Here is a 60,004-nt window from a genome sequence, read left to right as displayed (position 1 = left end):
AATATTATTTATTATTTGGTTTTTAATGAAGTGTCAAGTGCGTATAAGCATCACAATATTTATTGAATTCAATGCATTCATTAAACAACTAAATGCTTTAAATAGCCAAAACATTACAACGTTCAGAAACAAACTAACACTAGGAAATAGGAAATCAACAACAAATAAGGAAGACTCAACAAACTCTAGAGACATGGTTGCCCACTACTCCATAACGTTAACCTCCCTAAGACTTGGGCTTATTGAACAGAAACAAAGATACAGACTTAAAAATAATTAAAACTATTAAAACTAATATCCATTGATCCAAGAAATTCGTCTTCATCCCCATAAACAAGACTATCTTCAAGTATCTTGTTTAACAACACATATACCTATTTTTTTGACAGGTGAACTTAACAACAGACGGTTAATTCACACCCACAAGACGCAGACCTGCCATCACTCATTACCAAGACTACGTTGTCTTAATCGGGCCCACGCCTGTTCGAGAGGGCGTTACGTTGTCCCCGAGAAAATTTCCAGCCTCCTGCCACTTAACAGGAGTTGCACCCTCCACAAGAGCCGACCCTCTGGAGTAAATGCACTGTAGTAGAAAACTCGGATGGGATTAAGGATTGAACCTGAGTCCTTCCCCATCATTTCCAATGCATCAACCAGCTGGGCTAGAATCAGTGGCATTAACTCATTATCTATGCAATATGTTAACAGAAGGAGGGACATACAATGGAAAGAAATTTATTGCCTATGAAAAGTCAAATTTTTAATGCAAGGTTGTACTATGATGTTCCATTATTGTATGGAAAAATGTATTTCGAAAGGGATCTTAAAGAAAATTTATGTCCTAAAATGCTGAATATTATTTATTATTTTGTTTTTAATGAAGTGTCAAGTGCGTATAAGCACCACAATATTTATTGAATTCAATGCATTCATTAAACACTAAATGCTTTAAATAGCCAAAACATTACAACGTTCACAAACAAACTAACACTAGGAAATAGGAAATCAACGACAAATAAGGAAGACTCAAGAAACTCTAGAGACATGGTTGCCCACTACTCCATAACGTTAACCTCCCTAAGACTCGGGCTTATTGAACAGAAACAAAGACACAGATTTAAAAATAATTAAAACTATTAAAACTAATATCCATAGATCCAAGAAATTCATCTTCATCCCCTTAAACAAGACTATCTTCAAGTATCTTGTTTAACAACACATATACCTATAGCATCTCGAATTGCCTTGAAAGTTTCATCCTTAACAGCTTTGGTCATACCATCAGCTACTTGTTGTTTAGTGCCACAAAACTCCAGCTTCCCTCAAATAATGCTATCAGATGTCTATATGCTTGGTTATTCTATGCATAGCAGGATTCTTTGAGAACTTTATAGTGGATGTATTATCACAAAAATCGCCACAGTTCCTGTCTCCACTTCCATTTCCTTTAATAAACCTTTCATCGAGACACAGTGACAAGCACACAAACCTCCAGCCACATATTCAGCCTCTGTTGATGATAAAGTCATTATTTCTTCTTTTCTCGAACACCAACTTACTGCTGCACCACTCAGCAAACAAACATAACCTGAAGTACTTCTTCTATCTTTTAGCATCTCTAGCATAGTTGCTGTCTGTGTACAACACCGGTTCTTCATCCTTTCTTTTAGCATATCTAAGCCCATAGTTTAGTGTACCTCTTAGATACCTCAAGATTCTCTTTGCAGCATGGAAATGTTCCTCCTTTGGATTAGCCATGAACCTTGAAACAAGACTAACCACATACATAATATCTGGCCTAGTGATAGTTAAGTACATAAGACTACCAACCAGACTTTTGTATATAGTCTCATCAACCTCCTCCCCTGATCCAAACTTTGTAAAGTTTTCACAAATCTCTTTGTCACTTCCTACGTAGATCAGATCATCTACATACAAACTCACCATCAAAAATTTACATCACACACACACTCACTCTCTCTCTCATTTATTGTATGTGTGTGTAAATTAGTATTAAAAATGGTTTTTGGTTTATAAATAAAACTAGTTGATTTTCCGACCCCGCGTTGCGGCGGGGATCCAATGTCTGCAAAACGCGTGCTGACAACGGCAAGCGGATACCAAATATCAAAACATAGATAAAAATGATGTAGTAACGATAGTACTCGGTCCTAAAAACGATTTAAAAAAATCTAATATATAATAGTAGGACCCACACGTTCTACACGTTGGAAATTCGGTTGTTTTCAGTTCAGTTATGATGTTACTAACACGTTAAAATATGGATGAGCTCGGTACCGATAATGGCACCGAAAGTACGGATCCTGAAAATAATCAAAATTAGGTACCGGCACCGAAAATGCTCGGTACTATACGGTATGATATTTGAAGGTAAAAATAAGAAAATACGAGTACGGTGCTAGACCGATGTCGAACTGAAAGTAATGATTCTGAAAACGCCAAAAGGTGGGTACCAAAGGTACCGAAAATGATTTGGTATAGTAAATTTGGTACCGATGCGATACCGGTTTGATTACAGAATTTGATACCATTTGCTCATCAATAATTTAAATATCCAAGTTAAATTTACACGTTACAATTCATTCATTACAAAAAAGACAAAAAAGAAAACAAAAGAAGTTGTGTATATAAAACCTCATTCAAATGAAATACAATTTACTTACCACGTGTATGAAAATCAATCTAAACGGTGCAATTACGTGCGTTGCTACGTGGCATGAGCTCAAATGTGATGTTAGGGATGAGCTCGATACCGAAAACCCCCCAAAAGTGGGTACCGGTACCGAATATACATGGTATGGCAACGATACCATACCAGTATTTCAGAGTAAAAACCGGTACCGAAAATGTCAAAAGTCGGTACCGAATCGGTACCGAAAATGTCAAAAGTCGGTACCAAATCGATACCGAAAATGTATTCGGTTTAGTAAATTTGATACCAGTACCCGGAACCATTTGTTTATCCCTATGCAGTGGCGAATCTTGAGATTTCCGATCGGGGGGTTGAAAACGTATACACCAATAATTTCTATAAAACCGAGGGGTCAAAAATGTATATACCAAAAAATTTCTATACGAAAACTACGTACTCTCCACTAACGAGCGAAAAGTTCGGGGGATCGACCGCCCCCTCCCGCCTTCACAAAGCAACGCCCTTGTCCCTATGTGTGTCACTGTTCATTTACTTGTGTTATTAATATATAGGTAAATAAGAACTGTGTGATTTTGAGTATATGTATGTATAGATCGAAGAACTTTTGGGTTTTTGCCCAAGTTGGTTTGGTTGAAGAGATCAAATATTTTGACAGATTTTGGAGACATAAATGGATTTAGTATATCTTAAAAAGATGATACACATATGTAAATGTATATAGGGAAATGATAATAAGAAAACCTTATTCAATTGAGAAAACTTTGAAAATTCAATTTCCACCATTTATAAAAAAAAATCTATGGTTGAGATTCAATGTTAAATAAAGTAACTTTTCTAACCGTGTAACAGACTAACAAAAAGTACACGTAACAGCTTTTGCTTTTTCACTTTTCTATCTGACACAAAAAGCATAACAAGTTTTGTATGTTACACTAAAATTTATCTATAAAACATGCAACATATTTTACATGCACTACACATTGAAAACTCGTAAATATTAAAGTTCAAAAATGTTACACTTCGTAAAAACTGCAAAATTTGCTGCGGAGAAAAAAAAGTGTAACTTGTGATGTTAGATCTACGTAAACAGCCGAAAGAGATGTATCATATCAACTTTCTCTCTCCTGAAAAAAAGTTGTTACATCTTAGAATTCTGAAAAAGGTTGTACCACGTGGCAACATGTGGTTCATCCATAGAGTTTCTTGAGTTTTCTCAACTCACGTGGATATTTCCTCTATACTTGCCCTATGTGTGTATATTATGTGCATGTGTATAATTAAAGTGGGGAAACAATAATGAGAATGATTTATATGCGGAAAACGGAAAAAAAAGTGAAATGTGGGGGGTTGGGGGGGGGTATATAACATGGGTATGTAGTGGATGGTGCCCGATAACCCTTCTAGCAATCATTTTTCAGTTATTATTTTTTTTATATTTTTATTTGATCTCTAAATTTTTAAAGTAAAAAAAAACAAATAAAACCTCATTAAATTAAAATAACATTACAATAATTAAAAAAAACATTACAATAAAAATGAAAAACAATCTAAAACTCAAAGGCTATATTTCTTTTCGATGATCGTCTTTCTTTGTAAAGTCATTTCCAATGTCTTTCCGGTTAGGTGGTCGTGCGTCTTCAAGTAAAACTCAAAGTCTTTTTCAAATTGTCTATCCCTCATAAGCTCGACCATTTCCCTGTTCTCTTGCATACGTTGAGCCGCAAGGTCGTGTATGTCTTGAAAGCATTGGTTCATCTCGGAAGATGCTTGACTCAATTCGGATCCCCCAGCAATGACTTCGGTCTCCTAGATTTTGCACCGCTTCTTTTACCGGGTGGTCGTGGTAGGTCTGCTTCTCACTCAACCGCCCTTTCCTCCCCTGAAAATAACGGATTAACATAGTGTAAGTCGATGTTTCGAGCGTCGAACGTTGGCGTTTTAGGTTCAACCGACTTTAAGGTTTTTGACATGTTTATCAGACTTCTATTTCCTGACCTAGTGGAAGAGGTTCCTACTGTCGTAGGAACATTGGTTCATTTAGAAGTATTACGATGAAGCTTCCAAACCTTCAAGTATGGGAAATTCCCTGGTGCCGCTTGATATTGTATTAAAGCCGACTACATTATATCCTCATCGCACTCGCCGCTTTTCTAGCCGTTTCTTTGACGTTGATAAATCGATTGAAAATTTGTCCATTTGTTGTTAATGTTATGGGTGGCTTTCTGTACATATATCCTGAATTATATTCTGGTTCATTTACTTTTGATTGTGATGACGATACCGGATCAGGATATTGGTAACATCCTAATACAATATCCTGGTAATGACTAATTGTTCACGTGCAGATTAGCAACGCATGCTTATAACGGTCAAGTGGACTGCTTCTCCTGAAGACTCAGATGAGCTGTTGAGAAGAGAACGTTGAAGCCGCAAAGAAGGGGTCTCCAACGTTCAAAGGGGAATATTCGAAGCATCCACCATTTTTAGGATAGTTTGTTATTTCGTTTACCATATAAAGGAGTGATCGGATCGATAAGAGACACAACTTTTTACACACACTTCTGCTCATTGCTAGCTGCAATTACTCGTAACACATACACTTACCCTCGAATCTCATTGTAACACTTAGTTGATCCGCATCATATCCTACACTGTATCCTGAAGTTTGAAATAATAAGAAGAACAAGGCAACTGTGATTGTCAGCTCCTGAGGTTTTGTGCCGGGTATCTAGATTGATCAAGGGCTTTCCTCGTATATCTCGTGTCACCCTTTACTTTTTTGCTCATTGTTTGATTGTTGATATAGCTCGATATCCTGAGCTATATGCTGAAAACTGTTTTCGCAAACAGTATAATCAGAATATTTTCAACACACATTCTTAGCACACTACCTCATTTAACTAATTTGATCACTAAATTGCTTCGGTAATTTTTGACCAAAACAATTTGGCGCCCACCATGGGGCAAGTGGTGCTATTTCAACTAAAAGCTTTCTTAAAATCGTTACTTGGTTTTTTATTTTCAAAGCTTTTTGCACAACTATTTTCAATGGCCTTAAAATCAAACATGAGCTCTTCTACCATGTCTGCTACAACCTCTGCAACAATTGGTTCGGTGCTTCCGCCACCTCCAAGGATGCAAGCTTCATCTCAGCCTCAAGCTCCTCCAAGGAGGACCGAAACTCAAACAACTCGGGATATTGTGCCTACTCAGAATATCCTTGGATCTGCTGCCTTAGGGAGAACTCCTATTATGGCTTCTAATGATGAAATTCTAACTTTGTTTGATAGTATACAGAACAGATGAAGCAACAGCAGGAGACCAACCAAATGCTGATAAGAGAGATACACCTCTTGAAATCCAGCACAAGCAGGCCTACTGAGGATACTGTCACTCCCTTGCAGCCCAGAGCATTGAACTTCAGTTCGGCGGATGCAGGTGTGACGTCAGCACTCTCTAGGGAGCTTCAGAAATTGAAGGATATGATATCCAGTGTACCTGGGGTGGTCCAGCCAATTCCAGAAGTGTCCCAGGATAGCCACAGGATATCCCGGTTTGCATATCCTATATGTGATGCTGAAATCTCGAAAAGATTTCAAACCCCCAACATGAAGCTCTATGACGGAACCACGGATCCTAAAGAGCATATTGCTCAGTATAGGGAAAGGATGGAAATTAACCTTATCCCTCCAGATCTCAAGGAAGCATGCATCTGCAAGGGTTTTGGCTCTACTCTAACAGGATCAACCTTAAAATGGCTCTTAAACGTTCCACCTCATTCGATTACATCATTTGCTCACATAGTTAATTTATTTTACAGTCAATTTTCTTGCAGTCTAAGTTTTGAAAAACTAACCATTGATCTCTACAGGATAACTCAAGGTCCCCAAGAATCCTTGTAGGATCGGTTTTGACACCAAACGATTGCGTAACGAACGTGTGACGTGCGGAATCCGTACACAAACGTGACCGAACACACAAGAACGTACTAATAACGTGATTCTATAGAATAATATGACGAGTACAATGCACCGAGAATCACATGGAGAACTTTCTCTCTCTAGACTTTCTCTCTCTAAGCTTATCTCCCTAAAATGTCAAAATCAGCAAAAAGTCTTATATCTAACACATAAAGCTCATATTTATAGGCCAAGGTTTATAAGGTAGTTCACCTTATTTACAATAATGCCACCTTGCCATTCTAACTAGATATTACAATAAAAGCCTAGATTTCTTCAGTTTCAGCTATGGAATTGTTTGACGGAGGCGATAGACATTACTGCACTAACAATCCTTAAGGGATTATGTGAACAAGTTTAGCAGGGAATCTCTGGATATCCCACATCTTGATGTTGCAACAGCTGTGCAGGCATTCAAAATGGGGTTACAAAAAGATTCCCAATTTTATCAGGATCTTGTAATGAATCCTTGCAGGAACCTGGATGAAGCTCGAAACAGGGCCTTGAGATATATTCGACTGGAAGATGATAAAAAATGCAAGAGAGGATGAATTCATCCTCAACCTATGAATCAACTAACAGGAAGTCAGAATCCTCATACAAACCATATCGCTCTAAGCCATATGGCACGAATGACAGCAAGAAAGTGAATGTTGTTGAAGACGAGGATCCTGAATTGTCAGAATATTGTTTTTCTGTTAATATACCTGAACTAATGTATGCAATGCAGGGTTTGGGAGATAAAGCGAGGTGGCCTAGGAAGAACCAACAAAAAGCCAATTGGAAGGGTAAATCCAAATGGTGTGCCTTCCATGAGGATTTCGGACATGTCACGGAAGATTGCATAGCCCTGAGGAAGGAAATAAGCTACCTGCTAAGCAAAGGATATCTGAAGGATCTTCTGGGCAGAAAGAAGAATAAGGGTCAGGATAGAGAGAAGGATCCTGAACAAGCAGCATCACCTCCTGTGAACGCCAGGATAATTAACTTTATTTCAGGAGGATCCAACATTTGTGGAACCTCTTATTCTGCAGCAAAAAGACATGCAAAGGAGGCTAAGGCAGAACGAGGAGACAAGCCGACCAGGATGACAACCCTCACAACCGATAAAGTGATAACGTTTGATAGTGATGACAGGGATGGTGTCCAGGATCCCCATCATGATGGTTTGATAATAACTTTATATATTGCTAATCATTTTGTGCGTAGGATACTGGTGGATAATGGAAGCTCTGTCAACATTATTCAACTGGAAACAGTGAAAAGGATGAATATTTCCCCGATGGAGATCACTTCAAAATCTATTGTACTTGTTGGGTTCAGTGGAGAGGCCAAGAATACTGTGGGAGAAATAAAGCTGCCAGTATATGTTGAAGGAGTCAACTCAATGCAACGTTTCTGTGTCATGGACTCCTTATCCTACTACAATATCAGATTGGGCAGCCCATGGATCCATGATATGAAAGTTGTGCCATCAACCTATCATCAGTGTATCAAGATTCCTACCCCTTGGGGGTTGTCAAGGTGGAAAGCGATCAACAAGAGGCAAAAGAATGTTATTCTTCCTTGATGAAATCCTCAACCAAGCCCAAAGCAGGATAGCAATTAAAGATACGAGCCCAGGATATCGTGGAGGCTTCATAGCAGGATGTTAAGAAAATTATCCTGGACCAGGATAATCCAGATATCTCGGTGCTCGTAGGAACTAATATCCCTCAGGATATTGAGAATCAGTTAACTGACTTTTTGAAATGAAGGATGTCAACATTCGCATGGAAGCATGAGGATATGACAGGTATTTCCAAGGATATTATAACTCACAATCTTGGAATTGACAGGTCTTTCAAGCCTGTTCAGCAAAAGAGAAGAAAGTTTGCTCCTGAGCGAAACACAATTATTCAGGAAGAGGTTGAAAGATTATTGAAGTCCAAGATGATTAGGGAAGTCAAATTTCCCAAGTGGCTAGCAAATATGGTCGTAATTCAAAAGAAGAGTGGGAAATGGAGAGTTCGTGTAGATTACACAGACTTAAACAAAGCATGTCCTAAAGACCCATTCCCTCTGCCTCATATAGACTCGATGGTGGATGCCACCGCCGGTCATGAAATGCTAACCTTTATGGATGCATCCTCAGGATTCCAGCAGATCCAAATGGAACCTTCAGACCAGGAGGATACTGCTTTCATGACACCAACAGGTATTTATTGTTATACTGCTATGCCTTTTGGTTTGAAAAATGCAGGTGCAACATATCAAAGATTGGTGAAAATGATGTTTAAAGACAAACTGGGGGACACCATGGAGGTATACATTGATGATATGGTGGTAAAATCCAAGAAGGCTGAGGATCATCTCCGGGATATTGAAGGAGAATGTGATATTCTGGACCAGTACAATATGAAACTAAATCTTGCCAAGTGCCATTTTGGAGTGGGGGCAGGAAAGTTTTTAGCATATATGGTGACTAAAAGGGGGATAGAAGGGAGCCTGGAACAGATCAAAGCTATCCTGGATATCAAGTCGCCTTCCAACATGAAAGATGTACAAAGATTAACAGGACTACTAGCAGCGTTGAACAGATTTATATCAAGATCCTCTGAGAAATGTAAAGAATTCTATGATATCCTGAAAAAGAATAAGAAATTCGAATGGGGAGAAAAGCATGAAGCGGCCCTACAGGAATTATAGCAATATCTTTCAACTGCACCTTTATTGATGAAGCCTGAGGATGGTGAACCATTATCCTTGTTTATTGCAGTATCAGGGAATGCAGTAAGTGCTGTTTTGGTAAAGGATCATGAAGGTCAGCAGTATCCTGTCTATTATGTTAGTAAAAGCTTATTAGATGCTGAAACTAGATATTCACACTTAGAGAAATTGATATTAGCCCTAGTTATGGCATCAACTAAGCTTAGACATTACTTTGAGACACATAGGATTCATGTTAAAACTAATTATCATGTTAAAAATGTGCTTAGGAAACCTGAAATGTCGGGTAGAATGGCTAAGTAGTCAGTAAAGTTAAATGCCTATGATCTAGTATATGAACCTAGAAATGCTATAAAGTCTCAGGCTCTAGCAGACTTTGTGGCTGATTTCAGTAGTGATATTCAAAATGAAGTAGACCTAGAAGTACAACAACTAGGAGAAACCTTAGAATCCTGGACATTATATACTGATGGTGCATCTAATGTGAGAGGTGTAGGATTGGGTATACTACTAAAATCGCCACAGGGGGACATATTACCCCAGGCCTTTAGATGTGAATTCCTGCCACTAATAATGAAGCAGAGTATGAAGCTTTGATTACAGGATTAGAGTTGGCCAGGAGTATGAATATTAAAAGTTTGCAAGTATATGTTGATTCCTTGTTAATTACTAACCATTTTAATGGATCCTATGCAGTCAAAGGTGAAAGGTTGATCGAGTATCTTGAGATTCTCAAAAAATTAGCAGGATATTTGAATGTTTTTACACTTGAACAGGTACCAAGAGAGGATAATGCTGAAGCAGATGCCTTGGCGAACTTAGGATCATCAGTCAGAATACCGGAAGGAACTCAAATACTAATACTACATATCCTATATCCTGCAGTGGATCTCTTCAAGCCACAGGATAACGAAATAGCAAGTATCCAGGATCCTGATGATGAGTATCCCAAGGAGGATCCTAAGTCCTGGACGGCCCCAATCATGAAATATTTCAAAGAAGGACACATCCCGAAGGATGAGAATCCTAAGGCTTTCAGAATGAAGGTATTTCGATTCACTATTATAAATAATGTTTTGTTTAAGAAGTCTGTTACAGGACCATACCTGAGGTGCTTGGAGGATCCTGAAACTAAGGAAGTACTTCGGGATATACACGAAGGAGATTGTGGTAACCATACCGGGGGCAAATCGTTATTCTCAAAGGTGCTAAGAACATGATACTATTGACCGAATATGATGAAAGATTATGTAGAATATGCTCGAAGATGTGATGTGTGTCAAAGGCATAGCAATATACTGCATCAACCTGCTGAACCACTATATCATATTGCTTCCCCTTGGCCATTCATGAAATGGGGTATGGACATAGTGGGAAAGTTGCCAAAAGCTCCAGGAGGAAAAGTTTTTATGCTGGCAATGACAAATTATTTCTCCAAATGGGTTAAAGCTGAGGCATTTATTCAAGTCAGAGACCAAGAAGTAGTATCCTTCATAAAGATGATTATCCTGACTAGGTTTGGGATACCAGCTGAGATAATTTGTGACAATGGCTCTCAGTTTATCAGTATGAGGACTACTGATATTTTCAAGAGTTGGGGAATCAAAATGATCACATCTACTCCGGTACATCCTCAAGCAAATGGACAGGCAGAATTCTCGAACAAGATAATTGTCAATAATTTGAAGAAAAGACTAGGAGCTAAGAAAGGAAGATGGGTAGAAGAGTTACCCTTTGTTTTATGGGCCGATAGGACAACAGTAAAAACTACAACCGGGCAAACCCCATTTTCCTTAGTATTTGGAGCAGAGCAGTGATCCCAACAGAGATGGTGATACCTACAGCAAGATCCAACCTCCGGGAACCTCCGGGATCCTGAGAAGAATCCTGAAGCTCTATGCCAAGAGCTAGATACTGTCGATGAGACAAGGGATGCGGCAAAGTTAAGGATGGCAGCATAACAACAAAGGATATCCAGAGTATATAACAAAAACCTAAGGACTAGAAGGTTTCAAGTTGGAGATTGGGTATTAAGGAAGGCTTTTCAGAACACTACTAATCCTACTGATGGAAAGTTGGCTCCAAAGTGGGAAGGACCTTATGAGATTGAATCGGAATCTGGGAAAGGAGCATACCGGCTTAAGAATATGGAAGGAGATATATTGCCAAGATCCTGGAATGTTATACACCTCAAAGCCTATTTCAAGTGAGTTCAGAATTTAATTTCTAACTCAGGATGGTATGAATTCTATCTCTTTTAAATATAATTTTATTTTATTCCTTTTGAACCCAATACTGACTTAAGCATCAGAGGGGTGTTAGCCAAGCTAACACCCACCTTAGTTTAAGTTTGTCTTGCAGAATATGCTTCGGGATATAGCTCCAGGATATACACTCGGGATGAATCGAAAGATTAGAGGATTGGCCCCCTCTCTCACGATTAAGGGATTCTAATCCCTTCAAAGGTTTAATGGTATTCACATTTCTCTCGAATTGGGTTTAAACACCCCGCCTGGAGCGCAAGTTATCTAGGAATAGTTCAAGATAGCGGGACCAGTCCATGTAAAAGTGGCTGACAATTTCATTATTATTGGCTATATCCTGGATCCTAAGGTATATGAGGATTGATCACCCTCTCTCACGAAAGGGTATTTTCATACTCTCTAAGGTTTAAAGGTTTTCACCTTTCTAAGTCTTGGAGTTTATACTTTCCCGCCTGTAGCGCACGAAAATTTGGGATTATCCCCAGTATACTTAGGGTTTATCCCCAGAATATTGAGGATCTATCTCCAGGATATTTAGGGTTTATCCCCTATAATACTAAAATTATATGCAAGTATAAGATCAGATGTGATTGAGTTGATGCCCAAAAATTCCTGTAACACCCCCCAAAATCCCACCTGCGGAAATCCCGCGAGGCGTGTTACGCATCAGAGTTCGAGCCACCAATCACATTGAACCAAGGGTAAATACTTAAATAAAACATAATGTTAATTCCCAAAGTTTTGTGTAGCGGAAGCATGTAAATAATCGTTTAGCAAATGTTTCATAATAATACTTAAAACCAATGTATCAAATGTAAGTTAATCCAAGAGCCTCGATCCATGACCACTCCAGCACTCCCAGATAGCAAGTCCATGTTCCAAACGTTAATGACCTACAAGCATGCAAACAAGTGTGTCAGACTACGCTGGTGAGTTCAAAGTGTTGCTTACGTGTGAAGTTACCAGATATTAGTTAAATCAACTCATTGTTTCGGTTCAGGTGTCGTTGTTAACTTGTTTATTGTACCGTATGCAGCGTCAATGATGGGAATGCCTAACCCCAATGCCCATAACCAGGCATTGGTCAAAGTCAAGGTATCAAACAACCTTGACAAGCTGTAGGAGGTCTTATATCCGCGTTGTATTCACAAGTTGTCCCAGTAATTAGTTCACGCCCGTCCTTACGGCCCGGTGTGAGGGTGCCAAACCTAATAGCGCTATCAACTAATTACGCCATTGCCTTACAGGCAATCCGGTAGATGATTGTTTCTATGTTCCAGTTGTTTACCCCAAGTTTCCCTTCCAAATGTTTACCAGTTGTCCCAAACCACCGGGACGCATGCTTGAGAAAATGCAATGAACTCACCTGGGGTTGCTCGGTATGATACACACAGTTCAATTAAGTTATAGAGCGATTAACCACGTCCTACCAAAGTTATTATACTGGTCAGATTCGTATACAGGTAGTGCACGTATGTTCCACACATATTGTAATAGGTTGTACAAGTATTCAACATTGTATTCCACGTATAGGTATCAACGTAAACAATCATGTAAACAATCCCGTAAACAATCACGTAAACAAGCAGAGTCCAAGTGTTCAGCCCAATCAGTTGGGCTCGTAATAGTGTGCAGGCCCAACAGTGTGTACGTATGTATGGTCTCGAGTCGAGACCAGAGATCTCGAGTCGAGACTAGACGGTCTCGGGTTGTCCTGGGTTCTCAGTCTCGAGTCGCAACAGGGCGATCTCGAGTTGTCATGTGCTTGTCGAGACCACACGTTCTCGAGTCGCAACCGGACCCGCAACCATGGTCTCGAGTTGTGCTGTTTTGTGCCGGTGTGTTGGTCTCGAGTCGAGACAAGGTGTGTAACAGATTTCCATGATTAAACAGCAACAATCACTCCGTAAATCCAGCTAACAACTTATCAGTTTCACAAATCGGATCAAACAGCATTCAATTCATCAATCAACAGTTTCTATCCTAACTATTGCTCGATCTAACCAAGGTCTTTAACATCTTATTCACATAAACCCTAATCATGTTTGTAATCCAACAATAATCAAAATACTTAAACATAACTAATAATTCAATGATATCCATCATGCAACCAACTCGAGTTCATGTGTAACATAATCGATCAGTAGGATTAATTTAGCAATCAAGTATCAATTCATCATATAAATCACACACAACATATGGCCGGTTACATGCATTCCTTCGGTTCTTAGATGGTTATTATGGTGTCCGATTTACATCAAAATCAGCACATAAACATCATTCAATCTATCATACACCAAGTATCAATCATACTAGAATCAAGTAAGGATATAACACTAACCGATTGAAATCAAACAAAGGGGAGGTGAGCCGAATGGAAGGCAAGATCTTCGATCCCAAAGGGTTGTTCGTCGTCGGGTTTGAGAGGAGGAAGAGAGCACTAGGGTTTCGTGAACTTGTGTGTGTGTTATGATTTGCAACAAATGAGAAAACAACTCCCTAGAGAGTGTTTGGTCGCGCATAAAAGGAAGTGGGCCGAGCCCAACTCGGCTGCCCTATGGGTCCGATTACAAGGTGTGGCCCAAATGGGCTTGTGCGATCGAGTGTGTGTGTTGTGCTGTTGGTTCATGTTGTGCGGTTTCGGGTCAAGTAACATAATCACATAATCATAACACAACACATACAATATAACATTTCATTACACACAACACAAAATCATTACAATCAATAATTATAATAGTTCACATAAGCATGTATCGTTACACAAAATAGGTTCGAATTGCGTGTTGTCACAGTATCCCCAACTAAAAAAAAAATTTCGTCCCGAAATTTGGTACGCACTCACTGAGAAAGCTAGATAGGTTAAAGCTAGGTAAGTTATATCGTTTGCTGGTTTTCCTGGGGTGTCACATCCTCCCCAACTTGAATGGGAATTTCGTCCCGAAATTCACTAGTTGCATCGACATTAAGTTTGCTAGGTTCTGCCTGGTCTTTGGGGAACAAATGTGGATACTTAAGTTTCATCTGGTCCTCGCGTTCCCACGTGAACTCTGGACCACGTCTTGAGTTCCAACGAACTCTCACAATCGGTATACGGCTGTGTTTACGAACTTTAACTTCCCGATCCATAATCTCAATTGGTTCTTCGACAAACTGCAATTTGTCGTCTATCTTTAGCTCTTGAAATGGTACAACTAGTGTTTCATCTACCATACACTTCTTTAGCTGCGATACGTGAAATACATCATGGACATTACCCAACTCAGCAGGTAATTCCAACCTGTAGGCCACCTTTCCAATTCGTTCCAGAATTTTGAACGGTCCCACATAACGAGGGTTTAGTTTGCCGCGTTTCCCAAAACGCACCACACCCTTCCAGGGTGAAACCTTTAACATAACGCGGTCATTTACTTCAAATTCCAGCGGTTTACTACGCTTGTCAGCGTAACTTTTCTGGCGGTCGCGAGCTGCGGCCATACGGTTTCGGATCTGCACAATGCTTTCTGATGCCTTAAGCACAAACTCAGGGCCTGTGATCTGACTGTCACCCACCTCAAACCAACAGAGGGGTGAACGACATTTCCGTCCGTATAGTGCTTCGAACGGAGCTGCCTTAATACTTGTATGATAGCTGTTGTTGTAGGAGAATTCTATCAACGGTAAGTGCTTCTCCCATCCTTTCCCAAAGTCGATAACACATGCCCGCAGCATATCTTCAAGTGTTTGGATGGTGCGCTCGCTTTGACCATCCGTCTGCGGGTGATAAGCGGTACTCATGTCGAGTTGGGAACCAAACGATTTATGCATTGACTGCCATAACTCTGAAGTGAAACGCGGATCGCGGTCTGAAATGATAGAAGTTGGCACCCCATGCCTAGAAACCACCTCCTTAAGATACACTGCTGCCAGCTGAGAGAATTTGTCTGTTTCCTTGATTGCCAGGAAGTGTGTTGATTTCGTGAGGCGATCAACAATCACCCAAATGGTGTCATTCCCAGCCTGAGTTCTTGGTAGTCCTGTCACGAAATCCATGGTGATCTGTTCCCACTTCCATGTGGGTATCTCTGGTTGCTGCAGTAGACACGAGGGCTTTTGATGTTCTGCTTTGACTTTAGCATAAGTCAAACATTTGCTGACGTAGGTTGCTATATGAGCCTTCATGCTGGGCCACCAGTAGGTAGTTTTCAAGTCGTGGTACATCTTATCTGATCCATGATGTACAGAGTAGCGTGATTTATGTGCCTCTTCCATTACAAGTTCTCGTAAGTTGCCAAAGAACGGGACCCAAATGCGTCCAGTCACGTAGTAAGCACCGTCTCCCTTTCGTTCTAGTCGTTGCCTCGAGCCACGTAAAGCTTCAGTTCGAACGTTCTCTGGTTTCAACGCTTCTAACTGAGCGTCTCGTATCTGAGAAGGGAGGTTGGACTGGATCGTGAGTTGCAATGCTCGCACACGTCTAGGTGCATTATCCTTTCTGCTGAGGGCGTCAGCTACAACGTTCGCCTTGCTCGGATGGTACTTGATGGCACATTCATAATCGTTCAATAATTCCACCCATCGTCGTTGTCGCATATTCAATTCTTTCTGGTCGAAGATGTGCTGGAGACTCCTATGGTCGGTGTAGATGGTGCATTTGGTACCGTACAGATAGTGCCTCCATATCTTCAACACAAATACCATCGCTCCTAACTCCAAGTCGTGTGTCGTGTAGTTCTTCTCGTGCACCTTTAGCTGACGAGAAGCATAAGCTATCACTTTCTCGCGTTGCATCAACACGCAACCGAGACCCTGAATCGAAGCATCACAATAAACCACAAAATCTTTGGTTCCCTCCGGTAACGACAAGATCGGTGCACTGCAAAGTTTCTGTTTTAACAACTGGAAGGCCTCTTCCTGCTTCGTTCCCCAAGAGTACGCCGTGTTCTTCTGTGTTAGCGAGGTGAGGGGTTGCGCGATTTTCGAGAAATCTTTAATGAACCTTCGATAATACCCTGCGAGACCAAGAAATTGTCGCACCTCAGACGGAGTCTTTGGTGCCGCCCAATTCTTAACTGCATCCACCTTCGCAGGATCCACATGTATCCCTTTCTCGTTAACAACGTGCCCAAGGAAATGCACTTCTCGAATCCAAAAGTCGCACTTACAAAACTTCGCATACAGCTGTTCCCTTCTCAAAAGTTCCAAGATGAGTCGTAGGTGACGCTCATGATCTTCCTTGTTCTTCGAATAGACTAGGATGTCATCAATAAACACTATAACAAACTCGTCGAGGTATGGCTTGCATACGCGGTTCATGAGATCCATGAAAACCGCTGGTGCATTGGTCAATCCAAACGGCATGACCAAAAACTCATAGTGTCCGTAGCGTGTTTGAAAAGCCGTCTTAGGAATATCTTCCTCTCTAACCCTTACCTGGTGATAACCCGATCTTAAGTCGATCTTGGAATAGAAACTTGACCCTTGCAGCTGGTCAAACAAGTCATCGATGCGTGGTAACGGATAGCGGTTCTTAATGGTCAGCTTGTTGAGTTCTCGATAATCAATACACATACGAAATGACCCATCTTTCTTCTTTACAAATAGTACTGGGGCTCCCCAAGGCGAAGAACTGGGTCGAATAAAGCCCCTGTCCAACAACTCTTGCAGTTGATTAGACAGTTCTTGTAACTCTCCAGGTGCTAACCGGTAAGGAGCTCGAGCAATTGGGGCCACTCCCGGCGCAAGATCAATCTGGAATTCTACTTGACGATGAGGAGGTAACCCTGGTAGCTCCTCTGGGAATACATCAGCGAATTCTCGCACCACTGGCAGATCCTCGATCTTACTTTCTTCAGACTGAGCGTTGGTAACTAACGCTAACATTGCAGGATACCCCTTTTGTAGATATTGTTGTGCACGCATGGCCGAGATAATACCAACCATCGTCCCACTACGATGTCCTTGAACTAATAATGTCTCCCCATCAGGGAGAGGGATACGCATGATCTTCTCTTTACACAAAATTTCTGCTTGGTGCTTAGACAACCAATCCATGCCTACCACTATGTCAAAACTACCGAGCGTAACGGGAAGGAGGTCAATATCAAACACCTGACCCACGAGATCTAGTTTACACCCGAAAAGGACATTCGAGGCTTCTATCGTTTTACCATCTGCTAGTTCTACTACTTGTTTAACTTCTAAAGGTGTTGGGGTTATCCCTAATCGTTGACTAAACTCTAGGGACACATAACTCCAATCGGCACCCGAATCAAATAATACAGAAGCAATACGATTGTTAACAGGAAACGTACCAGTTACAACGTTGCTGTCATCCCTGGCATCCCCTGCTCCAAGCTGGAACACTCTACCGCGAGCACCATTTCCCCCATTGTTGCCGTTGTTGTTGTTGTTGTTGTTTCCAGCATTGTTGTTATTCGGGCGGTTGTTGTCGTTAGCGTTCTGGTTTAACTGAGGGCAATCCCGCTTAAAGTGACCCTCGTCACCACACTGATAGCACCCCTTCCTAAAACCCTTGTTCTGCTGGGGCGGTTGTCCCTGTTGTCTCTGGTTGTGCTGGTTATGTTGCTGCTGGTGTTTGGGCTGTGGGGCCCTACAATCCTTGGCCTCATGGCCCACTTTACCACACCTTCGACATGTGCGACTACACGGCCCGAAATGATGGTAGCCACACCTATTACACTGCGGTTTCTTCCCTGCATACGAGCCCTGACTTTGGCCACTCCCTTGGCCTTGATTGACAGAAGACGACTGGCTGATGTTGCGGTTGTTGTTGTTGTCTGGCCTTTTCTGAGTCTGACCAGTACTGGATGCTTTATCATAATCACTCCACTTCCGCTTGTTATCATTAGCGGACGCAGTGGCAGTGGGTGTAGCAGCAGTAGTGGCCGAAATACGCGGGGGTAACGAATTGCTTTCTACCTCTTGGTCCACAATCTTATGAGTCAGACGAACGATCTGTGTCAAATCATTGAGATGGGCTGCAGTGACCAAACTCTTCACACGCGAAGGCAACCCTTTGATGAATAACTCGATCCTCCGAGACATAGGCCGGGACAAGTTCGGGCACATGTCTGCTAATTTATACGATCGCTTCACATATGCTTCGACTTCAGATCCAACCATCATCAAGTCGTAGTACTCGTTTTCCAACTTCTGGACTTCATCCCGAGGACAGTACTCCTCCCTGATCAGTTCTTTAAAGTCTTCCCAGGTTGTGGCATTCGCTGCCTCGATGCCCAACAACTGTACCTGGGCGTTCCACCACGTTAGGGCACCATCCGCCAAGGTACCTGCAGCATATTTCACCCTGTCCCCAGCGGGACAGTTACAGATAGCAAACACAGACTCTGCTTTCTCGAACCATCTCAGAAGTCCCACAGCCCCTTCAGTCCCGGTGAAGGTCTGTGGCTTACAGTCCATAAACATTTTAAACGTACACGCAGGCTGGTTGGGTTGAGGTTGCACTTGCTGACCTAAAGGACGAAAGGGAACACATTATAGGAGTGAAAAGACGTGTACATGGTATAAGAGTAAAGAGTACTTGGTACGTTCTGTACCAGCTTGATAGGCTGCTAAGGCCTCAGCCACACGGGTATTGATTAAGTCAGTCAACTCAGCCTGAGTCATGTTGATGTTGCCACGTCCGTGTCCTCGTCCACTCATGTTTCTATAGTTGGGAATAAACCGATTTAGAAATCGAAACGAGATGGGAGTCAAGTATCATACTGATATTTACGTACTACCAAGTTCACACATAGTAAGGCAGAACCCTTCTCACGCTCGATAAGCCTCACTGGGACTTGCATGCACCCCTAGTTATTATTAAGTGTGCACCCATAATAATAAGGCAATTGCATGCTTATCTCAGTGCCTCTTAGCTTGCGCTCGAAGTTTCCCCCGTTCAAACAACACAACAGATGGTATCACAGGTCTATGGTTTTCATGAGTCGAAGAGTAGTGTCACACTATCAAGTCACCATGGTGTTAAACGTTTCAGTTCATATACGTTGTGAGTGTGTGACTGCTAAGCAAGAAATGTATAAAGTGAGAGAGGGACGAACCTTGCAATCTGGAGCTGAGTGTCATGATCGATTTTCGAAGTTTTTTGGTTATAGTCTGGTTTTACAAAACGTTTTAAAACCTAGTTCACTATAACCAGTGGCTCTGATACCAACTGTAACACCCCCCAAAATCCCACCTGCGGAAATCCCGCGAGGCGTGTTACGCATCAGAGTTCGAGCCACCAATCACATTGAACCAAGGGTAAATACTTAAATAAAACATAATGTTAATTCCCAAAGTGTTGTGTAGCGGAAGCATGTAAATAATCGTTTAGCAAATGTTTCATAATAATACTTAAAACCAATGTATCAAATGTAAGTTAATCCAAGAGCCTCGATCCATGACCACTCCAGCACTCCCAGATAGCAAGTCCATGTTCCAAACGTTAATGACCTACAAGCATGCAAACAAGTGTGTCAGACTACGCTGGTGAGTTCAAAGTGTTGCTTACGTGTGAAGTTACCAGATATTAGTTAAATCAACTCATTGTTTCGGTTCAGGTGTCGTTGTTAACTTGTTTATTGTACCATATGCAGCGTCAATGATGGGAATGCCTAACCCCAATGCCCATAACCAGGCATTGGTCAAAGTCAAGGTATCAAACAACCTTGACAAGCTGTAGGAGGTCTTATATCCGTGTTGTATTCACAAGTTGTCCCAGTAATTAGTTCACGCCCGTCCTTACGGCCCGGTGTGAGGGTGCCAAACCTAATAGCGCTATCAACTAATTACCCCATTGCCTTACAGGCAATCCGGTAGATGATTGTTTCTATGTTCCAGTTGTTTACCCCAAGTTTCCCTTCCAAATGTTTACCAGTTGTCCCAAACCACCGGGACGCATGCTTGAGAAAATGCAATGAACTCACCTGGGGTTGCTCGGTATGATACACACAGTTCAATTAAGTTATAGAGCGATTAACCACGTCCTACCAAAGTTATTATACTGGTCAGATTCGTATACAAGTAGTGCACGTATGTTCCACACATATTGTAACAGGTTGTACAAGTATTCAACATTGTATTCCACGTATAGGTATCAACGTAAACAATCATGTAAACAATCCCGTAAACAATCACGTAAACAAGCAGATTCCAAGTGTTCAGCCCAATCAGTTGGGCTCGTAATAGTGTGCAGGCCCAACAGTGTGTACGTATGTATGGTCTCGAGTCGAGACCAGAGATCTCGAGTCGAGACTAGACGGTCTCGGGTTGTCCTGGTTTCTCAGTCTCGAGTCGCAACAGGGTGATCTCGAGTTGTCATGTGCTTGTCGAGACCACACGTTCTCGAGTCGCAACCGGACCCGCAACCATGGTCTCGAGTTGTGCTATTTTGTGCCGGTGTGTTGGTCTCGAGTCGAGACAAGGTGTGTAACAGATTTCCATGATTAAACAGCAACAATCACTCCGTAAATCCAGCTAACAACTTATCAGTTTCACAAATCAGATCAAATAGCATTCAATTCATCAATCAACAGTTTCTATCCTAACTATTGCTCGATCAAACCAAGGTCTTTAACATCTTATTCACATAAACCCTAATCATGTTTGTAATCCAACAATAATCAAAATACTTAAACATAACTAATAATTCAATGATATCCATCATGCAACCAACTCGAGTTCACGTGTAACATAATCGATCAGTAGGATTAATTTAGCAATCAAGTATCAATTCATCATATAAATAACACACACAACATATGGCCGGTTACATGCATTCCTTCGGTTCTTAGATGGTTATTATGGTGTCCGATTTACATCAATATCAGCACATAAACATCATTCAATCTATCATACACCAAGTATCAATCATACTAGAATCAAGTAAGGATATAACACTAACCGATTGAAATCAAACAAAGGGGAGGTGAGCCGAATGGAAGGCAAGATCTTCGATCCCAAAGGGTTGTTCGTCGTCGGGTTTGAGAGGAGGAAGAGAGCACTAGGGTTTCGTGAACTTGTGTGTGTGTTATGATTTGCAACAAATGAGAAAACAACTCCCTAGAGAGTGTTTGGTCGCGCATAAAAGGAAGTGGGCCGAGCCCAACTCGGCTGCCCTATGGGTCCGATTACAAGGTGTGGCCCAAATGGGCTTGTGCGATCGAGTGTGTGTGTTGTGCTGTTGGTTCATGTTGTGCGGTTTCGGGTCAAGTAACATAATCACATAATCATAACACAACACATACAATATAACATTTCATTACACACAACACAAAATCATTACAATCAATAATTATAATAGTTCACATAAGCTGTATCGTTACACAAAATAGGTTCGAATTGCGTGTTGTCACAATTCCTAAGTATTTAAAAACAACATGCACATGGGACATTCCTCTCAAGGCATTGTGAAAAGCTTAAAGGATCAAGTTTAGACTTGGTTTACTAAGTTTCCAGACTGGGGACATCTTCGATGGAAAGGTTGCAAGAGGACTGAAGTTTAAGGATTGAGATATATTCTATTTCTGGTATGATCTCTCCTTTTTGTTCTTTAGGAGCCTTATTCAAATTATCTAAGTTTTTGAAACCATGTTTGACAAAAGTCTTGATGCAATATATGAGTATCCTGACCAGGATACATCCTCAGGATACTTTGTCAGAATATTTGAAATATTATACTAAGATTAAAATTGAAATTACATTCAAATCAAACAACATAAAACAAAATTTGCAAAGTAAAAATGAACAACAATGGAAAGGCTAAAAAAAGGTTAGTTTATTATTACATAGCAAAAGATTGTGTTCTTGGATTCATCTCAAACCGAGATCCATCCACCAAAAACACAATTAGTCTTAACCATATTTACTTAAACAATTGAAGGCTTCGTCTTGAAACCCAAGATCCCTCCACCTTCAAATGTTAAATTGTTCAAAATAAAACATACTAAAGATTGATGACCAAGGTCTTCGTCCTGAAAGTCAGGATCCCTCCACCTTTGGCCATCAAATTGTTCTAAGTACAGGAAAGTAAATTGTTTGAAAGACAGGAAAAGTAAATTGTTTGTAGATCACAACCATCAAAGATTAAAAATGTGGGCTCCGACCTAGGCATGAATATCCATCATCGCCCACTTCGCTGCTTTTCAGGGGCAGCACCCTCTTCGATCATCCCTTCATCGACATCCGCACCAGTATCACCACCAGCATCAGCATCAGCATTAACCACCTTTTCAGCCACCTCAGTAGGCTTCTCGACCACGGGCTTCACAGGATGCTCCACGGGATTGCCACCAAGGTCCCTCAAAGCCCATGGCCTTGGCCTCATAGGCCATTTTCAACCTAGCTTGGAGGAGGGAGATGACAACGGAACTCTTAAAGCCTTCTTAGTATAAAGCCATATCCTGCTCATGTTGGACCTGGGCGGCATCGGATTTGGCTTGAGCCTCGTGGGTGATCTTCTTGATGGCAGCCTGGTGTTCCTGAGTCATTGATTTATATTTGGCTTCATAGTGCTCCGACTTGGCAGTGGCAATTGCTGCTTGATCCGCGATGGTGGTTTCAGCCTTCTTCAACTTAGCCTCCAACATCTTGTTCAACCCGCATGAATCCTCGTAAAGGAGCACTAGCCGCTCAAGACCGTGCAATCAGATGAACAGGTATCAGTATATGTACTTAGAATATATAATCAGCATATATGTGCAGGATATAAGATAAGGATACCTACCTGGTTGAGGAAGCCGGTCATGAACTTGCTGGATTCTGAGAACCCATGATTCTGAGGCAATGGGGGAATCTGGTTCCTTCCTTTTGCGGGAGCTCGAGGCACGCGGCTTCGCGACAGGAGAAGGCTTGGGTACGGCTGCTGCTTTGGAGCTGGTCACTGGTTGGGAAGCAGTAGAAGGCTTGTTGGGTTCCTTCTTCACTTGGACAGGGCCAGAATAGCTGTCCAACTCTTCGAGCTCAAAGAACTCTGGAATCTTGACTGGCGCTGCATAACAGGGAAAAAATCTAAATCTCTACTTTTATTTTTTATTTTACTAAATAAATATATGGAAAATTATATGATCCTTACTAGACATATCTGATGAAGAATACTGGCTTGAACTTGGAAGATGCAATGAAAAGGTTCTATCACTATCAGGCAACTGATAGACCCTGTTGATTCTCTCTTGGGATTCTTCAGTGGGAGGAGCCAACTCTTTGAAGTTTGCTGCATGAAAACATAAGGATGTTAGTGCAGGATACATCATCAGGATATCTTTAGGGATATCTTAAAACCCTAAATCCTACTGGAAGTCAACCATTTCACCGGAAGGCTATCACCTTCGGCAATAGAGTCCCGCTTAGCAAAAAAAAATTTACGTTGCCACCCATCCTTGTTTCTTGTTACTTTGAGGATGAGCGGATTGCTGGAGGTTGAGAAAAGCAGGAAACGGCTGTTCCCGTGGGAACGGAGACGATAAGCGATCGGGATATCCTCGAGACAAAGGTCAGGGACGTGAAAGGCTTTGATCTGGTTGAGCACAATTAATACTCTCCAAACCATGGGCATTGTTTGGGCAAAAGTGAGACCAGTAGTACAGAAAACTGCATGATGAACTCAGGAAAAGGATAGCGAAGGCCAAGAGAGAAAGGGTATGCTGAAAAGTAGATCCATTCTTCGGATGATACGTCCGAACGAATACTTCGGTCAAAAGGACGAATGACCGTCCAGTCGGAAAAAGCGCCGGAGGTTCGTAGTGCAGCGATATCGGCATTGTCAAAAGAGCACACCTCATTCTCGGGACGAGTGATCAGATTTTAGTTAACAAACGGCGAAGTTGAGTCGCCGGAATGTGATCGAGTTCTGGTGGCCATTAAAGAAGATAAGCAGAAAGAACTTTGAGAGAAAAGAAGAAAGAAAGTACCTGAGAATTCTGAGTAGAATGGCTGATTATCAATAAGAAATGAGAAAATATAGGGGCGGAATAGATAGACATCTAGTATAAACCGCGTGGGAAATTGCACATTGTCACTTCAAGCGTCTCTTCATCTTAATTGCCTCGAAATATGCGATAAGTTTTAAAATATATCCGTTAGAATTTAGTATTCCAACAGATATATTTTGGGGACAATTGTTATTGGTGGTTTTCTGTACATATATCCTGAATTATATTATGGTTTTATTACTTTTGATTGTGATCAGGATACCGGATCAGGATATTGGAAACATCCTGATGTAGTATCCTGGTAATGACTAATTGTTCACGTGCAGATTAGCAAGGCATGCTTATAACGGTCAAGTGGACTGCTTCTCCTGATGACTCAGACTAAGCTGTTGAGAAGAGAACGTTGAAGCCGCAAAGAAGGGGTCTCCAACCTTCAAAGGGGAATATTCGAAGCATCCCCCATTTTTAGGATAGTTTGTTATTTCGTTTACCATATAAAGGAGTGATCGGATCGATAAGAGACACAACTTTTTACACACACTTCTGCTCTCTGCTAGCTGCAATTACTCGTAACACATACACTTACACTCGAATCTCATTGTAACACTTAGTTGATCCGCATCATATCCTGCACTGTATTCTGAAGTTTGAAGTAATAAGAAGAACAAGGCACCTGCGATTGTCAGCTCCCGAGATTTTATGTCGGCGATCTAGATTGATCAAGGGCTTTCCTCGTATATCTCGTGTCACCCTTTACTTTTTTGCTCATTATTTGATTGTTGATATAGCTCGATATCCTGAGCTATATCCTAAAAACTGTTTTTTCAAACAATATAATCAGAATATTTTCAACACACATTCTTAGCACACTACCTCACTTAACTAATTTGATCACTAAATTGCTTCGGTAATTGTGGACCAAAACAATTAATATCCGTCCACTTGCCCGATATTGAATCCGGTTGCCGATAATCTTCCCCATACCCATGAGACCGAAAAATAGTTCTCGAATTCGTCTCCAAAACACGGTTTTATTTTGGTTGTTTGCTAAAAAAGATACAAAAAAGTAAATACATTTTTAACAAACAAAATAATATGTATAAATTAAAAATAAAGTCTACAGAATTCTTACAAATTTCAGGATCCTCCGATACGCCGATCCAAGCTTGAGCTAACGCGTACTCTACTTCATCATCCCACTGTTGCACGGTTTTTCTCGTTCGGGTCTCCGTTATTTCTTTCTCTTTATGTGACACCCGTTTGTTGTATTTGGTTTTGTTCGGTTGTGTCTCGGGCTCACTCATCCGGTTATGTCTCCGGGACGAAGTCGGGCTTGCTTCGTGACGATCCAAAACCTCCCATGTTGTCATTCGGATTCCAACCGTATTGGTTTGGTTCCCATGAAAGGGGTTGGTTCAATAGGTTCATGAAGCCGGTGTGGTTTTGATTATACTCGACAAACCTGACTCCATAGGTGGTTGGTCGGGTGGGGACTCGAGCAACGGGTTGGTTAGTAGCATTCGTTTGGTTCGGGTCGCCACTAGAACGAGGAGGAACGAAACCACGGTTGTAAGGATACATGGTAGAGTGAGTGTATAAAAATCTAGAGGTTTTTTCATAAAACTACCTTCATAGATAATATATATTAATTCCCCAAACATTTTCACCCATTATAATTTTCGCAAGCATCCCTGTTCCGTCGTATGGCGGCCAATGGGGCGTGTTGCGCGGGGTCATAGGGTACTATGACCTCCTTTAGCGCGATACCCCCTTCGAGTACACACTATCTAAGTGTGTAATATATAACTATGTATAAATTTAAATATATATCTTAATATATTGTAATAAATGATTGAAAGAAAATAAATATATAAATAGAGTGGATTACATATGTTTTAATATAAGTGTGATTGTATTTAATTATTATTGTAAATTAATCTATATAAAAATTAAGAATTAAAAAATTGGGTAATGATCAAACAATTATTAGGGTGAGGTGATTTTGAGTGAAGGAGGATCAAATCATAGTAGAGAATCATAGTAGAGGTTAGTGAAAAAGTGAAGGAAAGTAATGTGGTGGTGTGTTAGTGGTAGTGATGTGGATTAAAGGGGTGTGAAACCATAGTGGATGGTCTAAGGAGGAGATTTATTCAAGTTGTAATATTTTTCCCTTAACTAAGTTTTGTCACATTGGTTTTTCTTAGTAAGGTTTTTATTGAGACAACAAACAAAATCTTGAAGTGTCAAAAGAAGAAAATACGCTCTACACTCTTTTTCCTTTAGCTGAGATTTTGTCTCACTGGATTTTTTTAACAAGGATTTTAAAACTCAAAACGTATAAAATTGATAACGAAAGGGGTGTTTTAAATATATAATATTATTATGTTGTTATCAACTCGTTAAATAAATTGACTTGTTCTCTAAGATTTCATTTCCTATGTATAGACATTGTACTCCTTTGTATGATACATATTTATCAACTTGATGATACTAACATACTAACTACTAACCCGATTAGCGATATCCTAATCGTACGCCGTTTAAAAAAACCTATTAGACTTGTTTAAGAAAAAAAAATGTAAATGTTTTGTTAGTTTTCTTTTTTAAAAGGCAAAAAAAACGTGGCCGTGAGTTTGACAAAAAGAAATTGACATGTGCATATAATTGGAAAATTAACATGCACTCAAATCAAATCACATCATGTCTTAAAATATATGGTCACTACTCCAAATATGGTATGCCTTATTTGTTTTATTTTTTTATTTTTAAGGGTAAGGCGTTTTAGATTATGCGGTTGAAGAGGCTTTGGTTGGAGGTATTGCTTGACACGTGTCAAGTGTGAGCTTCAACAGTTCACACTCAAGAAAGTGGGGTATGGATGAAGCGTAGCCACGCCGGCGTTGTGGAAGGGGCTAGCCGTTTGGTTATTAACACCAGCCAACCATTGCCAGACACGTCACCTCAGGCCAGGGTCCCACGCGCCAAGCTTGCAACGCCTACCAAAACGCCAACCCAGGATGGAGCACCCGGCGTTAAAGGGCCAAAACATCAAGTGGGCAACGCCCAAACCCACCAGTCTTATTAGTTTTTTATTTTTATTTATTTATTTATTTATTTTTGTTGGAAAGCTAAAAAAATAAGTAGCCATGAGTTTGATCAAAAAAAAAACTAGGATTTAGGACCCGCACGTTGCGGCGGTAACGTTAAATCGACTAAAAATAAACATAAAAACGTTGAACAACACACTTTGCGACGTTTTAACTTACTAAATTCGGACTGAAACGTAAAACATTATCGTAGTAAAAGATAACAAAGTCGACGGGAACAAAATCATGTAAAAATAGAAATAAAAAAGCTTTAGTAAGCATTTTAACTCACTAATCTTAGATCGAAACATAAAACATTATCGCAATAAAAGGTCACAAAGTCGACGAAAACAAATTTATGTAAAAACAGAAATAAAAAAAAAACTCTAGTATGTTGTCACTCAATCCCTATTGTGGATCTAAATTATAATAAAATTATTTTTTATTTTAGCTTTTTCCATTGATATTATATTAACTTTTTTCATAGATATTATATTAGCTATTATTTCTTGTAGAGTTTGAAATGTCCAACTATAGATAGAGAAAGAAGATAACCTCTATATAAAACTACAATGACATGTGTTTAAGAGAGAGAGAGTGAAACTTACCACAAAATAGAAAATATGTATATAGTCTACATGTTACGTGTGGCCCAAAGTAATTTTGGTAATTAACATAGGGGAAATTGGACATGTGCGTATAATTGGAAAACTGACATGCACGTCACATCACGTCTTAACATATATGGTAGTACATCATAGTTACTCCAAATATGATAATTAGGTCTGTCACTTTTATTTGAAAAATGAAACTCGACCAGAATTGGAAATCACCCAAACCCAATCTAGACTATTCTTGATGAACCCGTAACTAAGGGTGTGTAAAAGAATCCGGATTAGAAACCGAATCCGAATTATCCGAAATTCAGAATCTGAATCATCCAAAATTTTGGATATCTGAAAATTCGGATTCGAATAGCGTTATTTCAAAATTTTTTGATATTTCGGATATCCGATATACGAAATATTACATATTATTATTTTTATATTATTAAATATATATAATGTATTTTCCTTGAAAACCCCCTAGTTCTAACACTCGTTCCTTTTCCGCCCCCACTTCCCCATCAATATATCTGGATTTTGGCTTCTCCTCATTCCTTCGAATCTTCGATCTAAGGTTCAATACACGGAGCGTTCGACAACATGCAACTAGAATCACCGTTCGAGTGTTCGATCTAGGCTTGTATCAACAAATCATCTCCGGGAGATCGAGTCTCGACATCGTTCAAGTTCCACATTTTAATTGTTCAAGTTAGCATACCGTGTATGGAATCAAGATGAACAGCTATTGGGTTTAACTGGCTTTTGTTTTGTTAGTTGTAGAGATAGAAAGACATCGACAGATTCATGAGTTCAATTGTTAATCTTTTTAGTAATGCCATATTTACATTTTGAGCTTTCAATTTGCAGGTTTTATTTTGCTTTGAAAGACGATGTGATATTTACATTTGAAGGTCTCATTTTGCTTTGAAAGATGATGAAGATTTGGAGTATTTGAAATTTTCAAAGGCTTATTGATTTTCAATGAGGTAAAAAACTGAAAGGATTTGTTTTTTTGTATTGATTAATATTGTGTTCAACAAATACAAGGAATGGAAGACAATTTATAAGCTAAAAAAAACATATGAATGGAAATGAGGAAGCTGTCAATGGGCTGGTAATGAGGAGGACAAATCGGCATTCTATAATAAGTTGAATGCCACTCAAAAAATACTTTCCTTTTTGGTGAATCATTCCTTTTTCTTGAAAAAGATGTTTCATGGAATTATTCACAAATTCACTTCCATTATCGGATTGTAAGATTTAGATGGGTTTTTGAATTATGTTTGGACCATGGCATATAACCAAGTGAACTTTTCGAACACTTCAGATTTATGCCTCAAAAAATAGATCCAAGTCATACGGGTGCAATCATCCACAAAGAGTAGAAAATACCGAAAGTTTTATTCTCCAATAACAGGAGCCGGACCCATACGTCCGAGTGAATCAATGAGAAAGGTGAATCAAGTTTTGTGTTGTTTGGTTTGAAAGTTGATCGATGGTTTTTTTCAACTAGACAAGTTTCACAATTTATTGGTTTATTTGAAGGGAAAAGCTTAGGAAATAAAAGGTGTAGATACCCTGTGGACGGATGTCCCAGATGCCTATGCCACAACCAAGCTTCACGACTTGTAGTTCCATGAGCCAGCATCACAGTACCTTGTTGAGTCATCTCGTCCACGTAAGACAATCCTTGGTGCTCAGTGCCACGCCCAATGATTACCCCGTCCTGATATCGTATAAGATACAAAAGGTGGGATGCATTAGTACCGTACAATTGAGTTCTTTTGTCACATGGCTGATTGATAATAGCTTGTGTGACAATGAGGGAACATAAAGACAATTAGGAAGCTTTAATGTTGGAGAAATTTCAATTGTCCCTTCTCTTTTTACATCCATTATCCCACCATTTGCCGTTTGTATGCATGGTTTCCCTAGTTTGGATGACGAGACAAGGTCCGATAGTTCATAAGTCATGGTGTCAGTTGCACCACAATCAAATATCCAAGATTTATCTTGTTTTCCACTACAAGTGTGAGCCATATTTGCCTTTCCATCATAATTAAGGGGTGTTTTGCAATTTTTGAAACTATTTTCAATATAACAATCAAATGTGCTTGTTTGTGACCTTTCTATTTCTTCTGGGCCAAAATCTAGACTCTGAAAATTTAGGTTTAAGAATGAAGGGTTTAAGGAATCATCCCCAAACCAGTTACATGTACCACCGCCTGAGCTACCGCCGTCACCATTCGAACTGCTGCCACCACTAATATTTCTACCACCACTATAGTGGTCCTGCCTCGAGTTGTTGTTGATGTTGATGGAGCCTCCAAGGCTGCCATCATCACAAACGCCGGCACCGCCATGATGGTTCGGCTTCGAGTTGTTGTTATCTCTCCCTGCATTTCCGGCCAACTCCGAAAACTTAGCATCAAGGTATTCGAGAACAGCAACAAGGTAGATCGGATCTCCGGATCCGGTACGTTGAGCGTGTCGCTCCTTTTTTAGAAACCTGGTGATTCTTCCGACGGGGAACTGGAAACCGGCTTTGACGGTCTTTGTGACGGATTTCTTCCATTCACCGGCGCTTTTTCTTCCTCTGGTGGCTTTCGTTGCTTTTCTTGACTCCATTGATGGTTGTTTGTGAAGAGAGCAAGTTAGTTTTTGTTTGAAATTGAGGTTTGTCTGTTTTTGTGTTTTATTTTGGTTATTGATACTGTTTTTGACAAGATTGATGATCTGCAATGCAAGATCCTCATTCTTAGAATCATCCAACATGGTTTTACGGTGATGATATGGGATTGGATTGGAGGCTGGAAAAGATGAGCAGGTTAATCCTAAGATCGATTACACTGCTCTGATACCATGATTTTCATTGAGGTAAAGAACTGAAAGGATTTGCTTTTTTGTATTGATTAATATTGTGTTCAACAAATACAAGGAATGGAATGGAAGACAATTTATAAGCTAAAAAACATATAAATGAAAATGAGAAAGCTGTCAATGGGTGGTAATGAGGAGGACAGATCAACATTCCATAATAAGTTGATTGCTACTCAAAAAATACTTTCCTTTTTAACACATATTAATATTTCGCTTTTTAGTGGCCATGGACTGGATATTTGAATGGATAGGAAAGATTGAATTGTGAATAGACTTTTATTTCGTAACAATTATTTTTCAGAATTTCGGATATCTGTTTTACTATCCGAATCCGTATCCGAATATCCCAATTTTCGGATACGGATTCGGATAGTAAAAATTAACAATCCGAATTTTTGTATATCCGGTTTTGAACACCCCTACCCGTAACCGATTAACCTCCCACCCAAACACAAAATTAGTTAATTAGGTCGGTTATCAAATTGAATTGCAGTTGATTCGGATTACCCAATTTTTTTTATTTTATTTTTTTGAATTGTGACTTTCTATGTACAGGACCTAGTGGTCACCGGGTTCTTGTCAAAGACAACCCCCCGTCAGCCCTGCCTACGGACGCGATGTTCTATCGGGCCCCGGCCGCCGCGCAAACTGACCTTCGCCCGGAAACCATACTGCCCCCACACGAGAACTCCGCTGGGGTAACAGCTGGGTAAAACCGGGTTGCCCTCCGGATTGAACCATGCCTAGGTAGGAAACGATCCATCATTGGGACATCCCGCACCTTTTGCTTCAGTCGGGAGTCGAACCGGCGTCTCCAAGGAGAACACCAGCCTAACTGACCGACTGAGCTAGGGTGGGGGATTACCCTATTAACCCGAGAAACTTGATGAAGGAAATTCCTATTTATTTTAGGTTTTTGCAATTCAGAAGCACGTTTTGTCCTTAACGTTTACCAGGACCAGGTAGCGTGTTGCCGACCTTCCAAGTTCCCATTGATAACAAGTCGTTTACAATTCCCTCCCACAAATTTGATTACAATATCAAATCCAGTTTCTTTAACTTATGGAAAATATTTTTTATTTTATATATTTTTTCCTTTTATATTCATGATAATCCAGTTTCTTTATTTCATGTTGCGTACTTGTATATTTTTGTTTTTATATATGAATTTACCAACTAAAGTAATTATCATGTTTTTGTTTTTATATATCATGTATGAATTTACCAATTGAAGTAATAATCATGTTTCATTGTTCATTGAAGTAATTACCTATTGAATTTATGTATGCTTGATACTTGAATGATTTTTTTAGTTTTATATATGAATATACAATAATAACAATACACTGCTAGAAAACGGTTTTTAATGACACATGAACCATAACACATACTATTTTTATGGCATTAAAAAACGTTTAATAAGTGAATACAAATGCAAATAATAAGCTCAAAACTAAAAAAAAAAAAATTAATAACAATATAACACTACTAGAAAAAGGTTTTTAATGACACCTGAACCATGACACATACTACTTTTATGACATGCAAGAGTGTATGTTACAAAAAAACGTCATCCTGAATAGTTTATGACACTTGTTTTTATGTGTCATCATTTAAGGAGTTAATTGTCCGGATGGTTCATGTGATTTGTCATTTTTCTCTTTTAGTCTCCAACTTTTCAAAATAGCATGTATGCTCTCTATGGTCTGTTCGGTTATTACTCGGATAGTCCACAAAGTGTATGAGCATTGGTTTTCTCAGTCAAGAGTGTGTGTCATAAAAAACGTCATCCTGAATAGCTTATGACACTTGTTTTTGTGTGTCATCATTTAAGGAGTTAATTGCTCGGATGGTTCATGTGGTTTGTCATTTTTTTCACTTTTAGTATCCAACTTTTCAAAATAGCATGTATGCTCTCTGTGGTTTGTTCGGTTGTTACTCGGATAGTCCACAAAGTGGATGGACATTGGTTTTCTCAGTTAAGTTAAGTATAGATAAAATGAGCAAAATAACCTTGTATATTATATAAAAAAATATATATATTTAATTAAGTGGACCCTACTATCTATTAAATTATAAAACTTAACCCCGCCCCACCCCACCCCACCCCTCCCCAACCCCCTCTGTCTCTCTCTAACCCACACTACCGTTCTTGGAGACAGTCATCACCGCTATGACGAAAAGTGGCATAACTAGAACATTAACTCAGGGGTATCACAAAAAAAATCACCATGCAATCATACATTATTAAAAAAATGACATTAAATAAATAAAGTAAAACAAACACCTAATAGATTTATCTTCTTTTTTTCATAGCTTGAAATCCTTTTCGACCGCACAAACCATAGCATTGTTCAAAAATTCCGGGCCCATTCGATTGCGTAAATCCTTCTTGACAAGCTTCAATTTCGAAAAACATTTTTTAATGGTTGCGGTTGCATCATCGTCAACCCGATTTTCATTAACTTCTTATTTTCTTTTGATAAAGTTCCCAATTAAAGGTTGATATTTAGATTGTGGTTTCATCATCACTTCAAAGAATTCAAGATTGAACAACAATCCCTAGTTTAACAACGAAAAATGCAAAAGTATAAATATAAAAATTACAAAATTACCAAGAAATCAAATAATCAAACAATCAACGTAAAGCACAAGAAGAAAAGAAATAAAGAATACTCGCACATCACAAACAAACTTTGATTTCTGCTTGTCCGAATTAGATGAATGGATGGATGATGCTGCTTGTTCTTGTTTTGCCTCCTGTTCGATTAAAGATGAACGATGAATCAGCAATGATGAATGTTGAACAATTCTGTACGTAGGAGTACTCCCTGTTCAACTTTGAGTCTTTGTTGTTTCGTTTCCTAATCGTTCAGCCTTCCATAAATGTCACGCCATAGCCACTTCATATTCAAAGGGTTATTAGTTTATTACGTATTAGACTATTGGGCTAGCTATTAATCAATAGAATTGGGCTGCCTTATCAATTAAACTATTTTGGGCTTACAATTTTAAATAAGAATTAGGCTGCCTATCAATTGTAAACTGATTTCGACTTTTGTATTTTTCATTGGACTAGATATAAACACTAAACAACTTTTGGGCTTACGAACTTATTTTTTTCAGGTGTATCCTGGTAGTTGTTTAGGGGTATCCTTTGTAGAAAACCACAAAAAAATACACTACCGATACGAAGTTGAGCCGTAGCCCGTGCTACGGCTCGTAAAAAACTAAGTCCGCCCCTGATGACGGAGATGGTAGTCTCTGGTGGTGAAGGTCCCAAACCCTCCCAGTTACGCTGTAGAACTTAGAATATATAAGTACTGAATTGGAAAATGACAAGACGAGGCCTATAGTGTGGTGGTTCCCATGTTACTTTATTAGCAAATAGGTCTTGGGTTCTAATCTTGATACCTTCATTTTTAGTTGATTTTTTTTCTTTATGTTTATTATCTATGCATTAAATGCATAACATTAATTGACTAATTTTATGTTACATTAAATCAAAATGGGAATTGTAGTTATTTCTAAAATCTAGTTTAAAAATGTTCAGCGTGTCTAGAGTTCAGTTATTTCAAAATGGGAGGCAGTTCGGTTCTTGTCTAGAGTTCAGCGTGTGGTTCATAGCAACTTTTCGACCCCTAGGGGCGGGGCTTTGTTTTTAGTAGATTAGGGTTTTCTATTCAGAAAGGGATGGCGGCGCAGTTTGTTGCTCGTCTACCTGCTATCCTTATGTAATTTGTCCTGATTATTGGAATGAAATAAAAATGCTAAATTGCATTTCTCAAAAAAAAAATTGTTTATTTATGTTAATTTCTTAAAATATTATTCAATTTACAATTAGTTTTGTGTGTTCCATTTTTTTATGAAAAAAAATGTTATTTTGTTTTTTTCTCTTCCAACTCAGTGTATTTTCTAAATAATTTTGGATAGGTTACCATGGTTTTACATGATCGTAAATAACGATTTTTAAAGTTACGACGTAACTATTCCACATTTTCTTAATTTACCCTTACAACGTGTTTCTTCTATGTTTCATTGCCCAAATGCGCGTGTGATGTGCTTTTTATCTACGTTTCCACGTAAAAAAGCAGTCCCCGCAACATGCGGGTGATTCCACAAATTTTTAATTCATTTCATATATTTAAAACTTTTTGGTATATTCCTTCTAAGAAATTAATATTTTAGAGGCCCGTATTTTATCTTCGCACAGGGCCTACATATTTTCGAAAATTTTCATAGACGACCCTGGATGGTGATGTTATCGGAGATGATGGTAGATACAGTGGTTCGCGGCGATATGGGTTTCGAAGATAGTGATGATCCTATGATGGGTCTAAGGTTGTAGATAGTGTTTGATGATGATTTTAGTGGTGCAAAGTAGAGTATAGTTTTGGTTATGATGGTTCCCGGGGTTACTTTCGACGGGTTTCCAGGTGTGTTTCCGACAAGAACTCCGAGGTGTTGGAAATATGGTTTGCCATTTTTTCATGTATTCAAATTTGTAAAGTTTCGTATTTGAAAATCTATTTAAAACGTATCTATAGTACAATTATTTGCCTGTTTCTATGATGTTATCTCCAACTTTTGTATTTTCAGTACAACTTTTGAAAATCTATGTAGGTGGAAGTCCAAGTTCTGGGTGGAATGGTAGGTTTAGATTATGATGCTCTCTTATAGAGAAATCGTACTAATTACTATGGTTGTAAAACCATAACAACAGGTAAAAGCATCCGGTTTCTGCAAAGCATATTTATTCCATAAGTGATAAGATATGCACTTCCATCTATAGTGTTTAGTGTGACAGTGGTCTGTTTTGTGTTGTGTTTTGTATGGATAAGGAGGATGGCCAGAATTTTTGGACCTGCCAGAGAAACGTGGGTTATGAGATGGGGCTTGTTAAGTGCGTCCCATCTATTGCAGTTTATTATATATATAGGGTAGGGTTCTAGAGTGAACACTAGGTTGAGAATGAACTGTGTGAACTAATCTGGGCCATTGGATACATCATATAGAGATTTTTAAACAATGGCAAGATTGTAATTATAATGTTGTAACTTCCCTTTAAAATAATTGACAGAAGGGTATTTGCGTCTTTCGTAAATTGCATTTATTAAAAAATATAATCAAAATCCCTAAAATCTCGATAGTTTCCGTATATACAAGATACACAGTTGTTAGTGTATACACATGTCACACCCCCAAAATCCACATGCGGAGTAACACCGCTTGGAGGCGTGACTGACTAGGATCAAGCCACCAATCATATTGAACAAGCATGTAAGTAATTTATAAAATCCAACACAATACAATTGGTGTCCAAACAAAACATAGTGTAAGTTGCAAGTGGAAGCATAAAGTTTAAAACCATAACATAAGTTTAAACGTTTCAAATGTTTAGCATGGCACACAGCTGTCCATGTCCCACAACGACTCTTCCCACTCCCATGCAAGCTCCATAGATACCTAACGACCTGCAAGGCATGTAACAAAGAGTCAACAACAAAGTTGAGCGAGTTCAAAGTAGGTGTTTGTTTTAAAGTAGTTTCTCAAGAACTAAGAGTTTGGTTGCAACTATGGTAAACCAACTTTCCTTGATTTCCAAACCATGAACAGTGGGGCTACCCCGTGTTATAAATCACTAGACTAGATGCATATATTGGTGTACTTCCCAATCCGAGGACAGAGGTACGTATAAGGATACGCAGGTTTAGCGCAGGCGTCCTTCCCAATCCGAGGACAGAGGTGTGTATAAGAACACATATGTTTAGCGCAGGTGCCCTTCCCAAACCGAGGACAACGGTACGTAGTGAATACGTAGGTTAAGCGCTGGCGTCCTTCCCAAACCGAGGACAGAGGTTTGTAGCCTATTAGCGGTGTGTGTACAGGTTTCGTCATAGCTATTAAATCCCATTCCCAATTCCCTGGGAATCCCATGCCTTAGGAGTGTGAACTCACCTTGGTTTGCTCGGCAGATACATGAAAATGTCACTTGAGTTATATGTGGTCAACCACGTCCTAACATGGTTACCATACAAGTAAGGTCTAGGCTGAAATAGTGCACATAGGTTTACACATAAGCTAACAGGTTACGAACACGTATTGATCGTGGCATACACATTAAACATGTTAGACGAATCAGTTAACACATTAGAACCCAAACTTGTGCGATCAGGATGTATTGGGCTGAAGCAACAGTGTAACCCAATAACATCTTGTGCGAGTGGGTAGTTGAAACCCAAACAACTACCCGGCCCAACATGTTGTGCGTTCAGCCCTCCTTTGTGCGATCCACAACATGTTGTGTGATCCAACATAAACCAGCCCAACTTATAAATAAGCCCAACAACTTATGCGGCCCAACTAATTAAACAGTTCAATAACCTTGTGCGGTCCAGTTCAGCTTGTGCGACTGAACAAGACTTGTGCGATTGAGTTTGGGCTTTGAGGCCCAACAGTATAATATAGTCCTACTAGTTTGTGTGTGGCCCAAGCCTTGTGCGATCGGCACTGTCTTGTGCGATCCATAAGGTCTTGTGCGATCATGCATATTCTAGTTGTACTGTGCCTTATTTACTTGTACCCTTGTTGTGCGATTATGTTGTGTGACTGGTCTTGTGCGGTTAGATCAGATTTCTATGTGATCTGATCTTGTGCGACCGAGAGGGACCTTGTGCGATTCGTTTTATTATCCGAAAATTATGCTAATCAGTTATATTGTTTCAATTATTCGAGTTAGTCAACAATCAATCAGTTACACCCTTGATTTTTACCAATCAATTCCAACAGTTTCCATTTAGCATTCAATCGATCAATTAAGCATATTCCAACCGATTCTCATGAACCCTAATTTTGAATAAAACATGAACAATAATCATAACACTTAAACGTATTAACATGATTCATGTTCTTGATTACATAGCATGCATACTAACATAACAATCCCCACAATTCATTCGATGATTAACATATCACAACTGGTTATCATTCATTCGGTTCTAGATCATCAACACAAAATCATCAACTCTAATTTAGTCTAAACATCCTACACAAGTGAATCGATCTACATGAACAACCTTAACGATTTACAATCTGTTGGATCGTTCCGGTGACCCTAAACAGTCAAGTTGAGTAGTTCATCATCATTTACAAAGGCGGAATCAATGCAAACAATGTCAAACAGCTTGTTCCTTTTCAATTCTTTTCTATTACTGATTTCCTGAGCTTCTACACGTTCAAATGACAAACGGACAGCACCTCGACTCAGAAACTATGACCTGATTCCGCTCCAAATGACACACACTACTCCTATATATAATGCTCCTGATTCCGCTTGAAACATCCCAAGCGGAACCTGATTTCGCTTCAAAGCGTTCAAGCGGAATCACTATGTAACTTCAAGCGGAATTATAAACCTTCTGATTTCGCTTGAAATGACCTATTGTCATTTCAAGCGGAATTACATCAAAATACCACTTTCTTGAAATCCGTGCCCTAATTTATCCTATCTAGACCTAAGACTCGATTAAGACGAACTTAACAGACACTAAATGCACCAACAGACTCCCCCTTGGATGTTGACGAAGTCTTCGGCGTCGAGTCTTCAGTCTTTGTCTCTTTCCAATTTGTCTTGATCTTGTAAAAGCTTCCTTCAAACTCTAATCTTCAATCTTCAATCTCCCCTTTGACTATTGATCCAGAATCTTAACTCCCCCTTTCAAAGTCTCCCCCTCTCGGTAAGCTGGGACTCGAATTCTGGTTCAAACTTTGACATTTTGATGCCGTGGGGATTTTGATATCCATAACCTGATTCTCAAACATATAACATTACAAAGTATTGACTTTCAACAATAAACCTCATTATCTATCAGTTTTAGAAATCCACTCAAGTATTCAGGTCCAAGTTAATGACCCTGATTACTCAATTAATCTACCAAGTCCAACCCAATGACCTTGGTTAATCAGACAGAATGAAAACTGATTTAGTACAACAAATTTTTCAAACATTTTCTGAAAATTGAAAGTTTCAAATTAATGAACTTGTTTTTGACTTTTCATCAATCAGATTTTAACAAGATAAACTCTCCTCATCCTCCAGTCCAGAAACTTCCTGCATCTGCTTCAACTTTCAGAATCTAACGATCAACTTTCCACTTTGGATTGTCGGAAAATAAAGCAGATATGAAAAATCTTTTTGGATTTTTAATAAAGTTTCTAAACTAGAAATGAAATACAGAAACTTAAATGCAGAATGTAATGAAAGTAAACTATTTACAAACATATTTTTGGTGAGCGTGTTAGGGAATCATATCAGCTAACAGACAAGTTACAAGCACCGTTAAGCTTCAATTTCATACTCAGAATTAAACAATTCACATAAATTGTCGATATGCTGATCCGCTTAAATTCTCACACAATTTTCAATCTGTTCAGGATACGAATTAGGTGTATTAAAAACTTAAACTCATTCATGTGTCCCACCTCTTGAATATACTCCCGTATCCAGATCCCAATATTCAGTCTTACAGGTGAGTATACCACAGATGATATCTGTAAGGGGTTAGATGCGAAACCGTGAGAGCTCATGTCAGAACTTCCGTTCAGCAAAGAGATGACGGTTCGACTTAAGGTGTGTTCCCTTTAGAGAATCTTTTTCTACAACAGCACATGATTAACATTTTTCAATGATTAATCATTTTTATGCTGAGGGCGATGCTGTATTTCAAGCAATGCAGAAAGTATTATTCGGGGACTAGGTCAGAACTTCCATTCAGCAGAAGTCCCGGAATAATACCCCAGATATCACTGATTATAAAGACCTAGTATTTCAGAAAGAGGGACCTTTCAAACGAGATTTCAGGGGTTACCTATATATCCAAGTAGTGTTCCCCACGAAATAAGCAAGTTTGAATTTTATGTTTATATCCTAAACAAACCGACTAAATGTGTAAAAACCTATCGACACATCATCAGCGAGACTGTTTAACGCTTTATACTTTACAAATCTTTAGCGTACAATAACTGTCAAACCGATGTACTATCATTTTCCCTTTTTACACAAGCTCTTTTTCAGTTTTCTATTGTTTTTGGATTTTGAAATTTTCTCATGTTTTTGGATTTTTGAATTTTTTTACTGTTTTTGTATTTTCTGAAAATATATCTACTCCCCCTAAATACCAAAACAAGTAAAAAATCGACAAACCATTGCAAATTGTTTCTCATCGTCATCTACAATAGTACCTTCATCAACGCCAATAATTCCATCCGACACCGAGAAAAGCATCATACCGTTCAGTTTTAAAAGATATTTAAAACGTGTTTTGTCAAAAGATTTGGTATGTAAATCAACTTTCTGATTGTCAGTTTTCTCAATTCGTATCAACTTCTTCTCGAAGCAATCTCGGATGAAGTGATGACGAATTTCTATGTGTTTAGTTTTAGCGTGATGTACTGGATTTTTCGTAATGTTAATTGCAGCCTCATTATCAACAAAGATAGGGGTGTTTAGAAATTGCAAACCGTAGTCGCGCATCTGTTGCTGGATCCACAAGATCTGAGAGCAGCAACTGCTAGCAGATACATACTCCGCTTCACATGTGGATAGAGCCACAGAGGTTTGCTTCTTGCATTGCCAGGTGACCAGACGAGGTCCAAAGAACTGACAACCCGCTGTTGTTGATTTTGCATTGACTTTGCAGCATCCGAAATCTGAATCGGATTACCCTTCGAGCGTGAAATCACCTTTTCTTGGATACCACAACCCCAACGATGGAGTTCCCTTCAGGTAGCGTAATATCCTCTTCACAATAATCATGTGCGAAGCTCTCGGGTTAGATTGAATCTTGCTGCGAGGCACGTTGGATACATGATATCGGGTCTTGAAGCAGTTAAGTACATCAACGAACCGATCATGGAACGATAAAGCGTCTCATCTACCCGGTCTCCGGTGAGATCTGGGTGTATCCCATGATTCGTTGCTAATGGGGTTGACGCTGGAATAGAACCTGACATCCCAAATTTCTCTAGAATATCATGAACGTACCTCGTTTGATGAATGAAAATTCCCTCAGGTAGTTGATCAACTTGAAGTCCCAAGAAGAATTTCATCTCCCCCATCGATGACATTTCAAATTTCTGCTTCATAACTGATTCAAAATCTTTGCACAAATTCTCATTTGTAGACCCAAATATTATGTCGTCCACGTATATCTGCACTATCAGAAGATGTCCGTCGACCTCTTTGGTGAAGAGAGTGGCATCCACTTTCCCACGAATGAAACTGTTGGCTAGCAGGTGTTGAGATAAAGTCTCGTACCAAGCTCTCGGGGCCTGGTGTAAACCATACAACGCTTTATCTAACAAGTAGACCTTATCTTTGTGGATTGAATCGGTAAAGCCCGACGGCTGTCTGACATATACCTCCTCTTTTACCTTCCCGTAGAGAAACGCCGATTTTACATCTAGCTGATATACTTTGAAGTTTTTCCATGATGCAAATGCTAGGAAGATTCTGATCGCTTCTAGTCGAGCTACAAGAGCATACACTTCAGTGAAATCTATACCCTCCTGTTGACTAAAGCCCTAGACTACGAGTCGAGCTTTGTTTCGCACAACAACTCCTCTGTCGTCTCTTTTACACTTGAACACCCATTTGGTGTTGATCTTCCTGTGACCATCAGGCAAGTCTACTAACTTCCACACTCCCAACTTCTCAAACTGACTCAACTCTTCTTGCATAGCATTGACCCAAGAATCTTCAGTTAGCGCCTGTTTGTATGTTCGTGGTTCGATCTGCGAAATAAAACAACTTAGTGAAAACTCAGTTTGTAAAGGTGCTACTGTTGAATAAAAACAAGTAAGGCCTTGATCAATTTGACGTCTAGTGCGAACGCCTGATTGTAGTTTTCCAATGATCAGCTCCTCTGGATGGTATGAAAGAGTTCATGGCATCACTTCGCCTGGAACATCTACATCGCCCTCCAGATTAGTAACGTTCTGATTTGCACCTTGTTCACTGACTGGGTTTGTTTGACTTGAAATCTGGATCTGCTCCCCCTCAGAATCTGAATCACCACGATCAAATACAGGCATGTTCTCAGATTCTTGATTATCATTCTGTGCCGTCTGATTATTTAGGAGCAACTTCATTTTGTTGGACATCATCATGTTCACCAGCATTGCTTGGACCTGCTTCATTGTCATTTGAAGTTTGTCGTGGTCGCATTGAATATTCGGCTGGGAACCTTTTCTGCGATGACTCATACTCTCTCAAAATATCCAACTCATCAAAGAAATCTTCTTCTTCTTCTGGTTCTTCCATCATGTCAAACGAATCCCACAGAGTATCTTAATGATAACGCTATGAATCTCCAGGATTCTGGGGGGGCATTGTATTACCTTAACATTCAACATTGTGAGCTTCAATAATCCGCTTCAAACTTGGAACGAAGACTCGTCGTAATAGACTTGCATAACCTATGAATATCCCTTCAATACTCTTCGGACCAAACTTTCCAAAAGGCTCTAGAACAGTACAGGGTGACCCAAACGGTTCAAGATACTTCAGATTTGGTTTGCGGTTATTGATCAACTTTTGTTGAATTTCTTGACAGTGAGAACTCTGTTGAGCGTATAGCATGCGGCGGAAACTGCTTCTACCCATAAATTTATCGGTAGCTTTGAATCAGCAAGCATTGTTCTGGCCGTTTCGATTAGTGTCCTATTCTTTCTTTCAGCGACTCCATTCTGCTAGGGAGTGTACGGAGCACTAAACTCATGCAATATACCTCTTTCATCACAAAATTCTTCCATCTTGTTGTTCTTGAATTCAGTACCATTATCACTTCTGATTCTTTTTATACGTCTCTGGTACAAATTTTAAACTTTCTTGAACAACGCCATCAAACTGTCAAACGTTTCATCTTTCGACTTCAAGAATGAAACCCACGAAAATCTGGAATAATCGTCAGTAACCACAAGACAGTAGTAGTCACCAGTAATACTTTTGACATTCACAGGACCAAAAAGATCCATGTGAAGTCTCTCCACAGGTCTTGAAACTGAATTGACTTGCTTTTTAGGGTGTGACTTTTTCTTCTGCTTTCCTTTGACGCAGCTAATGCACTCCCCTTCCAGATGAAAACCTTTAATATGAACACCCGTAACTAAATCATTGTGAACCAGATGATTCATTTTCCTCAGATGTATATGCCCTATCTTGGGGTGCCACAACTGTGATTCTTTCTTCGTTGCTCTAGACACAAAACAATGAGCCTGACCCATGGTTGTAGTAGCTACGCTCATGTCCAACACGTATAGATCATTGACTCTTGGTGCCCTCATGATAATCCATTCTTTAGGGATTACAAATCCTGGCTTCAAGATCAAACATTCTTTGTCAGTAAAGTGAGTGGTATACATCCTGTCACAGATCTGCGAGATACTCAGCAGATTATTCTCCAGCTCAGCAATGTAGTTAACTCTTTCAAACGTAACAATCCCATTGGATAATGTTCCTTCACCAACAATTCTACCACCTTGGTTACCTGCGAACCCTACATAACCTCCATTGAAATTTCTAACATCGTACAACAAGGTTGTTTTCCCTATCATGTGCCGAGAAGCTCCACTATCCATAATCCATCTTGAAACGGATCTCGAAAGCTCCTGCACAAACCACAAACACTTAGTTAGATTTGGATGCAACCCGACCCTCTGTTGACTCAGGTAACTCAACTTTGATATGAGATTTTGTAGTATAAAGTGGTGGAAAATTTTTGTCATTCATTTTCAAACTTCCTTTAGACCCAACCTCAACCTTTTTATATAGAAAAAACTCATCTTTTTGAGTTTGACCAGATGGTTGGTCTTTCTTCTTAGAATTTTGCTTTTCTTTCTCTAGTTTCACATAGTAATCCAAAGGAACATTCATCTTTACCGGTGTGGTGGAAGATCATTGTTTTTCACTCTCAGAAACCTTTGGTTTTAGAACACTTGCTTTCTTTTCAACCACTTTTGGCTTCCATGTTTGTTGAAGTGACGCAACCCGTTTGTAAAATTTGTCACTTTTAGTTACCACATTTTTAACAGGTTCAGTTTTAACTTTGGTGTTTTCATTTTTCAAAACCTTTTTCTCAACAATCAATGGAAATTTTCCCTTCGCATCATCTTTCTTTCTTGAATTCGTCACAACTTCAGTCTTAGGCTTCAAGTTGGTACACTTTCGTGCAATATGTCCAACTTGATTACATTTGAAGCATGTTCGGGTGTCAGCTACCCGACTTGTACCTTCAGACTGAGGTTGTGAGGCTTTCTTCTCAAAGAACTCTTCATTTGATTTCGAAAAAATCTCAGATTCTTCATCATAAAGTGAACTGGAACTGTTCACAAACACTTTCTTCTCAACAAACTTCTTGTTTTGAACATTTTTCTTTTGATAATTCTTACCACCCTGATAACCACCCGACCATCTGTTTCGATTGTTGTTATAAAACCGTGGTGGAACAACAGGCTTCTTGTATAAGCTTTATCTTTTTCCAAATTCATTTGTCTTTTTGTTTGGTTTAAGCTTTTCACTTCAGACAGATCAATTTCAATCAATTTAAACACATTTGTCAATTTAGCAACATTGACATTCTCCAGGGGAAAATCAGAATCCGAATACAACTTATCTGATCCCAACATTTTGTACATGACAAGATTAGGTTCTCCATTTAAGATGTTTTTGGACTTTGATTTTGGAATGTATTTGTCCAAGAAACATTCATCTTCCTCAGTAGTGTCACTTTCAGATTTTAGAACATTCTCAACCACACTTTACACCACTTCAGTTTGGACACTATCGTCATCGGAAGATGAAGTGAATGTGACATCAATCGTGTCTGGAAGTTTCACTTCATTATCATCTTCAAGATTAACCAACCCTGATTGTTTTTTCGAATAATTGTTGAGCACCGGCGGTGGAACCTGATGAAAACCCACCCCGGTTCAATCAGAGTATACATCTTCGCCTGCTTTGTTTTTCCCGATAGGTTTGGGAACAATGTGTTGTAAAACAAAGCTTGCGGAGTTGTAACTGGTTAATTTCAGATTGATGCGCTCATTCTCAATCTTAGCTTCTTCAAATTGAAGCTTCAACTTAGCAATCTCATCAAGTTGCTTGTTGATTAACTCTTCTTTTACCCGAAGAACTCCTGACAAATGATTATTTTCCTTAGTTGTCTTACCATTTCTTTCATCAGCGTCTTTAACCGTTCGTTTAAGCTTCTCAAATTTTTCTGAAATCTGACGATTTTCAAGAACTAACTGCTCATTTTCTTTCTAACTTTTTCTTTGTTAATTTTATCATTTTCAATTTTGTCAGTTAATTCTTTTAATCTGTCGTTTGAAGCTTTCAACATTTTATCACGGCTAAGAATCTGATCTTCCACACTTCGGACTCCAGCAGTCAGATCATCAACTTTCTTACCACTGAGGTAAGTGATTGTACTACAAACTTTGCACTCTTTCATGCAATTTTTGCAGTCATTGTCACCTTTGATTTTCTTACCTGACTCACTTGTTGATGCATTTGAACTGACCTGGCTTTTATACTCAGATACGGACTTAGAGTCTACCTCAAGTTCCTTAGCAGCCAGCACTTTGTCAGCCATCTTTCCAAAGTTTTCAGCTGTCAACTCTTGTGATGTGTCAATGATCCCATCATCTATCTTCTTTGGACGGATTTTCAGAATCATCAGCATAAGCATTTTGGAACTCTCTTTTAAAATGACCTTTCTATTTACATTTGAAACAGGTCACTTTTGTCTTGTCAAGGCCTAACTTGGTAGATGGTCCACCAATAGACTTTCTTCCTGTAATCTCCATGAAACGTTGTGCCCTTCTCACTGCACTGGCCATACACCATCTTATGTCGATCAATTCCATCTCCACAGGGTCTATTTGATCATAGTCTTCCTTTGTTAGGTTGGTGTTGCCTATCTTGCCTGCCACAAGGCACTCATACGACTCTAGCAAAGAAGCTAAGAAAACCATCTGTTGCTTTGCAGATTCCTCACTGAAGTTTTGAGCGTTCTTTAAATCCACTGCGATGTTGCACTGAAATAAGTTCTTTGCAGCTGATTGGCTTGAGGTTGACGAAGAACCACTGTGAAATCCACTGCTTGAACTCTCTTTGCTGGATGTGTTGGAATTTTTAGCAGAGAAAGCTGTTTTGGGAGACGCATTCTTGGGAGTCATGCTTTTTGGATAATACAAATCCAAATTCTGCTGATATGAAGAATGATTGACTTTGTAAGATTTCTTTATCTCTAGCTCGTGACTCTCCAGTCTTTCAATAAGCAAATCTACAGTCAACACTTCTGGTGGCTTGATGGTATTCTTCAACATTAATGCAAAGTATTGACAATCCATCTCATCTGGCAACGAGTCAAACAATTTGTCGACTAAATCTTCTTGAGAATATACAATCCCATGTCTCGCCAGCTCCAACTTCAAGTGCCCGAACCTCTCAATCATTCTAGAAACAGATTCATTTTTTAAACATCTGAATAAATCAAACTCTTTTCTCAACAGTTTCTTTTTGTTTTTTACTATTTCAGCACTTCCAAACATTTCACTTCTAACTTTTTCCAGAGAGCTGTAGAATTTTTGTACTCAATCAGAGATATTATGTCTTCCCTGACAGACTGAAACAGCAATGCGATGCACTTTTGCTCCGTAACAAAACTCTCTATATCTTCAGCTGCTGTCAAATTTTCACCATTTTGCCCTCCATCACTGTATCCATTCTTTAGACTTTTCCAGCTGAGATACGCAAATGCCTTTAACCATTCTTCAAATTTCTTGGCCCACCGACTATACTCTTCGATCGCCATCAACTTTGGAGGTTTATTATATGTTCCGTATGCACTCTCCACGCCTAAGGTGTCAAAGACAGTTTTCTTCGTATTCGGAGTGTTCTCATTGGTGTTGCTAGAAGTATCATCTCCAGAGTTTCCAGCAAAGGCATACATATCACTAAAAGGATTCATGAATTCGTCTATCTTTCACGTACCTAAAACAATCAACGAACACTTAGAAAATTTTTGAAATTTTGAAAAACAACAACTTTAAGCGGAATCAGTTTGAAGCGAAATAGCTTTTCAAGCAGGATCAGCCTGTTCAAGCGAAATCACTATGTAACTTCAAGCGGAATTATAAACCTTCTGATTTCGCTTGAAATGACAAAATACCACTTTCTTGAAATTAGTGCCCTAATTTATCCTATCTAGACCTAAGACTCGATTAAGACGAAGTTAACAGACACTAAATGCACCAACACAATCATAAACAATCATATATCATCCCTGAATCATTATGTGGAAGCATGTACATCGCAACATCAAGTAACATACAATTAGTAATTAAATCACTAACCGGAAAGCCAAAGAACTAGGTTGATCTAGATGAGGGGCTTCGGCTGTGAGGATTGCCGTCGAACGAGAGAGAGAGAGAGAGAGAGAGAGAGAGAGGAGAGAACTTTGGTTTGATGTGTGTTAAGTGTTTGCAACTAATGGGAGAACAAACCCCCACTAATTGTCGTAAACACACATGATAATTTTTCCTTGATATTTGAATTATTTATCACAAGATTGAACTGGATTCTTAAGAAATCTTTATCAGATATTCATGAGAGTGTAATAATATATTACAAAGTTTCAGGAACGTTAAAAGGTCATTCAGAGGTAATAATTAACATGTTGACACTTTTAACCCCCTCCAGTTATCTTATAACATGATCAGGGTTTATGCCGCGTGTCTTTATTATATTGGACATGATTTTGCGAGGTGTTACAAAAACCGTAACAAATACCTGCTTTTGAATTACTGGTAGGATGAGCATTACGGAGATCGCATTTCGGTACCCATTTTTTGATGTTTTTGAGATCGGTATTTTCGTTCGATACGATACCGGTATTTTACCAATTTTTGATGTCAAATACCATACCGTACGGATACCAATACCAATACTGGTACTAGGTTTAGAGGATTTGGGGATCGATATTTTTTATACTGGTACAGTTAGGAGGTACCGGTAACTCATAACTCATACTATACAGGTAATAAAGATGCATGGTGGTTTTTTATTATCGAATCGTATAGATTTAGTGGTTGGTTAGTCAGTGGTCGTGGTAAGGTGGCGCCTGTTTGTCATACAGTACAAGGAAAAGTAGCAATAGCAGCGATGGAAGTCGCCGCCAATAGTCTGGCTGCATAAGAGAACTGATAACAATGACGGCTGATAATCGATTTGAACTTTCAGTTAATAAAAAGTTGTGTGCATCCGGCTGCAAGGAGGCCTGCAGTCCGGCTGCAAACACACCTGCAACCTGCTACAAAGATGCCTGCAGACCGGCTGCAAAGACACATTATTGTGTTCTTCAAATTTTAAAAAATCATGTCAAATTCTAAACAGCTGTGCATAAGAGAACTCATAACAATGAAAGCTAATAATCGATTCGAACTTTCAATTAATAAAAAGCTGATAATCGACTCAATAAACAAACATGCAACAACGAATAGAAATAAAAATCAGTTAGGACTTACGCCATTGAGAGTGTAGCAGAACCCTTTCCAACCTTTGCCTCCACAACATCTGTGCCACCATCTTGAGTTCTTTTTGTTAGAGCAACTATCGTGTAGCCTTCATTTAAAAGCATTCATCAGTACCACAAACCAATAATTAATATACAAAGTATCCGTGTTCACAAGTACTACATTTTGTTCTTGTGTACACAGTGTGTACACTCACCTGTGAAGATGAACCAAGAGAGTTAGAACCCCGCCATACAACCTCAAGAGTCTCTTCATAAAAAAACATGCAAACGAAAGAATATTATCGTAATAACAAAGTAAGCTGATGGTTCAAAGATTATACATTTAAGTTACAAACCTAGAAACGTAAACCAAAACCGTAACATCATTTTTCAGTTATAATCACCTACTTCACTATGACATACACAACTATATCAAAAGATCCAACGAAATCCACTTCAAAAACACGCCGATAACTAGAGGTGGCAAAATGGGTGGGTTGGGCAGGTTTGGGTAATGGGTTAGGATGGGTTTGGGTTAAGATGGGTTTATTAAGAAATGAATTAGGATAGGTTTAGGTCAAGATGGGTTTTTGTCAAGATGGATTTGGGCATGATAGGCTAAAAGTATAAATAAATAAAAAAATCAAAAAACTTAAAAATAATCATAAAAATTAAAAAATTAAAAAAATCAAAAAACTTAAAAATAATCAAAAAAATCATAAAAAATCAAAAAAATCAAAAAATCAAAAAAAAAATCAAAAAATAAAAAATCAAAAAAAAAATATTAACCTGTGTTATGTTAGCCTAGATCAATCATCCATGATCCATCTGTCCTAAAAGAAAAATTGCATCTCTGCTTCAACTTTCGTCTCTCATGCTCCATCTCCACGCCTCACTTCATTCGACTCTCATCTCTTGCAATCGTCTCTCACAGCGTAAGGTACAAAAATTGCTACATTGCTAAATCCATGGTTTTGCACGTAACTCCGCATCTTGCTAGTCGATGCATATCTCAGTTGGCTGAACCTGAATTTCCTTTGAATTGGTTCAGTTAAAGATAATTCAGCTTTTTATTTTTCAGTGATAACCAAAATCTAAATGGAACTGATTTGAAGAAATGACTAAACGAACTGAACCTTTTAAAAGCAGAATTAACTGATTAAACTGAATTAACCATTAACCAACCGTTTGCATATTCAACCAAAAAGTCATGTTGAACCACTATTATTAAACTATAAAATAACTATAAATACAGATGGATCATGGACGACTGATTCAGTGTTCATTTGAAGAATAATACCAATATCTGAATATGTGTTCACTTGAAGAATAATACAGATGAGCAGGTTATGGGAAACAACTTATACAAGTTACAAATCAGGAACAAGAATTCGGTCCTGGATATCTGAAAACGTCTTCACTTCTGTTCCCCATAACCTGCTCATCGGATTAATCGCGCAACTTAATTAAAACATATTACTACAAACAAACATATCTAACCACATCCCAACTGAAATAGCGTATATTTACACCTCTATATCAACTTTGAATATTCGATTACGCTTACCAGCAGTTAATTCCAACAACATTTGCTCCTATCTTATCAGTCTTTTGATCATCTCCTACATGCAAAAGCTACTTCCATACTAATCTAATCTGATTATCACGTGACAAACTATATAATATTTGTGCGTCTGGTTTTTCATACCCAACTAATCTAATCTAATCGTTTCAAATATTTGTGCGTCTGGTTTTTCATACCCAACCTCAGAAGATATTACGACAGCATCAAACCTAACCACAAAAATACAAACTCACAAAATAATCAATATGACAAATAATATTGGTAGTGGCATTGTCGAGTGGTGACGATGATGACGTCGGCCCAAAATAACCCAAAATATCATGGTTGGGTTTTTGTTGCCACCCCTACCGATAACACACGAACTATAACCCTAATTAGTGATCAGTTACCTTCGTGAGCTAGTAGAGATCAGGCACAAGCACTCTATCAACACAAAATTAGCAAGCAATTGAACATTTATTACATCCACAACACACTAAGTTCCGTAAAAACCTCTATAACCCAAATAATTATGTTACAAACATAGAAACGCAAACCAAAACTGTAACATCATTTGTAAAATTACAATAATAGCCTTCTTCACTATCACATACACAACTATATCAACACATCTGATGAAATCCACTTCAAAAAGAACACCAATAATATAACCTATAACCCTAACCAGTGACCAATTACCTTCGTGCAACCGCTCTATGAACACAAAATCAACAAGCAAATGCACATTTCTTACGTCAACAACACACTTACGTCCGCAAAAACCTCTATAACGCAAGATTTAAGTTACAAACCTATAAACATAATGCAAATCTGTATAATCAATTTTCAGTTACAAATTACAATAACCTACTTCACTATCACATGAACAATTAGATCAAATTAGATGCCAATATCATAACCTATAACCCTAACCAATGATCAATTACCTTCGTGAGCAAGTACAGACCACACGCAACTGCTAGCTAGAGGATCTACAGTCTCCTGAGCACCAAAACAAAAACCAGAAGCCAAAATCAACATTATATGTTCAATATTCAAATCTATCACCTCGATTTTGAAACCCTAACCTTACGAATTGCAGTGATAGGCTGAGAGAAGCGATTAACCTGAGTGTGATTATCATCTCTGATTCTGAAACAGCAGGAGAAACAACGCATCACTCTGCGAACAAACTCTGTAAAATCACAAGAAAATGTTGAGAATAACGTTTCAAAATGCAGCATTCGTTGAAATGAGTAACATCTCCAATGCAACAACCATCATCACCCGCCACCAGCACGTCGAAGCTTGTCGTGGTCGTCAGATTAAAGCTAGCTGGTGGGTCAAAGATTTTGAAATTGATAGAGAGGTAGCATGAGAAACAGATTGAAGTTGTGGGTGGGGGATTTGAGAGGAGAAAGAGGAGAGGTTAGGGTTTAGAATCAACATATGGAGGGAAAAGAAATTTAGGGGTGACGATTTACGGGTAGGTTAAGAAAAATAATGCCCTTATCATGGGTCATTATCCGGCATGTGTTATCACAGTCAGCATGGGACGTTATAGCAAAAGTGGTGTAATGGGAATAATGCCTGCCACTCCCAATCATTAAAAAAAAAAGCAAACAATTGCTCATTGGCTAGTCAAACCTTAGACCACTCCCCATTGGCCACATGCAAAATCCATTTGATCACTTCAGCATTATATTTAAAACGCTTGCATGCAATTTTTCCAAAAACAACGCCTTATAACGCCTAGTGTAGTGGGGGGGGGCGTTTTTTTCAATTTTTTTTTAAAATACCGCCCCACTACGGATGGTCTAAGAGGGAAACTAAAATTTTTTTAATGTGTTTCAACTTTTAAGGTGGGAATTTTTTAGTGTTATATATAAAATATATAAAGTGCCATTAAAAACTTTAAATAGTGTCTTAGTAGCTAGATGCCACTAAAAGTGTAAAAGTGTGTGCCAACAAAGTCTAAAGTGCCACTAAAAGCTAAAATTAGTGACACAAAAGTTAAGTTCCACTAAAAGTGTGTGCCACTAGATGGCACTTTTTTTATAGTGACTTAGACCATGCGTAATGGTTAAACATTATAATGCCCCCTCCATGGGGCGTTTTGCGCCATGTGGCAGCCCAGTCAGCAAGGGGCATTATACCATAAAATGGTGTAGTGGGGCATTATTCAAATAATGCCCATGCAATCATTTCCCAATTATTTTTTTTAATTTAAAACATAAAAAAATACAATACTAAAAAATTAAAAACAGAACTTAAAAATAAAGAAAATAAAAATACAGAAAATAAAAAACAGAAAGTAAAATACAGAAAATTAAAAAAATACAATACTAAAAAATTACTTTAGGGCCTAATGTTTCAAAACAGAAAATAATAAAGTTTAAAAGTATAGGGGCCTAAGTGTCAATATCAAAGTTTAAAAAAAAAAAAACCTTTCTTCTTCTTCTTCATGCCCTTCTTCTTCCCTTCTGCAAACCCAGAAAATCCGGCCAAAAATCCGGCCAAAAATCCGGCCAAAAAATCCGGCCACAACCCCATCTCTCTCTCTAAACCCACATGTCCTCAATTGATTGGGCATTCAAACCATTGTTCAGCGTTTTAATAAACACGCCGGAGCCATTTTTTTTCAAAAAAAACGCCCGGAAACGCCCCATGTAATGGGGGTTCCGGCGTTACAAGAGTCCAAGCTTGTGAAAGAACAAAGAAAACTGAAGTATAAAGCCTTCAACCAAGTTGGAAAGCTTCAATCAGATCGAAGGTGAAAGAAATGAAGAATGAGCAAGTTGGAATGAGAAAATTCATGGGTATTTATAGATTTTCATGAACCTTTGGATCAATGACAAGTGTTTGTGAGTTAATCAAAGCTTGATCTTAGCCCTACACATGTTACACACTAATTAGGGGGCTTGGGGAACACTTAAACCAGCACAAAGTATTGAAAAACCATGTTAAAAACCAAAGACAACAGGCTGTTTTGAAGAAAACAAGTTTTCTGCCAGCACCAGCTGTCGCACCCCGCGAAGACAGAGCCTTCAGTCTTCGCGCCCCGCCAAGAATTGTTGTCCAGAAGTTTTAAAGTTTGGCAGAAAAGCCCCTGCAGCCTCTAAACTTGTTTCTCGACGCGTATAACCCCCGTTAACCCATTTTCAAGGCTCTACAAGGATGTTAAAGTATAGGGGACTTGAAATATGCTTGAAAATATCACGGATGTTGGTTCGTTTGACCGTACGCTCACATTATTCGGTTAATTACGACGAAACTCGAACGGACGCGAAGATCCAAATTACGCGACAAGTGGTATTTTTGCATTCCAATCACTAAAATAAAATATTTTAATGATTACAAAAATTTTTGGATGTCCGGATATGTTCAGAACGTAAGATATGCGTGTAAATGCAAACTTATGCACTTTTTGACGCTTTTAGTCCCTGTTAATCTCATTTCTAAGCTATGTAAAGGATATTTAGGGTATGTTTAGCTTATGATCTTGTTCCGGGGTGTACGTTGCTATACGAATCGACAGACTTTTACAGTTTGTCGTAAATAGTCCCTGTGATCGAATAAGCTTGTTTTTGACATACCAAACCCTTCAAAACTTATTTCTAAGTTATATAAAGGTTATTTAAGGTATGTTAAGCATAAGTCACTATTCCAGAGTGTTTGTCACGTTAAACTGATTACGTTTACGTATCAGTTTGTGTATAACTTTCCAGAAAGTGTTTAAGGGTTTGAATTTGAACAAGGATTGTTATTGTGCAAGTATCATAGATAATTACACCATCCAAGAAATAAAACACAAGGTTTTATTACTTTCGAAATTATTTGGGATTGGTTAGTGATAACTGTAGGCATAGTTGTCACATCCGCGTTGAGAGTTTGCGAATAAAAAGCGTTTAAACGTGCAGCGGTGCTGTGTGATGAAAATGTACTTAGTATAACAAGAACCTTTATTTATATGCAATCTCTGAGTACAAGACGGTTACAAATCGAAGCAAGTAGCAACAGATAACAATCCGAAAAGTCTGGTTGTTACAGTCACCCCACCTTTTGGAAATTTTGTCCTGAAATTAAGTAGTAGACGTAACAAAGAGTTGCAGATATTTAGCTTTCATATCACTTTCGAGTTCCCAAGTGAACTCGGCGCTACGTTTTCCTTCCCAGCGAACCTTCACTATGGGAATGCGAGAGCGTCGAAGTTTCTTGGTCTCTCTATCCATGATTTCTACTGGCTTTTCCACAAGGTGCAGAGTCTCGTTTACTTGCAAATCTTCGAGAGGTACGTGAAGATTTTCTTCAGCTAGACACTTCTTGAGGTTTAAGACGTGGAAAGTCGGATGTACGTTGCTGAGTTCTACCAGTAATTGGAGTCGGTAGGCCACTTTACCAATTCTTTCCAGGATTTTAATGGGACCCACGTATCGTGGCGCTAGTTTCCCTTTTTTGCTGAATCGGATCACCCCCTTCCAAGGTGAAACCTTTAGGAGGACGTGATCACCAACTTCAAACTCTAGGGGCTTGCAGTATTTATCGGCATAGCTCTTTTGACGACTCCGAGCTTTCAGGTGATTGTCTCGTATTTGGAGAATCTTGTCTGTCGTTTCTTGTATTAACTCGGGACCGGTGATTTGTGCGTCTCTGATCTCGTGCCATACAATAGGCGATCGACATTTTCTACCGTATAGTGCCTCAAAGGGTGCCATTTGAATACTAGCGTGATAACGGTTATTGTACGAGAATTCTACTAAAGGTAAAAGCGAATTCCAATTACCACCAAAATCTATCACACACGACCGAAGCATGTCTTCGAGGGTGCGGATCGTGCGCTCAGTCTGACCGTCTGTCTGGGGATGAAATGCAGTATTGAGATTAAGAGTCGTACCGAGAGCGGATTGAAAAGTCTCCTAGATACGTGAGGTAAAACGACCATCGCGGTTAGAGATGATGTCATGAGGCGTCCTGTGTCGACAAATGACTTCGTCGGTATAGGTTCGTGCTAATCGTTCAACCTTGAACTCTTCTCGTATCGGAATGAAGTGAGCGGATTTTGTAAGACGATCTACGATAACCCAAATGCTATCGGGACCAGAAGGCGTTCGAGGGAGTTTGGTAATAAAGTCCAAAGCGATACTTTCCCATTTCCACGTTGGGATTTCAGGTTGTTCGAGTAACTAGAGGGTCGTTGATGTTCGGCCTTAACTTTCGAGCAAGTTAGGCACTTTGAGACGTACACAGCGATATCCTTCTTCATTCCCGGCACCAATACCTGCAACAGAGGTCCTGGTACATCTTGTCGGCACCTGGGTGAATGGAATATCGGGATTTGTGGGCTTCAGTCAGCAATATCTCCCGAAGGTTATTGCGACTAGGAATCCAGATGCGATCGAGATAATGGTAAATACCGTTCGATTTATACACTAGCTGAGTTTCGGCACCACACTTCATTTCCTCTTTCAAGGTACTCTCAATGAAGCATGCATGCTGCGCGTTGCGAATTAGGGCTTCGAGGTCATTTTAGGCTTGAACGTTACGAAAACTATACACATGGCTTCATCGATTGAGGGCATCGGCTACAACGTTTGCCTTTCCTGCATGGTAGCGTATCTCGCAATCATAGTCGTTGAGAAGTTCAACCCATCTGCGTTGGCGCATGTTCAGTTCTTTCTGGTTCAAGATATGTTGTAAGCTCTTATGGTCGGTGAAGACCGTACACTTGGTACCATAAAGGTAGTGTCACCATATCTTTAACGGCAAAAACAACTGCACCGAGTTCGAGGTCGTGGGTAGTGTAGTTTTTCTCGTGGACCTTGAGTTGGCGAGAAGAGTATGTGATAACCTTGTCTCGTTGCATAAGAACACAACCAAGACCTAGGTTAGAGGCATCGCAGTTAACAATGAAATTGTTGCTTCCATCGGGGAGAGTGAGAACAGGAGCGTTGCAAAGCATACGCTTGAGAGTTTGAAAGGCTTCCCCCTATTTGGAACCCCAAACATAAGGTTTTTCCTTCTGAGTTAATGCGGTAAGAGGTACGACGATTTTCGAAAACTCGGCGATGAATCAACGGTAATAACCCGCCAATCCGAGAAAAGAACGGATTTCGGATGGAGTCTTCGGTGTAATCCAACTTTTAACTGCTTCGATCTTCGCGGGGTCGACGTGAATTCCTTGACGATTAACGATGTGACCGAGAAATTGAACCTCCTCGAGCCAAAATTTTCACTTGGAGAACTTGGTGTAGAGGCGATTTCCTTGAAGAAGTTCGAGAACTAAACAAAGATGTTGTGCGTGTTCGGTTCTCGACTTCAAATAGATAAGAATATCATCAATAAAAACAATGACGAAATGATCAAGGAAGGGTTTGCACACACGGTTCATCAAATCCATAAAGACCGCGGGTGCATTTGTGAGACCAAAAGGCATGACCACAAATTCGTAATGGCCATAACGAGTACGGAAAGCGGTTTTCGGAATGTCTTGCTCCTGAATACGCAACTGATGATAACCAGAACGTAAGTCGATCTTGGAGAAACACGTAGCACCTTGGAGTTGATCAAATAAGTCGTCGATTCGGGGTAGCGAGTAGCGGTTCTTGATAGTAAGCTTGTTGAGTTCCCAATAATCGATGCACATTCGGAACGATCCATCCTTCTTTTTCACGAAAAGGGCAGGTGCGCCCCATGGCGATGTGCTAGGGTGTATGAAGCCTTTATAAAGCAATTCCTGGAGTTGGCTAGACAATTCACACATTTCGGATGGTGCGAGGCGATAAGGAGTTTTCGCGACGGGTGTAGCTCCTGGAACGAGGTCAATACGAAAGTTAATATCGCGAGTAGGGGGTAAACCAGGTAAATCGTCGGGAAAAACGTTAGGAAAATCACGAACAACAGGAACATCTCTCATCATTTTCTTTTCTTCCTCCGCTACTACAATGTGGGCTAAGAAAGCGGTGTACTCCTTGCGTAAGTACTTACTCGCTTGGATACACGACATAAGCTTCAGTTCTTTAGAGGATACATCGCCATAAACATCTAGTTGATCACCGTCTGAGAGAGAGAAATGAATCATCTTTTCGAAACAAATAACTTCGGCATGATTTTCACGAAGAAAGTCCATGCCTACTGTGATGTCAAAACTACCTAGTTGCATAGGCATGAGATCGATCGGGAAGATGTGATTGTTGAGTTCGAGAGTACAATCACGAAGAACGGAGCTGACGTTGACGGTTCTTCCGGTAGCAACTTCTACGTCGAAAGTCGTTAGGAGGTTAGCACGTTTACGTTTTAGAAGCTTTTCGAATTCAAACGATACAAAACAGTTATCGGCTCCAGTATCAAACAAGCAAGAAGCATAAATACGATTGACAAGGAATGTACCATTGACAACACTATTGTCAGTCTGAGCCTGGAGGACATTGAAGTTGAAAGTTCTTCTGCGGGCTACTTGTTGTGGCTGTTGCTGCTGCTATTGATGTGGTTGTTGTTGCTGCGGTGGCGGTTGTTGCTGCGGCTCTTGTTTCACAACTCGCTGTGGGCATACATTTGCAAAATGGTATGGGTCAACACAAGTGTAGCAAGCTCGTGTGTTAACAGTGGTTGCAGGAGTTGCTTGATTAGCTTGAAGAATAAGGGGTTGAGCTGGCGGTGTTGGAAGAGCTGGAGGAGCTTGCTGGCGGGGGCCTGAGCGGCAGTGAGCTGTGAAGTGCCCATAGATGTTGCAATTAACACAGAAACGACAGTTCACCCCTGCTGGATAATGATAGGTTCAAGTAGGGCACAAAGGGTGAACATCTGTATACGCACACTTAGCAGGCGGTGCGTTGGTAGTAGCAACTTGGCGATTCTGGGTGTTGGGCGGTGTTGTGGCTACCGCGTTGTTCTTGTTGGAATTCCTTAGCTTGCAACTCTGGTGACTAGACTTTGAACCTTGAGATGCTGCAGATTCGGCACCTGACACTGCAGTAGCTTGGTTGAGACTCTTGGTTGAGGTTTTGAAAGCACCAGCCAAGACTTGCTTGTCGTTGATCTTGGCTGCAAGCTGATAAGTTTCCTTAATCGTTGCAGGTCTTGCGGCTTGAACAAAATCAGCTACACAATCAGGAAGAGCGCGAATATACTTCTTGATGGTCTTATCAGGCGTGTCCACTTGACTGGGATATATAATGCTCAACTGTTTAAAACGAGTGATGAGACCAGCGTTATCACATCCATCTTGCTTGATGTTCCAGAATTCATTCTCCAGCTTCTGGACTTCATGGGGAGGACAAAATTCCTTCATCATGAGCTCCTCTCGTGTGAGACCATAAGCTGCATCATTACTGCGCCTGTTGCGCTCAGGGGTCCACCAATCAAGCAAGTGCCCTTGATTGAAAGACTCCAATGGCGTTCATAGTGCAGAGATTCTCAGGACATCCGCTTTGCCTGAAGGTAACTTCGATCGCATCAAACCACTAAAACATCGCACTGGGTCCATCTTCACCAGTAAAGTTCATAGGACCACATGCCTTGAACTGTTTGAAGCTGAAGGGAGTTTTAGGTGCGTCATTCTTGGAATCCACAGAGGATGCACTGCTGACAGCATTGATTTCACTAACGATCTATGGTATCACCTTAGCCATTTCCTTGGCCACGAGGGAGGTGATGCGTTTGTCAGCATTGTTCCTCTGAACATTTTGGCGAGTGTGGGAGCCAAAGGATGACATCTGCCATTAGATGAGATTCGATTATATTGGGTTTAGTTAGGAGTTTGCGTGTTATTCCACATATTTATTATTATTATTCACACAAGACATTGGATCACACACTCACATAATTAGAGCAGTATCTCTTCACATAAAGCTCGGGAACACGTAAGCACATATTCACGTATTTTGCACGTATACACATAAGCACGTATTAGCACATAATTCATGTAACACATATTTTGCACGTATTCACCTACATATTTTGCATGTATTCACCTACATTTCAAGGACGCGTAGCGCGCGTGAGAGTTGCGAGATATAGCGAGTAGCATAAGGGTCGAGTATAGCGTTTTACAAGTGAGGTGTTTAGCGTATGAGGCTTCTTAGTTTGTTCGTGATTAGTTAGCGTTTTAGATTATGGTAGTTGTGCGAGTTGTGCGCGTTTTGTATAACATGGAGCGAAAAGCGAGAAATCGAAACAATAAATCGTAAATTTAAAACACATAAACACGGTAAAATCAATGACGCAGGAAATTGACGGTTGCAGGTTTAAAAGTAAATGGAGTGCCTTGGTTGTTAGACATCGACTACCCAAAGTGGTTCAACTATTCCCAACGAATTCGAGTACATGCTTTGGCCTAATAGACTATGCTCTCACTGTGATACGGCTACCAGCATCCATCCTTCTAGTTACTACGCGACTCGAATCTTTGGAACAATCGAGACTTTGGTGAGATGTTTGTAAAATCAAAGTAGGGAGTGGAACGGGTTATTAAGATGCGGGTTTCACCCCTAACTTAACATGTTCGCTCCTAACTGTGGTAAAACCACGAGATAGAGAAGGAGATTTCCGTTGAGATGTGGATATCACTCCTAACTCAACGAAAGATTCTCGTGCGAGAGTAAAATACGCGGGGTGAGTGATCTTATCAAGAGTTCTTGGTTTTCACACCTAATCTCGACACAATCACTCGTTGGTGTTATACGAGAGTTTTCAATCGTATACGTTGTGTTAGCCTTAGGAAAGGCAAAATAAATTTTCAGCCTTAGGAAAGGTTG

General features: G+C 39.6%; 2 protein-coding genes and 1 long non-coding RNA gene across 13 annotated transcripts; 1 reads left to right on the top strand and 2 right to left on the bottom strand.

Annotated features, from left to right (window-relative positions):
- Positions 1-29,180: 29,180 nt before the first annotated feature.
- On the bottom strand, positions 29,181-31,029 carry LOC110925764 (histone H2AX-like). Its single transcript, XM_035986509.1, has 2 exons — positions 30,358-31,029; positions 29,181-29,958 (listed from the first exon to the last, which is right to left on the bottom strand). Exons 1-2 carry the CDS (start codon positions 31,005-31,007, stop codon positions 29,949-29,951), a joined length of 660 nt encoding a protein of 219 aa, XP_035842402.1. The 5' UTR covers positions 31,008-31,029; the 3' UTR covers positions 29,181-29,948.
- Positions 30,976-32,241, top strand: LOC118489007. The gene is made up of 2 exons (XR_004885710.1): positions 30,976-31,109; positions 31,668-32,241. It is a non-coding gene; the product is annotated as an uncharacterized LOC118489007 (long non-coding RNA).
- Positions 32,242-36,404: 4,163 nt separating this feature from the next.
- Positions 36,405-51,726, bottom strand: LOC110923231 (malate dehydrogenase, mitochondrial). Of its 11 annotated transcripts, XR_004885708.1 has the most exons (7): positions 51,531-51,726; positions 51,341-51,447; positions 51,200-51,254; positions 49,478-49,723; positions 48,904-48,956; positions 48,699-48,795; positions 36,405-36,586 (listed from the first exon to the last, which is right to left on the bottom strand). XR_004885708.1 is itself a non-coding variant. In XM_022167384.2 (5 exons), exons 2-5 carry the CDS (start codon positions 51,428-51,430, stop codon positions 36,502-36,504), a joined length of 327 nt encoding a protein of 108 aa, XP_022023076.1. In that variant the 5' UTR covers positions 51,431-51,447; positions 51,531-51,726; the 3' UTR covers positions 36,405-36,501. The 11 variants fall into 11 exon arrangements, 6 of the variants coding, with proteins under 6 accessions (XP_022023076.1, XP_022023077.1, XP_022023072.1 ...); XR_004885709.1 differs by lacking the exon at positions 49,478-49,723 and having other exon boundaries at positions 48,904-48,954; XR_002583879.2 differs by lacking the exon at positions 49,478-49,723 and having other exon boundaries at positions 51,341-51,726.
- Between the last annotated feature and the right edge of the window lie 8,278 nt (positions 51,727-60,004).

Source organism: Helianthus annuus, chromosome 17, assembly GCF_002127325.2.
Source record: "Helianthus annuus cultivar XRQ/B chromosome 17, HanXRQr2.0-SUNRISE, whole genome shotgun sequence".
Classification (NCBI taxonomy): Eukaryota; Viridiplantae; Streptophyta; class Magnoliopsida; order Asterales; family Asteraceae; genus Helianthus; species Helianthus annuus.
This window is presented reverse-complemented; position numbering and strand designations above follow the sequence as displayed.

Bases quoted from the DNA above. Each gene is read 5' to 3' on its own strand.
- LOC110925764 (XM_035986509.1), bottom strand. From the start codon at position 31,007: ATGTTGGATGATTCTAAGAATGAGGATCTTGCATTGCAGATCATCAAT.
- LOC110923231 (XM_022167380.2), bottom strand. From the start codon at position 51,496: ATGCTGCATTTTGAAACGTTATTCTCAACATTTTCTTGTGATTTTACA. The intron at 48,796-51,199 runs GTAATTGATCAT...TTTTAAATGAAG, and splicing joins GTCTGTACTTGCTCACGAAG to GCTACACGATAGTTGCTCTA. The intron at 36,587-48,698 runs GTAAGTCCTAAC...CATGCCTTGCAG, and splicing joins TCTGCTACACTCTCAATGGC to GTCGTTAGGTATCTATGGAG.